This window comes from Bidens hawaiensis, unplaced genomic scaffold (genome assembly GCF_021521415.1).
Source record: "Bidens hawaiensis isolate Kalapana, Puna unplaced genomic scaffold, B.hawaiensis_p1.1 tig00023533_1, whole genome shotgun sequence".
Taxonomy (NCBI): Eukaryota; Viridiplantae; Streptophyta; class Magnoliopsida; order Asterales; family Asteraceae; genus Bidens; species Bidens hawaiensis.
In genome coordinates this window covers 13,153-85,241 of record NW_027493695.1, presented here as the reverse complement: position 1 = coordinate 85,241, position 72,089 = coordinate 13,153, and the positions used below count along the sequence as shown (strand labels likewise).

The window sequence follows — 72,089 nt, the reverse complement described above, 5'->3', positions numbered from 1 at the left end:
CAATCATTCAAACTTTTTTAAATTTTGTCTTTTTATATATGTCAATGGCATTATAGTCATTTGTTAAGCAAAAGATGCAATCATTCAAACTTTCTTAAATTTTGTGTTTTTCAAACCATGACACTTGTTAAGAGACGGAGAGAGTATTATGTTTTTAATGGTTTATTTTTAATTTAATTATTTTAATCATATACCATAATATCTTCCAAACAAAATAATCCAATCAGCCATCTGCTTGTATCCAGCACTCCTCAGTCCTCATAAGTCAAGTGATGACTAATAAGAACTAGCCCAAGTAATAACTAATTTCCTTACAAACCAAATAACAAATATGGTTATCAGATGAACAACGTTCAATGTGTAATGTGGTAAGAATTGAGAAAGCTTGCAAGATGCCCACTTTCCATCAGAACACTCGACTTCGAAGCAAGAACAAGGGCCATTTTACAAATATTATATCGTTTATCCATCCAAACGAACTAAAAGAACTTTTTTTTTTGTTTCGAACTAACAAATGTCACGGTTTCGAACTAACATCGGTGGTTAAAGCCTTTTGGTTGCAATGTTGCATAACTCTAAATCAAAGCATGAGCTTTTAACTGTGTACAAACAAGGTTTAAAAGACGGGGCTTACATTTTCTTAAGCTATGAAAAAAAATCTAATTGGGCTTCAAGTTGCCACCAAATACTAGACCCAAGCTTCCAAAATGATACGGCAGAAATCTGGGCCCAATATGGATTGATATAAAACAGAGAAAAGTGCGGAAATTGTCCACGAGGTATGGTCACTTATGCGACTTTCGTTCAAAAAGTTCTGGGCTATCGAGTTTTTCTACTCGCCAATTATGTCCAAATCGTTAAGTTAAACTCTGTTTATTATAGATTTTGTTTACTAATCTTCTTTATGATTGTTTAATTACTTGTATGCTTATTTTTATCTGATTAAACCAAAATTTGTTTAGTGTTTTTTAAACCTAAATTTGTCTCTATAGGTTTTGTTTAAACAATGAGCAGTATTATAAATAACAGTCACTAGCAAGGTACTAGGACCAAAACAGATGCATCAAGACATACCTATATAACTATATAATTATGTGGTATATGCGACATGCCTATATAATTATGTGGTAACATGCCTATATAGTTATTAGTCATATAGCAATGTAAGCCACAATGTTGACGGCTCATAATTACTTCATTTTTAGGTCGTGTAGGAAGGTCAATCGCCTCTAATTTTTGACTAAATCTTCGATAAAACTTTCTACCATTCATTTATAATATAACGTCCGGGTGCATGCATGCATGCATGCATATAATGTATTTATGTAATAAACTTTTTTTTGAATGACAAATTATAACACCAGTTTTGTATATGATGAGACTTGAACCCTCATCATTTAGGAGGTCTTCACCTTAACAAACACATTGATACCATCCAGGGGTGGCTTGTGGGACAATGAAAACAAGTTAGAGCTTTAGGCCAATATTTAATTAAGGCCCCATATAAAAATAACATTATATATAGATATATTATAATGGATAAAGTAAACTTGAAATAATGTATTGATGTGGTGATATGATTGGTTGTTATTGAAGTATAGGTTATGAGTTCAAAACTTGTAGTAAGTATATTTTTTTCCTTAACAATTGTCATGAAAATGCCACAAAATCTTATTTCGATTTAGGTCTCCACATTCGTTAAGCCGGCGCTGACACCATCATGCTAGAATTTCAATCCTATTAATTACTACATGAATATTTATAACTATTAATTTGTTTATAAGACTTGGTTTGTGAATTAACATGTGCCTCATTGTACTACCATGGAAAATGTATTTCTATAATCATCACTACAAATCAGAGAACTTTTACCAACAAGGTGAAGATACCAACCATCGATAAAATAAAATTCTTCGAAAAATACGACCATGGATAACGACTTCATCAAGGATCATCGACGGATCACCGAGTAAATGAATTATCAATTGCAAGTTAAGCACCCCCCCCCCCCCCACCCTCTTAAAAAAACAAAACAAACAAACTTTTAACATGTTTATAGGTATCAATTAGCTAGTTTTACAAAAACTGATATTTCTATAATTGATAAGTATAGTAATTAATTTCTACAATTATTTATATAGTATGATTTATCAAGTGGGAATGAACAAAACTTAATAAAAGTTTATAACTGACCTCTCTTATTTTCATGAATAAACATAAGATAACCTTATTCCTTAAAACTTTTATACTCTTGGTGCACATAGGGAATGCATCAGAAATCTTAGAAAACATCAGCAGCCACTGCTGATTTATCATTCAAAGATTATCATAATAAATACAATCTCAAGTGGTAGGCCACAAGACATGTTCTAAATATGTTTCTTGAAAAAACATACCATCCATCAATAAAGTAATCACAGTACAATCAATTAATTAAACTTGACCATAAATAAAGTCCCATAAAAAATAACATCTTAAAACTCAATAACAATAATAAAAAATCAGATAACTTAAATAGCAGAAAACTTAGGAACATCTACAGGAAACTGATCAATCTCATCACTCCAAGGATTCTTCTCTTTAGCAGGATTGACCGTCTTTAACGCCTTCCAAACCGCACTATTACACTTGAAACCTGACCCGAACGCAATCTGCCACGCTCTATCACCTTTCTTGATCCTCCCTTTAGCCTCAGAATAAGCCAATTCATACCACGGTGAGCTGCTAGAAGTATTCCCGAACCGATTAAGTGTCATCCTCGATGGCTCCATATGCCAATCAGTCAACTGCAAATTCTTCTCAATTTCATCAAGAACCGCTCTCCCACCCGCATGAATACAAAAATGCTCAAACGCGAGTTTGAAGTCGGGAATATACAGTTTAATCTTCATTCTAAACAACTTCTTTCCGACCAAAGTTGCAAAGAAAAGTAACTGTTCTGACATCGGTAACACTAACGGGCCTAAAGTTGTGATATTCGTTTTTAAAGCATCACCTGCGACTCCCATTAAATCTTTAGACAACGCGACTCCAACTTTACCAGCCGGATCTTCTAACTGTGTGACACATGAAAAACACTTATCATCCGACCCTTTATGCGTTCTAACCGTGTGAACGAGTTGGTACTTTGATCTTCTTCGGTCAGAACTTTTGTTCGAAAGCAGAATCGCAGCACCACCCATACGGAACAAACAGTTTGACACGAGCATCGACCGTTCATTTCCAAAGTACCAGTTTAAAGTAATGTTTTCCATACTCATTACCAACGCGTACGAGTTAGGGTTGACTTGTAAAAGGTCTTTCGCAAGGTCAATAGCGATTAAACCCGCGCTGCAACCCATTCCACCGAGGTTAAAGCTCAAAATATTGCCTCTAAGCTTATAATGATTAACAATCATCGAAGCTAAAGACGGGGTCGGATTGAACAAGCTACAATTCACAACTAATATCCCGATATCCTTCGGTTTAACGCCCGTTTTAGCTAAAAGATCATCAATCGCACCGAACATGACGAGTTCAGCTTCTTTTCTCGCTTCAGCCATGCACGGGTTCGGTGGGACCCGAAGAACCGCTTCCGGGAGGTAAGTCGACTCGCCAAGACCCGACCTTTCAAGAATCTTTCTTTGAAACTCAAGGCTCGAGTCAGTAAACGAGCCCGTTGCAGTGGATCTTTCCATAAAGATTTGCCGGGTGCATTTCCGTTCTTCCTCGGGCTTATAACACGAGAAGTTCACAAGGTAAACGGGTCGGGGACGGGTCAGGAAATACAGAGTCGAAAAGAATACCAAAAGGGTCGAACACACGACAACGGATATGAGATTGAACCTCAAATGATCCCAAAGAACATAAACATCTTGAAGCGAAAAGGTGGATAATTGAGCAGCAAGAACAACAACAACAGGTGATAAGAACAAGTACATTCCATGAGTAATAAGATAATGATACCCTAATTTCACATACTTAAGCTTCACAGATTTCTTGAAATCAGGAAGCTTTGAACCAGAAGACTGTGAAATCAAGGGTTTGACTTCTGTGACGTCACTCATATTACTATTAATTTGAATACCAAATTGAAATCTATGAAATGGGTATGAAATTGAAGCTACAAATTACACAAATCCAAGATCTGGGTGTCTGAATTTGCAATAAAAACGTAATTAGTTCAAAATCCCCAAATCTTGACCTAATTTCTTGAGATCTGAGATTTGAGCATCAATGGCGAATCCGACAAATGGGTTCTGAAATTAAACATGTAATATGTTAAATTAGCATCGACCCATAAACAATTTGATGCTAAAGAATCGAAATTTGACGATTAAAGAATCGAAATTGAAAGCTAACCTGGAAATGGGAATGTGGGGAGTGAAGGATGAGTTGGAAATGGGTATTTAAATTGAAGTGAAATTGGAGTAATTGAATTGAATATATGTATGTATATGTATATATATAAACCCTAATAGTAATCACAGCGCATGATGACGACAACAATGGAAGAAGCTTCTCTGATGTTGGTGTACATCTACTGTAATGTACCCAACTAGGTATTAATTGTAAACGATGTTACATGTTGTTTTTAGTTATGGAAAATATTTTATTTTACTCTCACTTTAGGCACGTTAAATTTATAAATTATAAATAATAATATTATTAATTTTATAAAATTTATTTTATCAAAAATATATTGTATTTATGTTCATGTTATGTACATGTGTGTATATGTTCATGTAATATTTTTAACGAAAATTAAAGAAAAAAACGGATAAAATCAAAGAATACGTAAGGGGAAATAAGTAAATCATGTTTTGTTTCAATTTATGTTGATGTAAATAGGTGTTCTTAATATAATATTTATATAATACTTGATCGTGGCCTTGTCAATAAACTTTTATAAATATCTTGTAAAATAGTAACTAAGTTTTAAAAGTGTTTCAATTAAATCACTGATGCATATATTTCTCAAATCTTCAAATAGAGTCTCGCCGATTTTTTTATGCGTCAAGAAAGAAATTGAGGATAAGATGTGGAGGTCGGAATTTGCAATATATGTAGTTAAATTTAGAAAATTTTAAAATACATTAGTTATATTAAAATTCATAAATAAAATATAAAATTCACGTTGCCACTCAATGCCAACATAAAAAAAAGATAAAACAGTTTCTTATGTAAAACAAGAAAGAAAAAGGTTAGAGAAAACATATTTAATTTAATAAAATATAAAAATTGAGTGAATTAATTGAAACATTTTTTTAAATTAAATAACCTAATTTGAACACTTTTAAAACTTAGTTATTATTATATGAAATGACACCGATTGAAAACTAACTTTTTAAAGTTGTTAATGTGTTTTATAACAATTAAATAATCAATATATATGACATCGAATTTTCCCAGAGTAAAAAAACATGTCGTGCCTTCGGGCGGGGTGAGCCAACTGAATTTTACCGGAAACGGCTAAGCCAAACTCGGATGCCAGTGTGGATTCCGATTATGTCAGCATAGTTTGGCCCGAGTGGGGTGGCGGGGCTCCTTCTCCTGTTGGACCGAGGAGTGTGATATATCTTAACTACGAAAGTCACAGTTCAATATATATATATATATGTGTGTGTGTGTGTGTGTGTGTGTGTGTGTGTGTGTGTGTGTGTGTGTGTGTGTGTGTGTGTGTGTGTGTGTGTGTGTGTGTGTGTGTGTGTGTGTGTGTGTGTGTGTGTGTGTGTTTAAGTTTAAGAGAGAAATGATATTATTGCAAGAAATGTGAGAAATAAATATGGACCACTAGTTTTTGTCTAAGTTTTAAATGTTTAAAAATAATTAAAAAAAAGATGTAAATACAACAATAAATGCACTCTCTCTCTCCAATTAATACAATTAATATAACCATAATAAATCTCTCTCTAATTAATATATTTAACTAATTTAACTATAATAATTAAAAAGATAAAAACACTACTTTAGTTTTATTTTTTATTTACACATTCTTCATTTTATTCAACATAAATACAATTTATTCATATAATACTATTTCTTTATATTAAAAAATAATTTCCACTCAACATACTAGCATATATCAACGTATTTTTTAACATTAAATATCAAAACATAATATATATATATATATATATATATATATATATATATATATATATATCTTTTTCAATTGGTATGCCTATAAAAATTATTGTCATAAATAATAATAAAAAAATATCATACAAATGTGTCCATTAAATGTAAACAATTAATATACAACATACACAAAGTTATATAACTTACACTTGTTTCGAGCAATAAAACGTAGAAAAATACAAAAAGCATATAGCTTACATATGTAATTTAACATCAACAATTATATAAATACACAAAGATACACATACCCTACACATGCGTAAGTCATATGTTTTTCACATGTAAGCTATATGTTTTCTTATTCTTAGAACAAGTGTAGGTTATATGTTTTCGTGTAGATTGTATATTTTTTATTGACATTTAATACAAACATGTGTAAGATAGTTTTTTGTATTATTTATCACAATGTAAATACGTGTTGATGGATATTGATATGTTGTTTTTTGAGTTTGAAGAAATTGGTTTTGAAAAGAAATTAATGTAGGAATAAATTGTATTTGTGTAAGATAAAATTTTCGTGTGTAGGTTATATGTTTTTTGTGTCACACCCCAACCTACTGCGGAAATGCCGGGGCGAACTGATTGCTCACAGCTTTTCAAATGTTACTATTATGCAACATTATAAGTTTCAATATCTATTTAATAATTTCAAATAAGACAATTACAGTTAAGTACATCAAGTATAACGAAATTACAACAATGATTAATTAAATTTGTATTCTAAAAAAACATCTCTACGTGATCTTCATTTTGCTAAACAACCAAGCTGATAACCTGCAAATGCGTATAAAATATATTTTTATCAACAACACATGTTGAGTGAGTAAAACACCAGTTTAAGACACAACAATAATAGTATATATAATATATAAAGAAAGATGCAAACTGTTCCTGTGAGATAAACAGTTAAACCATAGCACATACACAAACAATCAAACATAAACAAAGGGCTAAACCGTTGTCATGCGAATGGGCATTGGTTACAAAAATGAGGTGTCGGTGAAACCATTGTCAATGTGTCGGACGCCGGCCACTACGACGGTCGTATGATCATACTAGACTGAGAATATGTTGGACATCTCCGAATACGATTCAAGTAAGCAGGTAAGCAAATAGCAAGTTAGGCATAAACTGATATACACACAAGGATTAAACAGTTGTAGTCTTGAATAATAGATGATAGATAAATAATTTGATAAATGATACGCAAGTGTCCCCAAAACATTTGAAAACAAGTAAAATAGGGGAGTGATTACTCACCTTAGCAATAAGCAAAAGATAAACGAATGCGGTAAGAACGGTAGCAAACAAGAGTCACGCTCTTCGGAAGTTATCGACGATGAATCCTATGTAACAATAGTTGAGGAATAAATATGAATTGAATAATGAAGCTAAAACTAGATAGACGCTCGTGATTTGATGATCGGGAGTAATCTTACAAAAGTTAACTATTACTTTAGTTTATTATTAGTTTTATTAAATAGTATATTTTAATTATATAAAATCATAATTATAAGTAGAATAATTGAATAAATAATGTTTATAACTTTTGATAAATCATATAAAGAGATTTGTATCAAATGTGCGTGTGTATTTTATTGATGATAAATTTTGTGTGTAGGTTAAATGTTTTTTGTGTGTAGGTTATATGTTGTCTTATTCTTAAAACAATGGTAGATTATACGTTTTTGTGTTGGTTGTATGTTTTTTGTTGATATCTAATGCAAAAACATGTAAAATAGTTTTTGGTATTATTCATCATAATGTAAGTATGTGTTGATGGATATTAATATATTGAGTTGGAAGAAATTAGTTTTGGATAGAAATAAATTTTAATGTATGAATAAATTATACTTGTTTTGGATAGAAAGAATTTTAATGTAGGAATAAATTGTATTTATGTAAGATAAAAATTCAAGAAACAAAAAGTAAGTTATAAAAATAAATGAGTTGTTAATATTTTTTAATTATAATAATTTAATTAGTTATATTAATTAAATAGATAAGTATTATAGTTTATTAGTTATATTAATTGAAGAAAGAGAATAATTAATATTTTCTTTATTTAGCTTAAAGCATTTAAAACTTAAAACAAACCTTGTGGTCCATATTCATTTCTTACATTTCTTGCAATTATATCATTTCTCTCTTGAACCATCACATATATATATATATATATATAGAATTTGGTTCATTTCAGAAGTGTTTCTTATTGCGAGAAGTGCGAGAAGAGATAATAACCAATTATATTATTTCTTTTTATTTTATGATTATTTAAATAAAAGGGTATGTTAGTAAAATTTAAAATGTTTGTATTGTAACTAATACTCATTAATGGTTTAATTAATGGTAAGTTACTAACAAATGATAAGTTACACACTATTATTATTATTATTATCATTGTTATTATTATTATTTATTTCATCTAAAAATTAAACTTTTAAAATCCACGTTATTCTAAAATATGGTTAACTATTACTTTTTTATTTGATCTCAAATGTGAAGTGTATTTTTTAATCAACTAATGTAGTGTAGTCTTATCTTATGTAATGTTGATATATACGTAATAGAGTGTCGGTACACGTTCAAATGTTGTGTAGTCATAACTAATGTAATGTATGCAAAACTAATATTATGGTGGCTTACTTTCAAAAGTTGTGTAGTCATAACCAATGTAGTGTAGACATATCAAACGTAGTATAGGAAAAACTAATGTAGCATAGGCACACTATCAAGTGTTGTATAGTTATAAGTAATGTAATGTATACACATAGGCACACTATCAAGTGTTGTATATAAGTAATGTAATATATACATATCATACGTAGTGTAGGAAAAACTAACGTAATTTAGGCTCACTTTCAATTTTTGTGTTGTTATAAGTAACATAGTGTAGGCAAAACTAATGTAGTGTAGGCACACTTTCAAATGTTGTATAGTCATAACTAATGTAGTGTATATATATCTAGTGTTGTGTAGGCAAAACTAATGTAGTGTAGTGTAGACACACTTTTAAATATTGTGTAGTCATAACTAATGTAGTTTAATCATATCCAATATAGTGTAGACAAAACTAATGTAGTGTAGGCATACTTTTAAATGTTGTGTTGTCATTACTAATGTAGTGTAAGTAAAACTAATGTTGTGTAGTCACTTAAGACAAGTTGGTGTATATTTTTATGTATCATCTATATGCTTTAAATCAATATATAAACAAATAAATTATTTTATTATAAAATATAATAAAAGAAGTTACCTCTTAGTATTATCAACGTACAAACAAAATTATATTAAATTGAAAAGAAAATTCTACCCAAGTGTAATTTAAACCTAAAAGAATTGTTTTCAAATGATTAAGATTGTAGAAAAAGAATTATTGTTTGAAAGTTTATACCTAAAATAAATACTAAGAGAAAATTTGGAGAAAGATGAGAAATGATCATTAGTGATTTACGTTTTTTATATTAAATGTCTACATTTGGATGACAATATTACCCTTTTCTATTAATAAACTTGGATTTATCTTTCATATTTATTACAAGTTTGCCACATTTATTATAAATCATTGATCAAAATAGTGAATGGTCAGGATCTATTTCTCGCACTTCTGCTATAATATTACTTCTCGCATGAACCATCCCCATATATATATATACTAGATTTAGAGCCCGTGTAATACACGAGATTATACAAATTATAAAATTACAAGTAAAGCAAAAAATTACATAACGTATATAAAAAATGTGTTACATTTATGCTTATATCTATACCATGTATACATAAATTATTTTATTAATACCACAAAATGATTTTTTACATAAACTTAATAACTGCACGTGAAAAAATGTACCCGATAATGCTCCTTTTATTGACAGTGTCATATATGTGTAATTGAAAGAATTCAGGAAGAAGACTTCTCATACAATAGTAGTTCTGACCACCCGGCTTAAATACCGAAGAAGCGTTACCTTTATTGATATATTTATCAATTTACAACCCATATAAGGAAAAGAAAACATTAAATTATAATGACGGATGTTCTTCAATAATTATGTTTTTCTGAGCTACACCATGATGACAACATAAAAAAATAAATGGGGGTTTCTCGAATTGCCATAATGACAACATAAAAAATACATGTTAACCCATTCAATTTTGTGAATATTTTTCTTAATTTGAACATAGTTTTACATGACATGTTTCCCATAAAACATTCTGATCATCACTGAAGGAAAAGTTAATGCTGACACAAATATTTCAAATTTAATAAAAGTTAGAAGCATTGATATGCATGAGGATGACATGTCGGGAGTGCTCACTATCTCTTCTTTAATTTTAATAGTCGAGAGGAAAAATAGGCAATTTGCCAAATCCTGAATCTTTTCATTATTTCCAAAAATGTCATGAGAATATATTTGAAACCCGAATCATGTTTAAAATTCTAACTTTCACCCGTTTGAAATTTTCAAGTCAACACTTTGTATTCTCAAACTTTTAAAAATACTCAGATTTCTCATTTTGACCCGCAACAAATTTTGACACAAATGTATTTAACTTGTATCAAACAATCTATTTTTCCACTTTTGACTTTATAAATCAAATTTAAGTTTCACAAAACCCGAAACAATCCTTCATAAAAAATCAAGAAATTAAATATGATAAACTTTGTTACATATGAAAGTGATTGGTATATATATTTACTAAATAACCGAAAAAATATATAGTTTACTAAATTAACCGAAAAATAAATTGATAGATTTAAAACATATATTTATAATTTATAAATTTATATGACACATGTATAGATATAATATAAATAAAATATAAAATAAAAGTAAATATGACATATACTATGGTCAATTAAGATCTTGGTTTTGAAGGAAAAAATATTATGAGGTTTAACCACAAACTCATAATATGTGACACAGTTATTTTCTTTTATTATATATATATATATATATATATATATATATATATATATATGCACTTTTACACGCTAACTTACGTGTGCTCTAATAGTACATCTAAATTTAGTGTTTTGTCTATTTTGAGAACTTGTACCCTTAACATTATGAGACCCCGTTATGGGGTGTGGTCAGATGATGTGGCGGGCGCATATTAAATCAGTGACTTTTGTTTCAAAGCTTTGATTTATTAAATTACTTCAAGTAGTTTATCTTATTCAAGTAGAACAGAAAAACTTTTTAAACCAAATTAAATTTTTAAACAATAAAAACAAAAACCAATCAAAGGACACCATTTAAAATTTTCCAAAGCTCTAGGAAGACTATTCATAAAAAGTGGCTATTGGTCCATCTTTAGTGTATACTCTAGTTGACACAAAGATTCCTACAATTAAATCGTCGATCGACCATGAGTCTTTTAACATTTGTTTGAACTTTTAGAAGCAATCAATCTAAATATCTAACATGTTATCGTATCGGTTAAGATGAGTTTTAACTTGTGGCTTTGATGGTTGCACGGTTGAAGTATGCATCCATCTTTTATGTATTATTTAATCTGCATGCGCTTGTTTTAGATGACTTTGTTGCTTCGCATTTGGAATATTTAGAAGAAACGTTATAAACAAGTGATTATTTGTAACTGACTGATACATAATCAAAATTATGTTGAAAATTGTGAGAACTGCATAAACATTTATACCTACTATTTTAAATATAAAATATACAACTGTAAAAACCGTGTATTGATAATAAGTTAACAGATTAGCTAGATGTAATAAATTGGATATGGCTCAATGATAGAGCACTCACTTTACAAGTGAGAGGTATTCAAACCTCACTATCACCAATTTATACGAGAGATATGAGGGATGACCCTGGCTTGCCAGGGTTCGAGTCCTGATCTCACCCGGTTTTAACGGCTCCTCGCTGTCGTGCCATTTGGCGGGCGTGGGGGTCGAGTTTTATCCGGTGAATCCCTCAATAGGTGGACCGCTAGGGGCTCCGTCCGTCCGGACTAATGGCCGGCTCGGGCTACTTTTAGCCAATGGAGGCCGCGTACGAAATACCCGGCGTTACTTAGTTGGTCGTTTAAAAAAAAAGCTAGATGTAATAAAACTAAATTAGGTAAACTTAGTTGCAAGTTTTCCAACTATAAAAGAAACTAACCTTAGTAGAAACGTTTGTTTTCACTTTTCGGAAGACAAAAGTCAGTGTGCCTTTTTCTAATATGTAGAGATCAAATCGAAGTTTGCAACTAAGAAATGTCACATAAAGCTTTATTTATAAATATTTTGTCACACAAAACTTTCTTTATGTCTAAGTCTTTTCCTTTAAAGGATAAACGTAGAAACTAAAATATGCTCACAAATGCCTTGTCAAAAATCAAATTTAGACAACTATTTTATTTTCAAGATTAAAAGATTCCAAGAAAATACGACCTTTAACATCACCACGAACAAATTTCTTAACATTTAATAATCTAATCCTGAATCTATCTAATCATCTGTGTAGGATATAAATCATCAACCTTTTAGATGAGGGGCTACATATTAAACCACCAAATATTATTGGACCAAATGCCCTTCAATATCATCACAAACAAATTAGCTTGCCATTTCATAAGAAAAACGAGGGAATATCTGTTACACCACCTACTATCATCATCAGGGCTGACTCTGAAAATTCACGTGCCCCAGCCGAGCTAAAAAAATATGTCCTTTAAACTTTAATGTATTAAATAATGTAAACACATTTTTTATACGTCGATTAGAGTTATAGAGCGATAGACATAACAATTAGCAAAATCATGGTATTAGAATGAGTTTATGACATACTGAATATGCTAATAGCTAATTAAGGATTTGTGAAGCTCTCATAACATTCTTGATAACAAATCAGTGAATCAACTATTTGCAGTTTATGCTCTCTAATGTTTAGTTCTCGATAGCTATCATCGACAACCCGTTAAGTCTTTCTTGGGGCATTCTGAATCGAAAATAAGATTTCAATAACTATAATTTCGAAAAAAAATCCTTTCTACAAATTCGTTTTGCTGTTATCGTTATTTAACTTATTTTGATTAATTAAAAGCACATTGCCTTTTTATAATTTTAGTGAGTATATATATATATATATATGTCTTTGGGTAATCTAAAAAAAGTGGATCTAAAAGGTGTTTGAGTATTATAAAAATATGGGGTTATAAACATTCGAGTATTCTATATATATATAACATCAAAAAATTTTAAAATAATATATGCCCCAAATAAGAAACATGCCCCGAACAGTCGCCCACTTGGCACACCCTAAGAGCCGCCCCTGATCACCACTTTGGTGGGGTAATCAGGAGTTTACCTTTGATCCACCTAAAGGTTTATTCTATTTAACGTTACGAATTTAAATCTCACTCACGTGTCATATTCATGAGTTTAGCCTTAAAAAAATCTCTTATATCAGATATGCTAAATCTTATAAATTAAAGTTTATATGTGAAATTAGAATTATGCAATGATCAAGGTCAAAATTGGCAGTCAAACATGAACGTTGTGAGCATATGGAATGAGTTGTAGGGTATAGCCGCCCGGATTTAGCTGTCAAATACCCAAGTCACGTGCCATCGTGCATCAAGGGCCCCACCCGTCACTTTCGGTAACAGACCCACCAGTAGCTATCACGTGAAGTGTAAAATCATATAATTGTGTATAGTGCTGTAAACGAACCGATCAAACACGAACAAGGTCTTGTTCGTGTTCGTTCGTTAAGGAAATAATGTGTTCACGAACGGTTCATGAACACTTACCGAACGAGATTTTATGTTCGTGTTCGTTCATTAAGGACATTAATGTGTTCACGAACGGTTCACGAACACAAACGAACACAAATAAAATTAGCATAGCCTAGAGATTAAAACCGATGTATTCATTAATATGAAAAATGAAACATGTAACGAATTGAACGAAAACGAAAAAGGGCATGTTTGTGTTCATTCATTTAACTTTAAACGAACACGAGTACTTAATCGAACAAATATTTATGTTCGTGTTCGTTTATTTAAAAAATGAACATTTGTGTTCGTTATGTTCGTTTGTTTACATTCTAAACGTCGTAAACGAATATAACTGAACAAAGATAAAAGAACATATATGAACACAAATAAACATAAATGAAAACACTTAAATGAACACAAATTAACAAATATAAAACTTTAATCAGATGACACATTCAAATAATATTTAATTATTTTTTTTATTAATACATAAATAAACAAACATAAATGAACGTTCATGAACATAAATGAACGAACGGAACATGTGTTCATGTTCGTTCGTTTAATTAAACGAACACACACTTTTTGTTCATGTTCGTTCGTTTATTAAATAAACGAACTTCCCGCCGAACAATTCACGAACAGTTCACCGAACGTTCGGTTCGTTTACAAGCCTAATTGTGTATGGTCGCCACTATTGGAAAATTATTTGGGCACTAGTTAGATATCACGTATAGTTATACGAGTTGTATAATGTTATATGGTTCGTATAAGAGATGAAAAATAATCACATGGGTAAGAGCCTGTATAAGATTGTGTTCGCTATATCATATGGTTCGTCTAAATCGTATAAGGTTGAGGGTAATAATATATGTTTAGTTTGTGCTGGTTGATAGATATTACTTAGATTCGGTACACAGCGGAAACACAAACACACGCACACAAATGATAGCAATAAAATAAACGACACGAGATTAACGTGATTCGGTTAAGACGACCTACGTCCACGGGTTGCAACTAGGGTATTTTTATTAAGAACAATACAAAATATTACAATACATGACTAGATATTCATATATTACAATTAGGTTAAATGAATTATGGACTAAGAAATCTCCAAATGGGTCAACCTCCATAATTAAACAGGCCGCCTTGACCGTACCACGTTAAATACCATAGTTGCAACCCGTCAAGTAGGAGAGTGTTTGGATTAGTGAAGGCCTTTGGGTCGGATTTGTTGGTTGATAATTAGAAGACAAAAAGCCTTCTAATTATCAACCAACCAACCCGACCCAAAGGCTTCACTAATCCTAAAAATCTCCCATTTGAAGGTCGTGAGATAAACTCTATCCCGCCATTCAAGTACAAAGCAACCCGGTCATCAGTAATATCAGTAATCTTTATTAACAAGTCTTCCAAGCTTCTAATTCCTATAAACAAGCTAAGAATTTAGCAATTATCCCACAATGAGTAAAAGAAGACTATAATGACGGACTCACCTAATTCATCATCCCATGAGTTAATGATAGCTACGCTCAGCGAAAACAAAAGTCTGCTATTTGTTGCTAGCCCCTTGTAGTGAAAACAAACGGATACACTTCTAAAACAATAAATGGAAGCCCGAACAAACAAATGAAAACTGTTATGAGTAAAAGAAGACTAGAATGAGGGACTCACATTCACAATCATCCATCGAATTCCTAATAACCACATTTAGTGAAAACAGTAGCCCATTAGTCGCTGCTAGCACCGTTTAGTGAAAACAGAAATGACACTTTTAAAACGATCTGTTGAAAACACGAGAGAGCTTCAATCGATTGAGTCGGTCATATCGATTAAACACATGATCTAGTTATATGATATATGTATATGTCTAGTATGCTTAATAATATTAACGAAGTGTTGATTGAGTAATCGGATAGAGTAACAACAAGAGAGAAAATACTTTTAAAACACTTAAATTAATCTGAGGTTAACCAACCTATTTATAGAAGACGAATGCCATTCGTTACACAGTCAGTAACGAATGGCCTTCATTCGTCTTCATTACATAAACAACCAAAATGGTATAGAGAATGACTCATTCGCTATACCCCATTCGTCAACATTCCATGAAGAATGGATACATAATAATAACGATTAAGGTCCATTCATTAAACATATTTAACGAATTGACATGTAATAAACATGATTGGTCTCATTCGTTAAACATCCATAACGAATGAGCCATAACTTAACGAATGGGACTTACAAATTACTAACAAGCCCTTACATTAAATAATAATAAATTACATAACGATTACAAAGACTCGAGGCTATAAAACCGTGCACTATCAAACACCCCCTTGTATTGAGCTCTTTGTCTTTACTTTATTTGAATCTCTTAGTCTTCCAATCACGACAAATATGAATTCAAAACGCGTGACATACACAAACAACACGTTGAAATTGCATAGCTCGATCATAATCTTCACATCTTGCAAACAAGATCTTGTTCTCGAACAGTACGCCGTTGTCGATCTCTGATAAATTAATGAGCCACATTGGGTCTATGACTCGTATAAAATTAGTCTCAGCCCTTTGCCAACACGATGACTGCCTCGCCTGTTTTGTATCGTAGTACCATCGATTAAAAGACAGATGAAGATCTTGCAGAAAAGTCTTCACCGATACTCGGTTCATAGTCCTAGGCGGCTTTACTTTAAGAACAAGCTTTCTCCAACCAGTACGAGGATCGATCTCGTTGATGTATTTCCTGGTTAGCACCTGCAGTTTATAGAATTTAAACCCGTGGTTGACCTTAAATAGCAGATGTTGATGAAACCATCCCACTAATGGATTGCCACCATGATTAATAACCGGCCAATTGGCGAGCGTCCGCACATCCCACCTCTGCAGTGAGAGAACGTCAGTAATATATTGAAAATACTGGACGCCTTTCTCCCACTCAATTATACAAACCCTTAACTCTGAATCATATAACCAGGACACGATGTCACATTTGACTGTTTGCACGACTTTGAATGTAGTCTTCTAATTTGCTTTGGCACGTGCGCTGACATCCAGCCCGTGTTCTTGATCAACGTATCGATAGGCTTCAATGATCTTCGAAGTCAGGGACTTGTTGTGATTTCCAAACCAACCCTCAGCATCAGGATCCAACGAGTTTGATCCCTTTGCCGATACTTTCTCTTTCCTCTGTGTTGTCTTCTCAAGATGATCTTCGGCAGCTTTAACATGTTCTTCTGTGAATGATGGAATACCCTGATCAACATTTGATCGTGTATACAAATCAGGGTACTCCTCTGTCGTCACATCTTCTATTTCAATTTCCTCGCCTTCGTAAATAAACAATGTATTCTTGTGTGGGATACTCGTGTCAGGCAAGACTTCTTCATCATTCACAACCTCCACATCTTCCTCAGCCTCCAACGCATCCATCTCTTCATCTTTCAAGCCCAACAATAAAGATATTTGATCACGAGACAGGGCATGATCAACAAATTCAAACTCCTTGATCTCGTCAGCGTTAGCACTACTCATCACCACCCCTTGTCATAATCCATTAATAAAACGGTGTTGGCTTCAATCGACTCGATAGGCTTGACATTAGTCGTATCGTGATAAACAACTATCTGTCGATCATTTCCTTCACCACCACTCATACCAGCAGAAGATGAGTCGTGAGCTTGTTTCAGCTCACTTCCACTAGCACCAGCAGCATCAGGATCCTTATCTTCATCGTAGTTCTTCAATTTCTTTAACGTGTCGTCTTTGCAAGTTAGTTAAAGAATAAGGTCCTCTTGCTCATTCATCTTCACCCCTGAGCCGCAACAATCGCACGCAGCTCCTTTGTATCCTTCTGACAGTATGAGACATACCCTATTAGACGACGTTGATTCGTCATCATTTGTTCTTGAAATTGACGATCACCCGCCATTTAATTCTCATATAAATGAATCAAACTGAGAAGCATATCCATCCGATGTGTAGGTAGCAAAGCATGAAATGAAGCTGGTACTGGCTGCACTGGACCTTGTGGACGGCTGATTCCCATAAGTGATAAAGCCGAAGGTTGTGTCGACATTGTAACATTTGTCAATTTTGGATAATTTGTTTGTACGATTAAACTATAAACTGACCCGATTTGTAAACCGGATCTTTCGATAATATAAAATAATGGGTTTTTTAGGTTTCATAATCATCACACACTTTTCGGATTTCGAAAACACCTTTTTACGGTTTTTAAAACGCTTAAAACACATCGAAAACGACCCGAAACGACTCGCGAAGCAAACCGGACCAGACCACCCCACCCTGACCATGCCGCGCCACGCGACCAAGGGGAGGAGGCCGGCCACGCAGCGCGTAGCACCCCCTGCAGATTCCATTTCGTTTTCTTGTTTGTTTATGTTTTGTTTGACCACTTTAACATAACCATTTTCATGCAAACCTCAAAAGAAAACCTTTATAACCAACCCCTCACTCCTTCCCTACATAAGCAAGCTCACCTATTTCATTTCACCCTTGCTCATTCATTTCTTTTCTCTCCCAAACAAAGAACACCACTTCATATCTTCAAGGTTCTTAATAATCAAGCAACAACCATTCTTTAATCTTGTTTTGTTACTTACTAATTGAAGCTTATGGTACAAAATATATATAATATGCACCCCTTGTTCCTTCGGCTTTCACCTTCTCCGGCCATGGTCGGTTGAGGTGATACACTACAAGGCAAGGCTACATGGGGGACTCATTAAAGTACTTGATTATACTATATATATCCTTTAATGCTTACTAGTCTTGTTTGAATTATGAGTAGTTTAGTTTATAATTCATGGTTAAAGAGTTCCATGGTATTGGGTATGAAGTCACTAGCCTCGGTTTTATCCCGAGTTGATAACCGAACCAAAACCGAACTCTTTTAGTTTTGTTTTAAATAGTTAAATAAACATGTTTATGTAAGATTTGAATATTATAACTTTTAAAATCATTTTTATAGTTCTATGGTATTTGGGTATGTGGCAACCATCCTCGGTATCATTCCAAGTCAAGGACCGAACCAAAACCAAACAAAACCGAGTTCACTCGCTTAAGATACGCAAGTGTGTTTTGGGCCACTGAAACTCATCTTTTCTTCAATAATGTATTTTAAACTAATTTTAAGTTATTTTCTCAACATACTTGGTGTGTCAGAATCCAACTTGATCTTATAACAAGTTTGGACTGGTGAAACCAAATACTCGCTTAACGGACGTTAAGTTCTTCACAATAGAACTATATGCTTGGTTAAGTCTTTTGATTTTTATTGAGTTATCTCATAACATTTATCACTTTGGAAGGTTGACTTTGAGTTTGGTTAATTATCAAGACTAGAATCGATAACTCCGAGCACTCGATTAATACCTCGTTTTGGTATTTATATAACAAAGGGTCTTGTAATAGTGCATTATAACCCACATATATACTTGACATAGGTTGAGTAATAATTATGAATGGAATACCAAGACCCGGTTTCGGGTAAACTTATTTTTCAAGAAACATGTCTTTAATTTCTCAAATATTTACATTTTAAACCATAAACTTCATTTGTTTACTTTACTTGTCATATATTTTACTTTAAACCCTTTCAAGACTACCTACTAACTTAAGACCCGTTTAATCTAGGTCTTACTCGTTAAACCGATCTCCAATTATTCTCGAATCAATCTTTCAAGTTACTTAGTTAACGTGTGTACATTTCATTCCCCGTTTTCACTTTTATATTTTGGGGGTAACATGCATATTTATCCAAAACAAGAACGATTTATAATTCTCTATTTTCAAATCACAAACTTTACGGTGTATGATACTTAGAATACTTGCTCTATTGTGTGTTATATGTTTCATATGATTTACGTGCACGAGTGTTTATTTTATGTTGTTGTGGAACGCAATAAGTATGATCATACGCACCCCTACCTACTTAGTCTTGTACAAGTAGCATAGGGCATCATTATCCGAGTATATCGGTTGTTATTGATTAGAAAGGATCCTCATTTACATATGTTTTATACCATGATTGATGCTTTTATTTATAGTCTCATAAACGTTTGTGGATTTTGCTCATATTATATATACTCAAAACTATGAAATTGCTCACCAACATACGTGTTGACAAATATTATTTTATGCATTGTTACAGGTTTGATTATTACTTGACTTGGAGCTTGAAGACGCTATTCTATTTGATACCGCTAGGTTATTAGAAGAATGAACAATATTTATTTCTTATCTTTTGTGTTTAATTGTATGAACAAGATGTGTTACTTTGGTGATTGAATAAAATTAATGAGTTGTTTAAATATTGTCACTTTAATAGTGTCTTGTATCTTATGTTCTTGAGCAATCCGTTGCACCCTGGCATGTTCCGCCGCCTTTGATCGGGGTGTGACAGACATCATCGTAGGAGTAGGAGAAATCTCCGTTGATGTAGCAGGAGGCGTTAGCATAGGTTATAAAACAGATTGAGGAATTGAGCCAAGCCTTGGATCGGATGAAACGGTTGTCGTCATAGTAAGTGCTTGGGTGCTAACAGTAAGCGACATCACCGGCCATTGTTACGCAGACAACCTAGGCACCTGTGGACCAATCTCCACTCCCGAATCGTGCCTAATACGACACTTGGGAAGTTAATCTTGCAGTTTTTCCTTGCCCTTACGTTTTCATTGAGAAACATATGAGATGGCTTTCTCAACGTTAAACACGTCGTCCATCACCCCCATTTCCACCGTTTCCACCGTCATCAGTACCACCATTGTTCCCACCTGGTCCCTCTTCACGTTCAGAATCTGAGTCGTCATGGATCTAACGATCATCAGAAGGACATACATAATCCGGATTCGCCAAGTGACCAATTAAACGTTTGATCCTTGGGCGATCTTCTGGTGCTTGACTGCGGTATATCTTCATTCTATTCGTGTATCAGCAGTCACGTGTTCCAATTTTAACCCATCATATTCTAAAGTCTCATCAATTATAAGATCAGGAATCAGATCTTGTATAATTAGCTGAACAAATCTTGGATACATTAAGAACTTTCTCCAGTGATTCTTCACCAAACAATTCTTCTTGAGATGGTTAAAGATGAGCTCGGAGAAATTAAACGGTTTGTTCAATATAAGATAAACAAACGCGGATTGAAGCATGATCCGACATTCATCAAATCCTCCCTTCCGTCCCCCAAGGAAATGTATTAACACATGTAGTAAGTACTTGTATGGGGCACACAAGTACGCCTTGTTATATTGGGAACATTCAAGGTCTCCAAAATAAAACAATCACCGAAATAAACCAAGTATGAGCTCCTTATCGAATTCACATGGAAGGTCCATGTTGCCAGCAACTCGTAGCACTCGACGTATCACACTGGGAGTGATTGTGATCGTCGTCTTGTTGATCTTAGCAACAATATGATTCTCGGACCCACATATCATGCCGAATTCCAAAATGGACGGATGACACTGAAATGGACAGGTACATCAGCAGTTATAGCGTAGTGAATCCTAGATCGGCGTAAAAATGTACTAATATCGCCAAAGATGTCCCGATCGGCAATATTGTCCTGCACGAATATTGTGCTTCTTATTGAACGTCATCATAGGAGCAACTGGGACTTGTTCTTGAGCAGCAGGTTATGGATCTACAGCAGGACCATCTTGAATCATCTCATCGCCCATTGCTATAAATACACAAACCCGAAGATCAGTAAAACGAATATTTAACTTAAAAACAAAATTTCAACTTATACTTAAATAAATTGAATTCTGTTTGAAATATTTACATGTGTCATTCGTTAGCACATTCTTTATTGTCAACTTAAAGAAAGAATGAATATTAGTGAATGAGTCCATTCGTCATGTATGTGAAACGAATGAAGATTCATTCGTTACATAATGACACGAATGATGCTTATTCGTTAAGAGTGTTTAACGAAAGTGTTCATTTAATCACGAATGAACAGCTATTCGTTATACATTAACGTATCGACACTAATACTTATCAACTTTGACCCCAGTTCGTAAAATTAAAAATTAAATAAGAATTCAGACGGTCAAACATGCATTCAAATCACAATAAATTCATGTATGACGATGAATCGATGAAACACGAGTATCATTGAAATAGTATAATCTTTGATAATCAACTTTTATTAACCATTTAAGCTAATCCACAGTTTTAAATTGATTGTTAGTTTCTTATATAAACCGGTTATTAAAACAATTAATTAATCACTCAAACATGGATTAAATATAACGAAATTCATCACGTTTGAGTCGGATTTACCTTATGATTCTAAAGAAACCAATAACAATTGATTTTGTGAAGGTTGATTTTCTGAGAAAAATTTGCGAGAGGTTTGCCTTGTTTTTGTGAATATAGAGATGAGCGAATGAACTGGTTCGTTCATATCCTGTACATTATATATGACAAGACCGAGACAAACGAATGGATCCATTCGATAATTCAAAATTAACGAATGGTTCATATTCGTTGGTCCATTAGTTAACCCCGTTAACGAATGAACAATAAGTTAAGTTTCATAACGAATCAACTAAGATTCGTTCTTCATTCGTTATCAATATTAATGACGAATGGGGTCATACGTTATCAGTGTAGCGAAAGCGAATAATGATAGCGAATAAGCTTATTCGTTACGCAATGAAGAATGAGTAACCCTCATTCGTTATTAGTATAGATAGCGAATGAACTCTATTTGTTATGAATACTCATAGCGAATAGCAGTTAAATAAACAATTTAAAAAAAAATTTCATTTTAAATTTCAGGAATTAAATAATGTATCGAAACCCGTGTCCCAGTGAACTTTACCTTAAAATTCTTACCACTCAGAGTAAGAATTAATACCTTAACGTGTTTTGCGTTCAAAACACATAATTTAAATAGAACTAACTTAAAAATTGATTAAATTAAATCAATTAAATAAAAGAATTAAATAAATGTGTGAAAATATTTTAGATATTTTCTTGTTTAAATTTTTACCCTTTAGCTCAAATATCGAAAATAAAGTAGAAAATAAAACAAAACCTCAAATTTGTTTTTGAATTTTTGTATATATTTGAATCAAAACAAAACAAAATAAGAACAAAGACACACATGAAAGCTATTCTATGAAAGCAGTACATATTTTTGTGAATTGAGCAGAGAATCATATTGACCAAATCGTCCTTCCATCGCAGTTTTATATTTCAACGTTATTATGACTGGTGTTAAGTCGGTCATTGATATTGTTGTCCACTTAAATCTTATAACAAACCTTCGAATATTTTTGTTATATGATTTAATATACAATTAGGACACAAAATATCAGAAACTATCAGCCTCTAATCTCGGTTCAGGCTTAGTTTAACTTTTACCATATCACACCAACTTGACTTATACCATTATGCTGCTGATCAAAATAAAGATTTTATAGATTTATAAACAATCTAAGCTCATAATCTCCACTATTAGGTATACCACCGTTATCAGTCAATACACCAAGCTTCCTTTACTGTGAATGAATATGCACGAGTTCATCTATAGGCTTACAGACATTGTATCCCCTGGGGTCCGTTTCTTATTGGTATTAAGACACGCGCAAGGGAGGAACAATGTATGTCTAACAGTGGATTTTGATCAAGTTAGTAATGAGCTTGGTACAGTAGTGATCAAGTTTAATGACTTTCGGTTTGCTCTATAAGCTTTTGAAATATTCATGTTTATGAATACCCAGATAATTAAGCCGCACAAAGACTCACAGTGTCCAGAAACCGGATGCATCCCATCAATACGGGATTTGAGGCCATAAGACCATACACCATTGAAGCGTTAACCATAAACTAGATGCACTTTATTTTAGAATTTTGGTTTTGGTGATCAAACAAACATAAGGCTAGAGTATGACAATCTATTACATTTCTGCCTTCATTACCGAAACTTTTGGATGAGACTAACACCTCTTTCAATTTGACAGTTCTTTATGTTTATATCACATACTTTACCTTAACAGTTTGTTTAAGATCTATCAATGCACCAATGTAGTTAAGCGCTCAGCCTTTTAAGCTTATTTCTTTCTGGACATGGAACAGATGATCAATATACTATAATTTTCTTTATTTGCTTCAAAACTCATTTTTAGGAGCATTTAAATTCAGTCTCCCCAGTCATTTTTAGTTTACAGATAAATGGCTATCCTATATATCTACAAGTAGATAATAGGACCAAACATGTATAAGAATACATGATCCACAAACTTAAGTAACCGACATAATTTTCAGTGACACAGTTCAAAATAGTTGAATGTTTTTGTAATTTTTGAAATATTTGAATGTTTTTGGTTTTTCTCTATACAAATAGAAATCACAATATTTTTGTATTTTCCAATTTTCTCCCCCAAAACCCAAAATAATAAAATAACCAAAACAAATTAAACTTTACAAAATAAAATTGATTATCTGAGCTTAAGGATATCAACAAGATTTTTCAATCCATTTAAACCAAGCAAAAAGTTAAAGCGCGTTTTGACAAAAGCTTTGGTAAACAGATCAACTTTCTAAAAATCCGCGTGCACCTTTTCAAGATCAATTAATTTCTTTTCAAAACAATCAAGAATAAAATGATATCGAATTTCGATATGCTTTGTCTTAGAGTGGTGCACGGGGTTCATGGTGATACTAATAGCAGCAGAGTTATCAATAAATATGAGAGTAGTAAGAAAATTTAAACCGTAATCCTGCAAGTGTTGCTGGATCCAAAGAACCTGTGAACAGCAACTCGAGGCTGCCACATACTATGCTTCTGCGGTTGAAGTGGAGACCGTTGTCGGCTTCTTACACTGCCAGGAAATAAGCGGCTTCCTAGAAATTGATAACCCGTTGTCGTTGATTTGAAATTGATCTTGCATCCTCCGTAGTTCGAATCGGAAAACGCTGTGAGTTCAAAGCTATCATCCTTGGGATACCATAACCAAGTGTCAGGATTACCCCTTAGATAGTGAAGTGTACGTTTAACCGCCGCCAGATGAGTCACTTGGTGACTTGATTGATACCTGGCATATAAACAAACACTAAACATGATATTAGGACGAGAAGCAGTTAATTACATTAAATAACCAATCATTGCTCGGTAAAGTGTTGGATCTACGGTATCCTCCGATTCATTTGGTGACAAATTGTGACCCACGGGAAGAGGCGTCGAAAGGATTTTTCCGGCAGTTATCTTGAATCGACTCAAGACATCATTCACATATTTTGTCTGATGAATAAAAATTCAAGCGTCAGACTGATGAACTTGCAACCCTAAGAAGAAATTCATCTCCCCCATCGAGCTCATTTCAAATTTTTTCTGGATAGTCTTCCTCAAAATCCTTACACGGCTTGTCGTTCGTAGAACCAGATATGATGTCGTAGAAATATATCTTGACGAGGAGCAGATCATCACCAACAATATTATAAAAGAGAGTATCTTCTGAAGCCATTATATGTTAGATGGTAAGCAAGTGTGTTGTACCAAGCTCTCAGGACTTGGTGTAGACCATAAAAGCCTCGTTCAATCGATAATCACGGTCTGGATAATCTGGATCTTCAAAACCAGGAGGCTGCAACACAAACACCTCTTCATGAATTTCCCCATTGAGAAACTCACTCTTGACATCAATTTGATAAACTTTCATATTCTTGAAAGCTGCATAGGCCAAAAATATTCGTATAGTCTCCAATCGAGCAACTGGAGCATATACTTCCGTGTAGTCTACGCCTTCTTGCTGATGAGACCCTTGCACAACCAAGCGTGCTTTATTTCTGACGATAACCCCACAATCATCCTTCTAAATTTAAATACCCATTTGGTCGAATTAGGTTTCTTAACTCTATCAGGATTATCAATGAGATCCCAAACACCCAGTCGATTAAACTGTTGCAGTTTTTCTTGCATTGCCTCTACCCATGAAGAATCTTCAAGCGCTATACGAACACTTGTTGGTTCCATTTGAGACAGAAAGAAAGTGTATTTTTCGAGATTCATGATCCCTGATGAATGCATATCGGCATACACACACAATACATTAACGTCACTTCTAGTAGCAATCTGATGACGTGTTTGCACACCAACATCAAGATCACCAATGATGTTGTCCTGAGGATGATACGTGTGAATCCTAAGTGTCGATTTCTCAGGCACAACAACATTATCAGTTAAATTAGTCAGATTTTCTTCAGCATCATGAGACGATTCACCAATCACATGAACTTCAGGAAATGGAGCTGAAGAAGAATCAACATAATGACTATCATCTGATGAAATAGAAATAACATCAGACGTATCATTAAGACCATATTGTGTAACATCATCATAATTAGAGACTGAAGACCTTGGTGTTGAAAATTGATCTTCTAAATAAGCACGCACCAAATCTTCGTCAGGTTGATCAACTATGGGAGTGAAAGAATTAAATAAACTCTCATAGTTAAACTTCCAATCAGGACCCTTACCAGCAGGAGATGTGGTGTATCGTTTCCAATCAACATTGTAAGGCCCCGAACTCGGTAGCCCTACTTTAACGTTGGATTTACTCATAAACACAGTTCTTACAAATCAGAGTTAATTAAAACTTTCACGGAAACGTTAACTTTAATCATTTCATACAAAACATCAATCTTTTCTTCAAAACCATAACATAAAACATTATATTCAAAACATCAATACTCTCATCTTCAGATGCCAGCCGTTCAATCCATACCATGTGCCATCCTCATGCTAGCTCTTTAGTTCGATCACCTGCGTGCATACTAAAAGTCAGCTACGCTGAGTGATTTCTAGTTAATCAGGCAACATGCAATTCTTTCTCATACATTTCTACACGTATCCGAAGTCACGTATTAATACTGTAACCTTGTATAAATATCCATAAGAGGAACACCACATAACATCTAACAAAAGGAACTATTACTTTTACTATGCTATCCATTAAAGTAACTATGCTTTCCATTTGAGGAACGCTATGCTTTCCATTAGAGGAACACTATGCTTTTCATTAGAGGAACAATATACTTTCCGTTAGAGGAACACTAAACTTTCCATTAGAGGAACACAATATATATTATTCGTAGAGGGAACTCTATACATAATTTATTATTTAATATCCATATAAGTAGACAATCACTATTCTTGGCAATACGTGCAACATCCGAAAATCGTTTACGTACCGACAAGTTTTCATCCATAATGCTCATACATACTCCACACATTATATATAACATTAATATTTTATTTATAACCTGACGGTCGCAATATCCGAAGATCGTTCACGTACCAACAAGCAGTCATTCATATCTATCACATATATCATATATGGCATACACTTACCACTTATGGTAAGTGTATTTACTAATCACATCGAGTATGCACACAGCCCCAAAAACATAACAAGGAATGGGGCTAGAAACTCACCTGAACTCGGTTATTTCTTCCGTTAATGGTTACTCCTTTCTTTGGCTGTGCACGACTAATTGTATAACAATTACGCGTATTGATTACCATAACTTTCCATATCGCGTTTTTAATTTATTTATTACCCTCAACGAACGGGGGTCCGGGGGCAGCGCCCCTGGCAGCGGGGTTCTAGGTGCGGCAGTACCTAGCAGGGTCCAAGGGGCAGAGCCCCTGGCTGGGGTCGAGCTGCCAGGTCAGTTTGGAATAATTTTATTTCTATTAACTGTCTTATCACACTTTCCATTAGGATTTTAAATTATTGTCTAATTCGTTAACTCATTCGTTATAACGAATTAAGCCTAATTCGTTATCAGAATACAACCTAATTCGTCATCTACACATGATCTGATTCGTTATCCGTTTCGTTACCTTATAATGCCTTGATTCGTTATCTGGTTCGTTACCTTATCATAACGAATTGGATAAGTAACGAATCACTTGATTCGTTATCTTACCATAGCGAATTGAGTGGATAACGAATCACTTGATTCGTTATCGTAACTTAACAAACTGGGTGAGCTGATTCGTTATCTTGTCTTAACGAATGGGCGAGTAACGAATTACTTGGTTCGTCATCTTGATCCGTTCATCATAACGAACTAGTATCGTTCTCATCCAAATTTTGACTAGGGGGGTCAAAGTCAAAATCGATAAGAACAAGAACATTCAACGCTCGTCAGATCTGCAATTCTAACCCTTCAAATCATGATTAAACAACACGATTTCGGTATCGTTGAGCTCGGATTTGCAGCGCCTACAAATCCTAACCACCCAAACATCCAAACATTCGCGTTTAATGGGGTATTTGATTCACGTTTATATACGGTTCTTAGGCTAACGATTAAACTATCAAACTGTAATGGAATGCACTGCGGATTAGCTCGTTTGATTCGTTTTCATCACATTCATACAGATCTAGGATTTCCTACACGAATCCGGACCTAAATGAACGATTTCTAATTATAAACTTACCTTAAACGAGTCAGTTTACGAACACGGTTAAGCCTTGATGTTGTTTTGGTTTGTCATGACGATATATCACCAACGTAATCGGGTTTCCACCTTCGGATCTTGGCTCGGGATATTGTATAGTGTTTGTGTGTGTTTTTCAAGGTGTAGTCTATGGTGTAGAGATAGATAAAAATGTAAAGGATTAGGGTTTAAGGGGTATTTATACTCCCTTAAGCCCATGGACCTAAGGCCCATCTTTCCCTTTTGGTCCATGTTTAATTCCGTCTAAAAAACCTACTTATCCTATCATATATTATTATTATTATTATTATTAACCGAACGGAAAAATTGGGATGTTACAAACATGGTACCACTCTTCAACACAACCCGAAGTAAAATTGAAGGCCTATTTCTTAGGTGATGCATATCCCAAGAAATATCCTTGAATAGCCTTTTCTTTGAATTTTCCTGCATCTCTTTTCAACAAAGTGCAAGGACACCAGAATGGTTCTAAAAACTTTAAATTAGGGGTTTTCGATTGTTCAGAAGCTCATAACTTGTCTTTTGCAGATTCTTCACAGTCAGAACACGATTAAGCGTGTAGCAAGTAATGTTCACCGCCTCATTCCAAAATTGGACAGGAAGCTTTGAACCTGCCAACATTGTTCTTGCAGCTTCAATCAGTGTTCGGTTCTTCCATTCAACAACACCATTTTGTTGAGGCACATGTGACATTCGTCTGTTTTGTCGTATTTGTAATCCGACCCATTTAGAGTTAACAAAATTTCGTTCACTTATCTAGTTATATTTATTTCTTTTGTTATTGTAAGTTGTCTCGTTTATGATTTGCAAGCATGTAATAATAGAAACGTTTTGTTCCTTTATGTCCGTTAAAGTTTGTTCGTGTAGCCCTTAGTTAGTTTGATTAGCCTTTATTTATTTTGTTACTTATTGTTGTTAGTTCCTATTGTGTTTCCATCTTCAAGGACTAGAGTGTAATTTAGTGCTTCGTCTTCTTTTTCCCATTGTAACATCAATGGAGCAAAAGAAAATTATCTTTATCATTCAGCTAAACACCCATTTAATTGATATTAACTAGTATATATGTTTCATATCAACAGTATAATCATATATAATTGTGTAACGACGATAATCAACCGACTGAAAGCGTGTTATGGAAATTACTTTGGTCATAAACACCTAAAACGTATTTTTGAATATTAAGTCACCAAATCGACTCGTTGTGTGAACGATTACTAAAAATTGAGTTTTCTAAAATATTCTCTGACCATGCATGAATTATTTGGCAACATCAATTTTACCAAAAACACTATTTGCAATCGTTTTCAATTTTATCCCAAGCTTGGAACGAACGAACGTCCAAACCTATCAATTCGTCCATAACACGGGTAATTTCTTTGCGTTTCGTGTTAGAAATCATGTCGTGATCATTGAACCTTTATCAATTTCAATTAATAATGGGTTAATCACACTCAATTTGGGGAATTCATATTCCAGGGTTCATGTGAGAATTGAGGGTTTCTTTTTCTGTTTATTTGTTAAAAATAATAGAAACAAATTATAAACAAAGTTACCAGTTTGGTGCAAGTGGTTGTGTATTGTTTGTGTGGGTGTGGGAACCCGAGTTCGAATCCTTCCTTGCCCATTTTATTTTTCAGATTTATTTTTAGTTATTTTATGACTTAAAAATCATGTCCGATCATACCGTTGCACCAAAATGTATTTGTTATTTGACTGACATTATTCTCTTTCTATTTGTATTTAATAGATGTTCCTATTACGGAATTGCATCATTTAAACTAATACACACACACACACATACAGGGGTGGGATCTAGAGAGAACTCCTCTTAAAGAGAGAAGTAGAGAACTAGAAAAGAATTATTTTTTAACTATTTTTAAAAAATTATTTCATATTTCTCCTTCTAATAAGATGATATTGTTCCTAAAAAAAACCCGTCGATTTAATACGTATGTGCATTAATGTGTATTGTATATATAAAATAGTGTTTTATTGCATATAATACAACACACGCACATTATCTAATACACACTATTGAATATATGCAAATACGACACTAATAATTGTATGCAAAACACATTATTGCATATATGTAATACAACACTAATGCACATATGCACTATATCTATTTTTTTAATTTTGTATATAATATAACACTATTGCAAATATAAAATACAAACAACTATATATATGATATTTAACACTATTTAATATATCAAAATGCACACTATTGAACATATGCATTATAAAAAAAGTCGATGTATTGCATATATGCATTACAACGTTTTTTTTATTTTTTTTAATTTTTTTTATTTTTTTATTTTTTTGTGGTAAAGAATAACAACATATAAGAAGGATGAATAAAAAAAATTTAAAATATATTTAATTAAATTAAAAATACTTCATTATTAGTTCTCTAGTTCTCTCCATTAAATGGAGTTCTCTCATGATCCTCTCCCTATACAAACACGCGCGCACACACACACACACACATATATATAACCATTATTTTGTTAACGATATATTATTTTAAGTAAATATTATATAACATTATGGACGTTTTTGTTTAAAACGAACCAACAACGAATGTAACTGCTACTACTGCTACTGCTACTGCTGTTGCCTCTGCTGCTACCTCTGCTGCTACCACTACTACCACTACTACTGCTGCTGCTCCTGTACTGCTCCTGCTGCTGCTACCTCTGCTGCTGCTGCTACTGCTGCTGCTGCTACTGCTACTATGACCACCACCACCACCACGGCTACCACTACTACCACTACGACCACCACTACCACAACCACAACCACAACCACTACCACTACCACTACCACTACTATTACTACTCGTTAAGCTTTTATTATTTTAAATTATTATACTACATGCTTTTTTGTCATGTCAGTTATTAAACTATTATCATTTATTTAATCTAATCCCCAAATTCGGCACATGAAAACTAAATACCCAAAGTTGTCTTAGTTTCGTTTCGTTGGTAATTTATTGTGGTCTTTACATATTTATTTAGGAAGACTTGTTTAAGAATCATCAAACAAGCTTTTATTATTTTAAATTATAATACTACATGCTTTTTCGTCATGTCAGTTATTAAACTATTATCGTTTATTTAATCGAATCCCCAAATTCGACACATGAAAACTAAATACCCAAAGTTGTCTTAGTTTGGTTTCGTTGGTAATTTATTGTGGTCTTTACACATTTATTTAGGAAGACTTGTTTAAGAATCATCAAACCATTCATTCACAATCGTTCATTGTTTATCCTCGCTTTCAAGGTGAGTTTTTCATAACCCTATTTTAACGTCTTTAATATTTTTGGGGTGTAGCACGTCACAAGTATTATTTCGTTAGTTATGTATTTGTTTACAAACCGATTCACATTTATCTTACATGTTAATATTATTCGTGCATATTGTTTATAATTATAAGTGAACTTGTTTGCAACATGTTTATTGTTTTTATAGTGGAAGTTACGCAAACACATAGTGGGAGGGTCCGACGGGACGTACCTGCGCCGTCTAACATTACAACTTTGGTTGTTTCGTAAGGTGGTTCTCATTTCCCCTATTATTACGGCTTCGGCTAAAGGAACGGGAGGACAACACTAGTTTAATTCATTTACTTTACGCTTGGATATTTATTTCGTTACGAAATTTGAATCGTGCCTTTTATATATATGTATACGCAAAAACTTATGACAACTCGTCAACTTATGTATCAGAGCCGTAACTATAAGATAGGTTGTTAAACGTATCTGCCTAGTATAATTATAGTTTATTTTAGGGGCCCCGAATTTTCATTTATACCCTATGTGCTATGTGCCCGCACTTTTATTAAAAGTCCATTCACACGCTCGAATTTATTATGTTTTATAGCGTCGTCTGTACACATATTCACACACAAACTCCAAGGCTTATGCCTAAACAATTTATTTTATTTTTATTTATTTATTTTCTTATTTCTTTTTGTTTTTTTTGTTTTACTATTTTCAAAAAAAGAAAAAAAAACGATTTTCAATCCTCATAAAGATGGTTCTACGTGACGGGTATGTCGTAACTGGAAGGGTGACACACTTATTTTTCGAACCCTTGACACCAAGGTTTTAAACCTAAGGATAAGCAATGCGTATAAATCCCAATCAGACGCGAGACCCGGTTGCTTACCCGGAGGGTTCGAAAAGGGCGTTGGAACTTATTAAGCCAAATTATACCACACTGAACGTCACACGAACCATAACTTTAAGTTTTTAAACGTGGCCATTTTTCTTTGTGAATAGAGAATGGTTGCACTCCTCCTCTTAAATTGCATACAAGTCATAGTGGTAAATGAATGTCGTAATTTCAATATAATTTCCATGTGATTTTAGTATTATCATTTTTTTTATTTTCTTATATTATTCAAATGATTTAAGTATTCCACTTTTCGAAATGTTCACTCGATAACTCATGCATGTAGTATTCTCTTTTCAGCATGTCTGCTCGTTTCCCTCGTCTCCCCGCAAGTAACTCCAGCCGCAAAATGACAGCCCAGATCACTAACCAACTGGCTGCTGTGCTCCCAGAAATGATGGCTCAACTGCACCAAACCATTGCTTCCAATTCTAACTCGGCGACTTCGGGTTCGAACTCCAACTCATGTCGTTATAAGACCTTCACCGATACGAAACCTCTTAAGTTTGATGGCTCTGAAGGTGCCACTGTCCTAATGGAATGGTACCAAAGTATGGAGAGTACTTTCTTCCATATCGAATGTCCCGAGGATAAGAAGACACGCTTTGATTTAAGTGTCATCGGAAAAAGAGCCTTAACTTGGTGGGTTCAAGAAAAATCCACTCGTGGTGCTGTTCTAACCATGACCTTGCCATGGAAGGAACTTAAGGAAATCATGATCGGAGAGTTCTATCCACCCAATGAACTCATGAATCTTGAGGTGGAATTTTGGAATCTTTAGCAAGAGGGTGGTGATAACGTTACTTACACCACTCGCTTTAATGAGCTTAGAGTCTTGGTGCCACATCTTGTCACTCCTCTGTCTCTCTCTCTCTCATGGGATTAGTAATCCGTCCGGGGTTTACCAAGACAAATCCAAGACTCAGTTCAAAGCAGTGCTCCCAAAACTCTTTGTGAGGCTATTGTCCTTGCTGTATCCTTGTCTGACAACCACGTTAAGGCGGGAACCATCAAAGGTAGAAAGAAGACTGTTGAGAAAACCGAGGCCGAACCTTCCAAAGAGGTCAAGGCCGAAGCCACACCCAAACCAAATCGCAACAACAACAATAACAACCACTCAAAGAAACGAAAGCAAAAATACGCCTTACCCAACAAAACCCACCTCAACCTTAATACCAACAAACCAAACACAAAACCTTCAAGCTCCACCCCCAAAGAAACCTTACCATGGCCCTCACATTTTTTGCGAAATTTTCCAATGACACCCTCAACTTGGCATCCCTTGCCGACAATGCACCCATTGTGGCCGTTTCGAACAACTGCTAGGCGCATGTTTCGAACTCATGTGTACCCAACCAACCCTCACTAAAACACCCCGCACTCCCCACACTTTCAACCAAAACCGTGTCTTAACTCAAGCTCAACCCATTTCTCAAGCATCACCCACCCCTAGAGCGTGTTTCAATTGTGCAGACCCTAATCATTTCCCCAACGCGTGTCCACGACTCGCATATCAAGTCCAAATGGTCGTTCCGCCTGCATACCCTGCTCAAGCCTATCAAGTTCATGCCTTTCAACCAGTTCCGCAAATTATGGCAAACCAAGTTGTTCAACCGGCCCAAGCCAATCAAGCCTCGACTTCTCAAGCCACAATAGCTGTTCCCAATGCTCGCGGGAGGGAATTTGTGATCAATGCAAATCAAGCTCAGCATAACAATGATGTGGTGAATGGTACGTTCTTGTTTACTAACGTTTATGCATCCATTTTATTCGATACCGGTGCCGATATGAGTTTTGTGTCTTTTGATTTTGAGCCTATGCTTTCGTCGTCTTGTTCTAAACTCGAAATGTCCTTTACGGCTAAAGTAGCGAATGGTAAAACTATATTGATTGACGCGGTTATTCGCGGTTGTACTCAAAATCTCAACGACTATGATTTTTATATTGATCTCATTCCTATGCAACTCGGAAGTTTTGATATCATAGTAGGTTAGCTCAACACCGTGCCGAAATCGTGTGCTTTGAGAAGTATATTTGTATCCCACTAGACGATGATCGAATTTTGCGTATTTTCGGCGAAAATCCTTTCAAGGGGTTCAAGCTTATGGCGTGTACTCAAGCCAAAAAATACTTACGTAAAAAGTATGTGGCTTTCGTTGCCAACGTTGTGGAAACGAAACAAGAAAAGAAGACAATAAAAGACATTCCGGTAGTTTGTGATTTTCCCAAAGTTTTCCCTGACGACGTTTCTGGTTTACCTCCCACTCGCGAAGTGGAGTTTCGAATTGATCTTGTGCCTGTTGCGAATCACATTGCCAAAGCTCCTTATCATCTCGCACCTTCGAAAATGCAATAGTTAGCAAGTCAACTTCAAGAACTCTCTAGCAAAGGTTTCATTCGCCCAAGCTCGTCGCATTGGGGCGCACCTGTTCTTTTCGTTGAAGAGAAGGATGGTATCTTTCAAATTTTTATCGATTATCGTGGACTCAATAAACTCACGATTAAAAACCGTCACCCTTTTCCTAGATTTGACGACCTTTCGACCAACTTCAAGGCTCATCTTGCTTTTCAAAAATCGATCTTCGTTCGGGTTATCACCAATTGCGCGCTCATGAGGGTGATATACCCCAAACCGCTTTTCGAACTAGTTACGGTTATTACGAATTTATGTTTATGCCTTTCATCTTAACCAATGCACCTGCGGTGTTTAAGGACCTCATGAACCGCGTATGCAAGCCTTACCTTGATAAGTTCGTGATCCTATTTATTGACAACATTCTTATTTATTCGAAATCTAAAGTTGGGCATGAAAAGAATTTGCATGATATCCTATTGTTGTTGAAGAAAGAAAAACTTTTTGCCAAGTTTTCCAAATGTGTGTTTTGGTTAAACGAAGTCCAATTCCTTGGCCGTATCAACAAAAAGGTATTCATGTTGATCCTGTTAAAATCGAAGCCGTTAAAAATTAGAAGACCCCGACTTCACCTACGGAAGTTTGATCGTTTCTTAGTCTCGCTGGTTATTACCGTCGTTTCATTTTGAACTTTTCCAAGATCGATTTACCCCGCACCGCCTTAACTCATAAGGGTAAACCTTATGAGTGGAGGGCTAAGAAAGATGAAGCTTTTCAAACCTTAAAGAGTATGTTTTGCGACGCTCCTATCCTAACCATTCCAGAAGAAAATGAGGATTTTGTTGTTAATTGTGATGCCTTGAACCAAGGTCTCGGTTGCGTCCTCATGCAAAGATGCAAGGTCATCGCCTATGCGTCTGATATATATCTATTTATACATCTCGAATCCATTGTAAAGTTTTGTTTATTTAATGTTTTGAGTTCGGTTTAGTTCGTGTTTCGTTTATATTTTATTATTTAAGGTCTTGAGTCAAGTATTTTGTATTTATAGTGTTTTTAATCTTTTGGTGTCTTGCATGTTGAGCTTTAATTATTTCTATCATTTCATGAGAAGTTTAAGTCTATTTTGCTCGTCAATGATTACATGATTGCTTCACTTAGAGTTTTGATTTGTTTTCATGTAGATGGTGGCTTGAGAGTCAAGGAAAAGAAGGTCTAGAAGCTTCCTATCGTTGCTTGGAGTTCAAGAAAGAAATTTATCAAGATCTAACAAGAATAATCAAGAAATAAAAAAGAAAATTCGTTTTCCTCACCTGGTACACGCCGCGCCGCGTGACCAGGGAGGCAAGGCCTGGCCGCGCGGCACCTAGAGCCACTGGTCAGCCGATTTTTGCAAGCCCAAGCCCGGTTTTCGTTTTTATAAACATCTCTTGTTAAACCTAGACGAATTAAGCTAAATCCCAGCCGTTTTTGGAGAGAAAACCAAGTTCTTGAAGGTGCTTTGAAGCTAGGAATAAAGGAGGATCAAGAGTTCTTTCAAGGAGGTGTTCAAGGATCAATCACCAAGGGTTTTATCGCTCTAACTTTCGTTCCTTGTTCATTATTTCTATCATGTTTTCCTTTGTTTTTAATACTTGTTTAGGATTGTTTTTAATAATGATTCTAGGCTAGACTTCATGTCTACCTAGGTGTGATGAACATGTTTGACGCTTGATTCTTGCTTTGGACTATTGTTTGATTATGGTTTTGTTATTTTAATAGTAAAAGACTTGATTTTGTTTTCATGATGCATATGAGTATTTATTATCTTGGTTAATTATTAACTATTGCTTCACATAGATATTTTATCTTTTGATTATGTTCTTTAGATTTAGGGTTTATGTTTAATCATTACTTGGTGTTTTGATTATTATGGTTGAATAGGCCTATTAGATCATAGAAGCTAGTTGATAGTTGGTTAGGGTTTTAAATGTACTTCTAAATTCCAATAGCTGTAAGGTGAGGAGTTGTTCATGTGTCTTGGTCAATCGCATGTTAGGATAGATTAGTGACAATATTCTTGCTTATTGTGTTGATCCTTGTTCATGATGTCATGATAAGTTTATCAAGTTATCTAGGATTTAGTGTTTCGTAAGATTGCTTGCTTTAGATACTATTAATTAACCCTAATTGATAACTGTATAGAAATCAATATAACTGATTGCTTAATAATCTAATAATTATTCTTTAGGATTTTACTTGATGCGATCAAGGGTTATCTAGGGTTTGTTAGGTGAATACATTTCGAAATCAGTTTCCATATCATATTAGTTGTCCATTGCTTGATGATTGTTGATACATGGGATTATTACCTAGGTATATTCCTTCTCTTATTGGTTTCAATCTTGTGTTTGATTGCTTGTCTTCTTGTTTATTTGCTTATTTAATTTCTTAGCTTAATATTAGTATAAAAAACCCCCTTAAAACATTAATAATAAATAGTCGTGTCGTAAGTCGAGTCTAATTAGCCAATTAACGTAATTTATAGAATCCTGTGGGTTCGATATTCCGGACTTACTTAGCTTTAGTACAATTGATCGGTTCACTTGCCGGTGTTTTGTGTAGTTGAGTCTTAGGTCTAGTTTATATTACTTGTTTAATTTAGTTAATATTTAATTGACTGTTTTAAGCACAACAGGTTTTTGGCGCCGTTGCCGGGGACTCTTGGCAATTGCGTTATTTGCGTTAATTGGACTTATTTGATAAATACGTGCTAGTTGTTTTATTTTCGTTTTAATCGTAGGAGTCTATTTAAATTTTAGTTTATTTTTGTTTTAGTTTTTATTTTTAGTCTACTCACTTAGTCCGTTACGTCTTTAAGGTTTTTGCCACATCTTCGTTCACAAGGACCACCGCTGAAAAACCTGGAATTTTCTCTGTTGAAGACCGTGGATAGCTCGTCAGCAAAGAAACAATCGTCAGAAGCCACTTCTACACCAAAGTCATCACCAACTAGTTCACCGCCTGAAAGTCTGAGAAGTCAACCAGATGTTCAAATGGCCGGCGATAGAACAATCGCTGCTCAAGCCTTCGATGGCTTAACCGGAAACCAGTCATGCATCGTCGTTCCCTAGATCGACAACCCCAACTCGTGGCAAATTCCGTCATACGGCATGAACAACATCGTTTAAAACAAATCAGTTTCATGGGCGTGATGATGAGGATGCGCCGATTCACATCAACCAACTTTATCGCGTTTTGAAAACGTTTAATTTACAAGGTGCTACTGAAGATGCTATTTTATTACATTTATTTTCGTTTTCACTTGCAGGTAAAGCTGCTATTTGGCTTGACACTCAACCACCTGGCACGTTTACTACTTGGTAGGCGTTACGTTTAGCGTTTATCAAGAAGTACTTTTCACCTGCTATAGCGGCTGTTCTTCGCGATCAAATTCATTCTTTTCACATGGAACCGGGGGAGAAATATTGTCATGCTTGGGAGCGTTTTCAAAACATGCTAGCCCGTTGCTCACAGAATGGTCTCACACCATGGGCTCTCGTGGAAAAATTTTACAATGGTTTGAACTACGAAACCCAAGTTCGGTTCGACACGGCCGCAGGAGGAAGTTTATTGGCAAAGTAGAATGTCACCGAATGTAACGAGATGTATGAGAGCTTTGCTCAATACGATTATGCCAAAGAGCCACATCGCCAGAATTACACTCTCGTCACTAGTACATCATCACCCGCTCGAGGTGTACATCAGGTTAATCTGGATACTAGTGTGGCTGCTGCTTTGGAATCACTAACTAGAGAGGTTAAGGAGCTGAAGGCTAAGGTGGAAAGGTGTGAGTTTTGTAGAGGTGGACATGGTACGTTGGAGTGCCCGGTGATGAATCAACAGGTTGATTTTGTTGCTGGTCAGACTAGGTTTCCTAACAATTACAATAACAACAGTCAGAGTTGGAACACTTACAAGAACCCGAATCAGAATAATTCTAACTGGCGTCCGTCGGGTGCACCACCCGGATTTCAAAACTCTTATAATCAAGGACAAGGTCAGTATTTCAATAATAATAACACTAATGGTACTAATGTTTAAAATAATGTGCAGGATTCGAATGGTGGAATTGGGCGTTTGGAAGAGATGATGAAGCAAATCTTGGAGAGAGATCAACTTACACAGAAAAAGTTTGCCGAACACGATTTGCTCTTCAAGAATCAACAATCTTCTATTCTCGATATTCAAAGAACTGTTGGTGATATTGCTCATCGTTTAGAAGAAAGGCCCCCAGGTCAGTCTTCGGGTATCCCTCAAACTAATCCGGCTGCTCAATTGAATGCCATCTCCACTCGTAGTGGTAGGGTTTTTGGTCCGGAGATAGTTAGTAGCGAAATTGGGAAAGATGGGGACGATGAGTTGGTAGATGAGGAAATGGAGGTAGAGGCTCCGGGTAAGTCACAAAGTACAACGCCAATCATAGAGCCACAAGTTGAGAAGAAGCCGGTTGGAGTCCGGCCACCACCACACACCATTGACCTTGCATATGTCCCGTATCTCGCTCGTCTAAAGAATCAGAAGTACACGAAAGATTACAGGCATTTTCTTAATATATTTAGCCAATTGAATGTCAACCTTCCGTTCGTCGAAGTCCTCCAGCATATGCCTAAATATGACAAATTTTGAAAGATCATCTTAAAAGAAAGGATAAGTTGGAGGAGCTGTCGACTGTTCCCCTAAAGGGAGAGTGTTCTGTAGTAGTTCTCAATAAAGTACCGGAAAAGTTACCCGACCCCGGTGTTTTTACCATTCCACGTCTTTTCGGAAGTGATACGACGTGTCAAGCATTGGCCGATTTAGGAGCTAGCATAATCCTCATGCCGTATTTTATATATGAAAAGCTAGGCCTATGAGAGCTCACCCCTACTCGTATGACGTTGTCTTTAGCCGATCGTTCCGTTAAGTATATGAGGGGTGTCGTGGAGAATCTGCTCGTTAAGATTGATAATTTGGTTTTCCAAGCAGATTTTGTTGTTTTAGATATGGAGGCCGACGAGAGAGTTCCTATCATTTTGGGTCGTCCGTTTTTACGTACTGCTAGGGCGGTCATTGATGTATTTGAAGCAAGATCACTCTTAGAGCCGGTGATGATAGTGCCACCTATTTGGCTAAGTCCATGAGACATACGAGTGGTCAAGACGGTCTTATTGATCCCTGTCACCCGGTTTACTCGATAGAATTATTTATCTCGGGCATGGATCCACATCTTGACAATTCCCATTCGGTGGGATTGGGGAAGGAGCGAGAGGTTTTTAGTTCTCGGGGAATGGTGAAGTGTGTTGGAGAATGTGATGGTGGTAAGCGAAAGATTAAAAGGGTTCGTGGTGTTAAAAAGAAGAAGACAAAGGTTGTTGGATGGTCGGATCATGATTTGACATCTTTGAGGGCATTGGAATTCTACCGAGGTGGAAGAAGCTCCACTCGGTCTGCCACGTGATTCGCATAAACATGGGTTCTTGAGTGAGAACTCAAGTGTAGAGTGTGTATAATTTCTTTCATTTTTTTTTATTTTCTTTGAGTCACTAACGTAGTTTTTTGTAGTTCTTCTTTGTTTTGTGTTTTTCTAGGTAAAAGAGAGTTTGTATGAGCTAGAGACACGATCCCCCAAGGAAGAATTTAATGAAAAAGACAAGTGTGGGGATGGAGCAGTGGAGCCGTATACTTCATGCTTACTCCTGATTATTATATTTTATATATTTATTGGTGAAACACTTTAATTGATTAATATCTATCATTTTGATAAGATACATTTTTAGATATATTTGTTTGTTTTTGTTTTGCCTCTTATGTTCGTGAGAGAAGGAGTTACCATTTGCTGAGCACGTTCGTAGTTGGATGGCATTCATGAAAGAAGACTTTGGCATCATGTTTCATTCGCATATTACCAGCTAAGTCTTTTCCATCATCTAGCTTATTAACCTTTTTACTTTGCTTTTGTTTTTAATTTTTAGATTTTTAGTCTTTGTAGTCCGACTTTATTTTTATTTTTATTTTAAGTCGTTCTTATCCTTGCATTGAGGACAATGCAAAATTTAAGTGAGGGGATAAGATATTTGAGTCATAGTTTAAATTTAACTTATAAAAAAAATTAAAAATTTAAAAAAATTGAAAAATGTTTTATAAAATGTCCCTTGAATTTAGTTTTTTGCGTTAAAGTGGGAGATAATGATATTTATCGGGAAATTGGTTTTTCAAACTACTAATAACATGAGATAAATAAAAGAAAACGCACTTAACTTAGGATGTGTCGGTAGGCTCAACCTTGAAAATGAGAGGGCAATTTGATAAAATGGTTAAAACGGAAATCTTTTGTGGGTAAAGCGTTTTGTCAGTGGAAGATAAGTAATGAAAGATCGGGTCATACTCAAGCCTCAATTATTTATATGAAAAGTGGAAATATTTTATAAGTTTTAAAATCTTAATATGTTATCATATGATGCTTGGGTAGGTTTAACGTTAGTGTATGCCGTGTAGCATGTGATATAAATCTTAAACTGCTATTTAGTGTTTTTTCACCTCATTGGCATGTGGTTTTATAACCTTAAATCTTGTATTGATGGGATGCTTCGGGTTCGGAGACCATGGATCTGTATGAAATCTATTCATCTAGGTATTCACAATTCCTAAGTGGAGTTGTGGGTATTTAAAATAAAGCCAAAAAGAGCAAACCCTTATAAGTCTTTAAACCACATGATCACAAAAGTACAAAAGTACAAGTACACTACAGACTTGATCATCCACGCTGTTAGCCATGTGGGGTCCCCTTGCTCGCGTCTCATTACCATTAAGAAACAGACCACAATGGACACGCTACATGTAAACCTTACAGATGAAATTTTGCATGCTCACATATGGTGATGGGTTCGGGGTATTGCTTGATAACAGGCATATGTCATGTTGTGGGGAACACTAGCTATTAATTAATTGAACCTTAATCGTATCTAATGGCAGCTTGGTAGACTTTGATGCTTAAGCTTAGGTGGATAAACAATACCCTTGATCGTCTTAACTATTCATGAAACAAAAGTGAGCAAAAAAAGTTTTTATTCTGCTAATTTTAAGGTTTAAGTCAATTTGGGGTGGTCTGGTCCGGTAAAAGCTGAAAATAAGCGTGTCTTAATTGAGTAAACCACTAAGTAATGTTATTGTCGGATCTTATTTGTCCCGGTAAAGATTAAGGCATGGGTTTAAAAATTAACCTATGTATTTTTAAGACTGCAATTTTCCGATTCTGATCCAACTGCATCAGAATTTTTCAGGGACGAAAAAAAGAGTTAGTGTGGGGATATTTGATATACATCTATTTATACATCTCGAATCCCCTGTAAAGTTGTGTCTATTTAATGTTTTGAGTTCGATTTAGTTCGTGTTTCGTTTATCTTTTATTATTTAAGGTCTTGAGTCAAGTATTTTGTATTTATAGTGTTTTTAATCTTTTGGTGTCTTGCATGTTGAGCTTTAATTATTTCTATCATTTCATGAGAAGTTTAAGTCTATTTTGCTCGTCAATGATTACATGATTGCTTCACTTAGAGTTTTGATTTGTTTTCATGTAGATGGTGGCTTGAGAGTCAAGGAAAAGAAGGTCTAGAAGCTTCCTATCGTTGCTTGGAGTTCAAGAAAGAAATTTATCAAGATCTAACAAGAATAATCAAGAAATAAAAAAGAAAATTCGTTTTCCTCACCTGGTACACGCCGCGCCGCGTGACCAGGGAGGCAAGGCCTGGCCGCGCGGCGCCTAGAGCCACTGGTCAGCCGATTTTTGCAAGCCCAAGCCCGGTTTTCGTTTATATAAACATCTCTTATTAAACCTAGACGAATTAAGCTAAATCCCAGCCGTTTTTGGAGAGAAAACCAAGTTCTTGAAGGTGCTTTGAAGCTAGGAATCAAGGAGGATCAAGAGATCTTTCAAGGAGGTGTTCAAGGATCAATCACCAAGGGTTTTATCGCTCTAACTTTCGTTCCTTGTTCATTATTTCTATCATGTTTTCCTTTGTTTTTAATACTTGTTTAGAATTGTTTTTAATAATGATTCTAGGCTAGAATTCATGTCTACCTAGGTGTGATGAACATGTTTGATACTTGATTCTTGCTTTGGACTATTGTTTGATTATGGTTTTGTTATTTTAATAGTAAAAGACTTGATTTTGTTTTCATGATGCATATGAGTATTTATTATCTTGGTTGATTATTAACTATTGCTTCACATAGATCTTTTATCTTTTGATTTTGTTATTTAGATTTAGGGTTTATGTTTAATCATTATTTGGTGTTTTGATTATTATGGTTGAATAGGCCTATTAGATCATAGAAGCTAGTTGATAGTTGGTTAGGGATTTAAATGTACTGCTAAATTCCAATAGCTGTAAGGTGAGGAGTTGTTCATGTGTCTTGGTCAATCGCATGCTATGAAAGATTAGTGACAATATTCTTGCTTATTGTGTTAATCCTTGTTCATGATGTCATGATAAGTTTATCAAGTTATCTAGGGTTTAGTGTTTCGTAAGATTGCTTGCTTTAGATACTATTAATTAACCCTAATTGATAACTGTAGGGAAATCAATATAATTGATTGCTTAATAATCTAATAATTATTCTTTAGGATTTTACTTGATGTGATCAAGGGTTCTGTAGGGTTTGTTAGGTGAATACGTTTAGAAATCAGTTTCCATATCATATTAGTTATCCATTTCTTGATGATTGTTGATACATGGGATTATTACCTAGGTATATTCCTTCTCTTATTGGTTTCAATCTTGTGTTTGAATGTTTGTCTTCTTGTTTATTTGCTTATTTAATTTCTTAGCTTAATATTAGTATAAAAAACCCCCTTAAAACATTAATAATAAATAGTCGTGTCGTAAGTCGAGTCTAATTAGCCAATTAATGTAATTTATAGAATCCTGTGGGTTCGATATTCCGGACTTACTTAGCTTTAGTACAATTGATCGGTTCACTTGCCGGTGTTTTGTGTAGTTGAGTCTTAGGTCTAGTTTATATTACTTGTTTAATTTAGTTAATATTTAATTGACTGTTTTAAGCACCGTCGGGGGTTTTTTGTGCCAGAGATTATCATCGACTAGGAACTAAGAAATGAGTTGAAATGGTTGTCTTGTGGTCTCCTCTACAACCATGTCTTCTGGAATGACATATCCTGATTTAGGCTATACCATCGACTAGGAACTAAGCTATGAGTTGAAATATCTTAAACATAACTCTTACCTTAAAGTGGATATAACGTTTAAGGACGAACAAGCAGTATTTCGACTGTACGTAGGGTGTCGGCTTATGGAACGTCGAACTTCTAGAGTGGTGTAGGGACTTCAACTTGGTGGAACGAATTTCGTGAAAGTGAAAGTGGTTTGGTGTTTTGGATGCCACAATTGAGGAGCTCATGTTCACTATTTATAGCTATCATCGGTCGGACCATCACTCACCGCCATGCGACATGTGTCATTCTTTATGATGAGTCATGCCATAAGGTGTTGACATGTGGCATTCATATTGATCAGTCACTTGCCATATGTCACTTTGTGAGGGTATGAGTTGTTATGAGATGGCATGTGTCCTTTTGTGTTGCCACCATGTGACATGTGTGAGGAGTCATAGGACATGTGTCACTTTCATATATCTTTAGCTAAATGACTAACTAGTCCCTCAACTTCCTAAATTGACAAAATTGGTATGGATATCTTCGGGATGTTACACATGTCATCTACAATGTGTTTTTGACTATTTTATGGTTGATTTGTAATAAAACCTTAGGAACAGCAAAAATAAATCAAGTAGTCTTAAGTGTGATGCTAATATAAATAGATGTAAGGTAATAGCTTATATGATAAGTCTTGGTTGTTTGAATTGCTAGATTTAGTTATTCATAAGGAGTCCGTGTAGGTTTGGTTTTTCAGCCCTGTTTATCTAGTCAAGTGAATAATTGAAACTTCATTTGATTTCCGTGTTGTAAGGTAGGGTTTCTTATAGAGGTACTTATTATAAAATAAATTAGTGACCGTAAGCGAGTCTAATTAAACCGATAATTTTAATAGCTTATTAGGATTCCATAGGTGTTTCCTTGAGAAAGGTTGAGGTAACTATTCGGTTTCCCTTCATGTGAATAGTTTAAGATCCTGGTTCCATAACTTAGTATTTTCCAAACATATGATATGATAATTGATGCATTAGGGATTCTAAGATAGGTAGTTGTTTGTCATCAACATAGTTAAGTCCAGGTTTAATTCGTCTTTAAGTCTTAGTAATTAATTTAATATTAGTTTTTAGTAAACCCGCCAGTAATAATAAATAAATAGTCGTTTCTCTAGTTGAGTCTAATTTAGTTAATTTACGTAATTTAAAGAGTCTGTGAGTTCGATATCCAGACTTACTAAATTGTACTAGAGTTGACCGGTACACTTGCCGGTTAGTAGTTTTAGTTAAGTTTAAGAGTCTAGAATTTATTACTTAGTGTCTAGATTAACATATTTTAGTTAATAAATTATATGACTACTTTTAGCACATCAGTGGTTTTTTGGCTGCAACAGTGATATGATGGCTGCATGGCAAGGTTTTGCAGTTGTCGTGGTGGAGTGGAAGACACTTGGTAGGGTGTGGGCAGATGCGCTTGCATAATACTATCGGTATATATTCTAAAACCCTTGGTAGCGGTCATTTTAGCAGGGACGGTGGTTCGGAGGCCTCTTACAAGTCCTTTTAATGGGTGTTGTGGTTTTCATGTTGGTTGCTCACTAGTGCCATTTACGTTCGCCTGTGGCGGGTGGCAATGGTTGGTTGGTGATAAATATGTTGTATAAGAGCGACGTACCACTCTTTCATAATATAAATCCTAACATGTTAAACATACTATATTTAACATGTGGCATTCATATTTTAAGAGCGATGTACCACTCTTTCATAGTATATTTTAAGACGTATGACTATCACTATGTGTCGGCCCTTCAATCAATGGTTGAGATGGACTCCCCTCCGTAAGGAAACTGGTGAAATGTTTGTCTAATGAAGGTTTATCCGTCCTCCAGCCCATGCTTTAGTTGTACATCATATGCTTTAATGACTCATGCGTTATCTTTAATTTTGAGTTTAAAACATTTTTAATTTAGTAACATTAACAAAGACTAGCTTTTGAACCCGTGTAATACACAGGAATTTTCAAAGGATAAAAACTAATAAAGTTTGTTATTTGAAATAAAGATACAAAATTAGAGTATTAATTTACAAATTTGAGAAAATCTCTTTAAATACAACATGCGTAGTTTTGTCACAAGTATTCCCTTCATCATCCAATATCAGAAGTTTAAGACCACGTCTACTGTTTTACGCAACATATAATTGCCCGTGGTGAAAAACAGGACATCGGAGGAACAAACTAACCCTGGAAAGAGATTGCTCTTGGCTCTTGTTAATCATCATAGCAAAACATACAGAAAGCGGAAACTGTCTTCTGTTGAATTTGAAAGTAAACTTTTTATCAGTCGGAGTGAAAGTTACTCTGTGTATAGCATGCATGACGTTTGCCAATTTCACTACTTGATACAGTCTCTACCTCAATAACCCGATTGCCAAGAGATTTTACTATTAACCTTAATCAGTTACACAAACCATTCTTCTTATCAATATTTCTTAGCAGCATAACCGGGACACCAACTTTTAGTACCAATTGGTGATTAGGACAACCAGGAAACTTTAAACCATTGAGAACATTAGGTGAGTATAAACTAGGATCAAAGTTTTCATTTACGGTTTCTGACTTGTCAAATACTATCAAAATTTAAGGACTATATATTGTCAAATCCCTTAAATGTTGGGATAAAATTGATAAGTCAATAGGTCAGTGAATTTAAAAATCAACTTTCAAGATATATGTAACTTATGAAAAAGGCTAATTGTATTATGATCGAGTGTATGTTGTATACTAAAGTAGAGTTTTTATTTGATAAATGAGTCCAAAAGCCTTGATATAAATAGTAGGTCTGGTTGGGTTGATTACAGGAAAGACATAGGGTAAATATGATATAAATAATTTACATGTTATGATTAGAATAAAAATGCAATAACCAATTGTCTAGATCGTTGTATAAAACTAAATTTATATGTTATTTTTAGTTTAAGCACAAGCCGGTTTACCATTTAGGCTATACTTTTTAAAGATGAAACCGAAAATAAAAATAGTAGGATAGTTAAAAAGTTGTAAATCATCCAACCAGACCCAGTACCTTCTTAAGTATTTTAGATTATCCCTTAATAATCAATCATGCAAGTAAACACCAATCTTTATTTATTATTAATATAAAGTCTAATGACTGGAAAAAAAAAAGCTTACAATTGTGATTCCTATAGCTTAGGTATTCATCAGTCATGTTATCATGTTATCTGGGTCACATATTAACTACATATAGCAAGATTTGGGATATTACAGGTCTGTGTAATTCTTGAAATTTAGGTCAACAGGTCACATAAAAGGTTTCACATATAAGATTAAAAGGCGTCAAAGTTTACATCTTGGAAATTTGTAATCGGGTATACTGAAATTGTTGGTTTATAGCAACTCGGGTAGACTGAACAAATAATAATAGGGTCGAAGTTGACAGCAAGTGTTCCGGTATTAGTTACCATTTTAGTTCTAGATAAAAATGGTGAACATCAACATTAAGAAAACAAATATTGTTTCATTATCATTAAGGTTAAAAAATTTTGAAAATTTGAAATCAGTCGACAAACAAAAGTGTAAAAAATGATCGTCCATTTACTCGATTTTGAAAGAATACACTAAACATAAGTAAGCGAAGGAATAAACAATATTATTTAGTTTTTACCATTTGGCTCACTGTGCAAATCATTTCCTTGTTTATTATGCTTGAACCGTGATTCTTTTGGCCAATCATAACCATCTTCTGTGGAATCGAAATCATAAAAATCACTTTAAAAACAGAAACTATAAAAAAAGGTTCCTAAATACAGTAAACATATGATCCATGTATCAAAATATAATAATCTACCACCACTTAGCCGCCCAAAAAGTAAACCCTAATTTATTTACAATTAACATTTAATCTGTGAAATATGGCATCATATTATTTATAATATGCAGATTCTAAAGGTACGTTTAGCAACTAAAGTTTTGGTAATGACTATAACAAATATGGCATACATATTATTCATTCTTAAGTCAAAACTCATATAGCACATAATACAGAGATCTAAATATGACAAAATTGAAATCGATAATACGAATCTATATTATATGATAAGAATCAATTAATTGACAAAATTAAATAAATAAATTTGATACTGAAATCAATTGAAAACCTAGATTCAATCATTATAAGAAAGTAGATGATATCATTAAATTAGATAATACTAATCGTTACCTAGTGAATCGTTAGACGAAATCGCAGGATGCAAAAAGGCCAAGATGAAATCGCAGTGACCAGAAGAGAAGGTTGAGATGCTAAAACCCTAACTGGTTTGTGCTGGTAAACGTGAATTAAATTAATTAAAGTCAATAATATATATGGTTAATATCCATGGGTCATATAAATGAAACCCATAACCCAACCTATGGGTAGCATGGATTAAGGAGATTGAATATTAGAAGATAGGATGAATTTGGTTATGACACATCAGCATTTAGTATTTTTGTTTATTAGTATTGTTAGATGTGTAATGCTTTTATTTAGAACATTATTTATTTAGATTTTTAGAATTTTCAATTTATATACACAGTACTTTAATTTGTATAAATTATTTTGCTAACAATGTATTTGTGTTTACAATTTGGCAATTAAAGTTTTTATAATTAAATTTATTTGGTTAATGATGTGTGGTGGGTGTAGTATGAAAAATGTGTTAATTTTTTATAGGTTTTATTCACACAATGTCTGGTTTTAAATTTATAAAAATGATTAGTATCTTAACTAAATCACACACAAATAGACAAGTGTACATATCGTATATATAGTAAAATATAAGTAAGAACCAAGTATCGATTTACGGACACACTTATAGATTTTTACTACTAGATCGTTGTATTTATTTCAACCGAAAGCGAAGATCATTTCGGTTTTGGTTATGGTAAATGAGTTTAAAGAAACGTAAATTAAAATTAAAAGACAATATTTTTTGGGTTTTTATATTTTTAGATAGAAAGAAGATCAAAAATAAAAGTGTATCATATTGGTTAAAACTCATTTTAACTTGGTTTAATAGTTGATTAGTAAACATGTGATATGAGCTTGCTATTATGATTAAATATGAGAATAACATCGTTAGTCATGTTATTACATGATAATTAAATAAAGATATAACTCTTGACTCCTTTTACTAAAACATCATTTTATGCAAGCAATTAGTTTTTGATAAAGATAAGTTATCTCACTTTAAAGATGAGACAATCCCTTAAATTACTAAGTGAATTGTCCTTGCTATTTTAGTAACAATATCATTTGTATTATACATAAAATACCAATAAAGATTGGTTGAGTTATAAAGAATTAACCTTGAATTACCAAGTATTAACCCACACAACTCTTAAACAATTATAGAACTCATGTAATAACTACTCAAGAGTTGCTTAGAATAGGTTGTGTTGCACACTCACTTAACGAGTAATTAACCGACTTTATTGGATGAACATCAACAATCCGTTTTCACAATATTGTTGATAATTCTCATTTTAAAATGGTCAATCACTACTAATATTCCATTTGGTCCAGGTCAATGTTAGGATTCACGTTTTCCCCCAACCAATCTCTTACAAGAATGGTGATTTCTCGACTTATCATCAAGCTCGGAATCTTGGCGGCTCTTTTAAAGATTCTCAAGTTATTCCTCAAAACCTTACAAGAGTGGCAGTTCCCCAACTTATCATCAGCTCGGCATTTGGGGGTTCATTTTAAGTATTCTTAATTTATCAACCAAGTCCTCACAAGAATAATGATTTCTCAACTTATGATCAAGTTCGGGGTCTTGGTGTATATTTTAAGGTTCGCCAAGGCTTCGCAAGACTAGCAATTTCTCGGCTATCGCCAAGCTTAGCACTTGGGGTATCTTTTAAGAGTATTTTAACATTTCTCATCAAGTAATAATTGCAACATAACCATTAATTATTAAAAACGATCACATATTTTACTATCATTATTAAACTTCAGTTAAGATTCATTATAAACCAACATGATACTATGAAAGTTTAGCCACTTATAAGCATAATGATAATTATCAAAGTAATATAGATACAAACATGATCAAATTGAAACAATCTGACCAATTTTGGTGACTTATCTTTGATGCTAATGACTTCTCCCAAAAGCTTAATCTCCTTAATCTTCAAGGGTTAAATGGATGAGATTAATTCCCTTATTAATGGTGGTGAAAAGAGGTTGTTGAAGATAAGTGAATGTGTAGTTAATGTCGCTCCAAAGTGTATTGAATGAAGAAGATGACCATTTAAATTATAGGCAGATCAGACCCTCAAGGCACGGCCGTGTTGAGTTGGGCATGACTGTGTCTTCAGTTTTTGTCATGCAACATTTATTGTCCATTGTCATATTGTACATCTATGGGTTAACACGGTCGTGTTAAGCAAGACACGGCCGTGTTGAGTTCCACAATGGTCCAAATTCCATCAGGTTTGTCATTTTCTCCTGTACTTGAAGGCATGGCCGTGATTCGCTTCGATAACCTTCCATTTTGTGTTTTCTTCTTGCTCTTGATGACATGAGGTGTGTTTCGGTTAACATGGTCATGTTCCGATTTCCTGATTTTTGTCTTTACTTCGTATGCTCTAGGCATGGTCATGTCTTGATTCACCATGGGGTGTGTTGACTTATGTTTCACCGTTTATCTCCGGGTTTTCTTCGGATTTCAGCTTGTTTTATTTCTTCGGACTATATTTACCCGTAGATAGAAATTATAAACATTAGTGGTTATTTATTCTAACATAGTTGCCGAAATTACGCTTATTTGAAGATACTTCAGTGCCGAAAGGTTTTATACATCAGTCAAAAAGGTAGTTTGGTTATAAAAAAAATAAACTATAAGATGGTGATGGTGTGAATACTTAAGGATGTTGATTCGTGTTTTTCTTATCAAACCAATTTTGTTACTTAGCTTCTTTGAATCCTTTATGGTTATCCTACTTTTCTAGCCATAGTCTTCTCATTCTAAGATATTAGGTATTCACTTTCAATTATTTGTGACTATCATATAATGACAACACAGCTATTCTTTAAGTGTTTACCTAATAGTTGGGTACAAAGCTTTCATACATTGCACTTTATACATGGGAACTTTACACACCATAACTTTACTTCTAATTCGAATCCTTTCGCCAAATTTACACTTTATGTTAACATAATTTAGAAACGGTTGGTTTGTCACTAACAGAGAAGGAGAAGAGGGAAAGAGAGATAAGTCTTCATCGTCAAATGGAAGATAGGATAAAAGTATAGAGGTTATATACTTTTTTCCATACTCACTATGCTACGTACATGTGATAATCATTGTCTTAAAAAATACATTGTTTTTTATATTGTCATGATGGTTAAGATTCGTAAGTAGGAAGATGCTAGGAGCTTACGTAGTCCATTTTAATTACATGATGAAATTTTATACTAAAGTTAAAAAGGTTATAAGTTAGTATCAATCTAGTGCAAAAGATTAGAAATTATTATTACTATATAATAATTAAGAACTTTAGTGCCGCCAAGGCTCCTATTAGGTCACATGGCGGCACCGTATAGGTCCATAAAGTTTATTTTTTACTTTAGCTACCGTGTAACGAACGTAAAGGAATTGATCGAACGTTATTTTTCTATAGTTCCGATACCATAACAAATGTGAGGGGAACCAACCGAATTCGGGTAGACTCACCATATCAACACTAGGGACCAACTACGCTCAGATTTTACAAACACCCGACTTGTACCAACTCATCGCCACACCCAGGACATACAATGCTCGGGTTTTATCGACTGAATTAAATTTGTTTTAAATATTTTATATTTTATATGTTAATTTGAGGACTTTATTTGTTTGGGCTTAATTCTGGTACCATTACTAACGTAACAAATACCGAGCGAATACACATCGACTCGCCGCTATAACGCTTTGGTTTAACCCAACGCACAAGTTTTACCAACCGAATAAAGATTGTTTTAAACATGTTAATTTTTTTACCATATGTTATACGAATGCCGCTACTTTTTATTTTTATTTATTTATTTTAAATATGTTAATTTGACAAAAAAAATCTAGGTTTAGTTATGGTACCGTAATGAACGTAACTGATACCCACCGACCCAATTCGTGTTGACTCGCCGCTACGACATCGTGTTTTACCGAACGAATTATTCATCGTGACCATTACGGACTTTTTAATATGCTAATTTTTTTATTAAAAGTTATACGAGCATTGTTACTGTTTTCTGTGTTAACAACTCAATATATTACCAAGCAAAACTACATTAGTGCCCTACTGCAACGTGATAGGTACATAAACACATTTGACTGCCTGGCACAATGCGCCAAGTTATAAATTAGTTCAAACTAAAAGTTTTTTTTTTGTAAAAGAGGGTACTTTAAATATATGGTTTAAAAAAAAAGAAAAAAAAAGTTTCATTTCCTTGCTCCTGTCTTCTTCCCTCTGCTTTCTTCCTTTCCTTTCTTTTCTTCTTAATTCTTATGCTTTAAGAAGGAAATTTTTTCATTTTATTATCTTCTTTCTTTATCCTTTAGTTCCATTCCCTTCCTTTCTTTCAAAAAGAAAAAAAAGAATTCTATAAAACACAACTCTTCTATTTCTTTCCATTTCTTTTCTTTTCTTTCTCCAATTAAACGAGATTCAAAAACACGAAGCTTAAACGAGATTCAAAAACACGAAGCTAATTGAAGTTTTACATTTAAACCATATAAAAATGTATTATATTTACTTATTTAGTATCATATCTTTTACAAAGGACAATGTGTATATGTTTATCAATACAACTATTTAGGTTAAACTTTTTCATAACAAAAAAATATATATATATGAAGATTCGTTCATGGGAAAACTAATAAATGGTACATCTAAATTTATTAATGTTAAGTAAACAACTTTTTAATAATTTATTAATAAACAAATAATATAAATCAAACTCCTAAAATAAATAAAATAAAACAAACTAGATAACTTTTTAAACGGTAGAGCATCAACAAATTAAAGCTGGTGTGTATATTTACAAGAACCATGAATATCCTCAAAGTTAATGTTGAGAAATGTATTTGGAAAGATAAGCATCTTATGGTAGGAGTAGGACACTAAATTTGGTCGTAAGTCCTAACAAACCTATTACAACATAACATCTTTGTAATACGACTTAACTTTTGGTATCACATAAGTTTAACTAGGTGATTCCCACACGCGTTGCACGATAAATTCTGATAATTTCATCATAGACTCGAACATCTAAACGTGAATATAAAGGTGTATCATGCTGGTAGTTATCCCTTCTGCGTGTAATTTAAGTGATCCTAAGCTTACATCGTCTTAAAAAAAACACATGATCATAAGCAAGGTTGCAAAAGTCGTTAGGCGGACCCTACGCGGTCGACTGGGGAGTTGGGAGTACTCGGCCTTAGTCGGTAAGTACTCGGCCTTAGTCGGAGAGTACTCTGGGATGGCTCACTGAGAACTCGGCCTAGGCGGGGATTACTCAAGGATTACTCGTTGAGTACTCGGCGCCTAGGCACGATTTTTACAACCATGATCATAAGTTAAATCTATGAATTTTTTTTTGTTAAGGCATATGAAAACCATGAAAACTTTGAGACGTTAAACTAAAAAGTAAATAAAGTTTAGCAAAAAAAATTGTCATGGCTCAAAATTGAAACAATTTAAACATTTGGAGGGGATAAGTTGAAACAATCTAAAACTGAAAGACTAAAGTTGCAAAGATAAAAAAATCATGGCTAAAAATTAAAACAGTTTGAAACTTGAAGGGCTAAATCAAAACAATCTAAAACCTAAAGAAAGTTACTCCCCCGTCCCAATTTAAATGTCTTAGTTTGACTTTTCAAGTCTTTCTTTTACAACTTTGACCGTAAATATTTTTGTTCGTGTCGTATAATACTTGATGAAAATTATATGAATGGATTGGGTTTTAAATGTATTTTACATTGATATAATTTTAATCAAGTATTATATGACACGAACAAAAATATTTATGGTCAAAGTTGCAAAAGAAAGACTTGAAAAGTCAAAATAGGACATTTAAATTGGGATGGTGGGAGTAAAAGTTTTTAAAATTTGCTATAACTGCTACAACGTTTTTAGGTTTCCTTTAAATTAAAGTATATAATTTTAATGCAGCATTGCATATGATTTCATCATATAAAAACATTTATTTAAACAATGTTTTCAGTCCAACCTGGCAACCTTCATAGATGTTATCGACACCTAGCACTTTGTTGTTGCATCTCTATATTGTTCCGTCATGAAAACTTCATACATCACAACTTTACTAGTTACTAAGATGTTGTACCTAATGTTTTAAATGGTCAACTTATTCTATAAAAGGTAACACAAATAAGAAATGTGAAAATACATAAATAATTGACATGTGTCAAGTGAGGATAAAAAAAATGGTATAGAGGTAATTGTACACATTTTCTCTCTCCACATGCAAGGCACATGTTAATACCCTCATCATTTTAGAACGTCAATACCTTTTTCGCATGATATTTTTTTAAAAAAAATCACAATAACAAGCGTTTTTTTATGTTAATATGAGTATGATTTTTGTTATATAAAATTTAAAACAAAAATTACGCCATTGTGTCTTTTCGCACACCATTGTGTCTTTTCACTTATCGTTGTGTTTTTTTTCGTCATTATGTCTTTTCGCACACCATTGTGTCTTTTCGCTTATCATCGTGTCTTTTTTCGTCATTGTGTCTTTCAACTCATTATTATGTTTTTTTAAATACTAATAACACCGTTGTGTAATAATAATATGGAAAAATAATGATAAAATAACAACAAATTGTCTAATACATAAAACACAATGATTAATACATGTTACACAATAACTTGCAACGTAAAAACACAATGGTGAATACGTATAACACAATGACCTAAAACGTAAGACACAATGGTGAATACGTATAACACAATGACCTAAAACGTAAGACACAATGGTGAATATATATAACACAATGACTTGAAACGTAAAATACAATGGAAACAACATATTACACAATGACTTGAACGTAATATACAATGAGCGCAATACTATTTTTCTCAAATTAAATGAATTTGTCATATGTCAATCCGAATAAAAGACAATGAACGTATTACACAATGACTAAAAGTTAATGAAGAACAAAACGACACAATGACGTAATCTTTGTTTTAATTTTTGTCCTTAATATGAGTACCAATTGAAAAATATAATGATCAAAATCTATAATACAATTCATTTGAAAACTCAACTAAAAAACACAATGAATAACAAAAAAACACAATTAAAAAAACTCATTAATGTTTTTTTATTTGTATATAACAATATGATACGCATATTAAAGATAAAAAAACGCTTATTATTATGATGAATTTGTTTTAAAAAAATAATGTCGTATGAAAAAGTTATGGACATTTTAAAATGATGGAGGAATTGACATGTGTTTTGCATGTGGAGAGAGAAAGTCAACAAATGTGGGTTATTACATTCATGTCATTTCCAACAATTTTTATTTATTAAATTAATCTCAATCATTCAAATCTAAGATCAATGGACTGTATTCCTTCTCCCCCTTCTCATTTTTGTTGTCCTTTGTATTTTAAGTTTAACCATGTTTTAAATACCGGTTCTTAATTTTGCATTGGATTAGACTAAAAATACTACAAACGGTTGAACTGGGCTATACTGAAAGGTTCAACTGGGGTAAATACTTTACCTTGTAATTTCAAATAAATGCGATTTTAATTCAAAACATAACCAAAAGTATATGATCCACAAGTTAATCTATAATAAAAAATAATAAAAAAACAGTCGATTTTAAAAAATGGCTTAGGATCTTCATACACCATTTTAAATCTTGACACACCATTTTTTGTCTATACGGCTTGTATAGGGCTATAAGGGCTCCGAGTCGTGTCAGTTTGTGTCAGACGTTGTCGGTCATTATTTGTAGTGCCTCGTATACGCCTATACTGGCCGTATAAACAATTTTTTGTACACAAATTTTTTTATGACCATATAATTTTGTGATTTATGACTTTAACATCCTATATTTATGAAGCCATCATCCAGACTTGCACCATATTATTTTAGCAAGAGTAGATTGCGGTTTTCGTCCTAGTGGTTTGTCCAAATCTGCGGTTTTAGTCAAATAGTTTTAAATTTGCGATTTTCGTCCCTGTGGTTTTATTTCACTTGCAAATAAATCCGAATGCACTAATCTTGTTAAGTCTGGTCGTTAAACACATCAGTGTGCCCTTCGCATGAGGGGTAGTTTTGTCCATTTTTTCCTTTTTCCTCAAATACACTTCAGCCCACACGTGAGGGGGTTTGCGAACTAGGACTATGGTTTATTTGGGGAGAAATAGGACAAAACGGCCCCTCACGTGAGGGGCACGCAGATGGGTTTAACAACCAGACTTAATGAGATTAATGAATTCGGGTTTAATTGCAAGTGAAATTGTAACACCCCAACCCGGAACAGGCTGTCGTGTCACCATTACAGATATCATAAACCAAACATAATCCATTTAAAAGAAAGAAACAGAATCCAATGACAACCAACGAGTTTAAAACAATCAAAAGGAATTCCTAAGTCAAATTTTATTAAAATCCTGAAATAAACGAAATAAATAAAAGTCTTTATTCCCGAACTTCATTTTACTCTTATCACTGATTTCCCTGATTTCCCGGATTACCTGTGAACAAATAAGAAAACACAGACAAAGAAAACACAGCTGAGCCAAAAATTGCCCAGTAACGGATAAAACAATAGTACATGTAAAGACGAACTTACGAAAAAGCAACAGAAATAGAACTGGCACTAGACCATAACTAAACTATTACAGATACTAAATATAATACTAATACAGATGCTAATATAACCCAATATACTAAATAACAGATTCAGATATAAAACAATAATAATAAACATATTCAAAAACATATACAGAAACATATATCAGACTACATGACAATAATATATCCATAAAATAAGTCGTGTACACAGAATCACCCAGAGCCAGAAACAGAGGGGTACACAGTTAGCTAATCTATGCACCAATGAGATGGTACGTGTGGCGTACACACATTGTTCCATCCCCCAGCAGTCAGAAATCAGAATTCAGAACAGAACTATGATCGATCCATACGCCCCTAAGTGGCCCTAATACTTCACAAGTACTAGTTAGAGACGCAGTGAACTTTAAATACGCACTGTCACGAAAAGTGCCATGTCGTTGACGCCCCAACGACAAGTCAGAAAATGCTCGGGTAACAGAGTACAAAAGCTAAAATCATATAACTAAATATATTCAAACAAGAACATGCAATAGAGAGTACAAATTAAATAATCTATTGCATGCTACAAAAATATATTATATAACATAACTGCACTCAAAATATAACTTACGCGTAATGAAAATCCGTACTACAAAGTAACGGATCAGAATTAATATTATAAGTAAACGAAAACATAAACCGCACTACGAAGTAACGTGATATAATTAATAGTATAAGTGAAAGAAACCAGAAATCGTACCTTAATTGTTAAACAAAAGTAAACAAGTTGGCTCGTTTTCAACAATTATGAGAACCTACGGTTTATTTGCATTTTAATTTAGATTCATGAACTTAATTTACATGGGTGATTCGTTGATTTCCCCGACAAACATCCTTTTCAAAACTCATGCTTAATTTTGAAAATCTTAATTCCTACTGTTTGTTTTAGCATCCAAAATGTTGGTATAAATTAAAAGCATCCGTATAGAATTCTGAAGTTGTGACCCATTACCCATTATTATAATATAGCACTTCATATTAATTTACATGTGCACACTGTTGATGACAAACAATATGATATATAAAAACAAAACCAATCAAACTCTTTTATAAAACTGCAGTTTACTCTTTTAGCAATTTTAGCTGCTCTCATGATCGACCATTTCATGTTTTGTTTCACTTATATAGAATTATATTTTATATCGAAAGGTTCAATAAATTGTCTATTAAAATTTACGTAACATACTCGGCTAAGTAATTTGTAGTTGCACCCCGAGAACCTTCGTTTAAGATTATACTCATTCCATCCTATTAAAAGTATCCATATTTCTTTTTTTTTTCCATTACAAATGTCCACTTTCAAAATTTATTAGCCAATTTTCAAGTTTACCCTTAAACACACACAACTAACATTAATTAACAATATTGATGGACCCAATTTTCAATGGCATTATTGTTATTTGGTAAACAAAAAATGTAATCAATCAATATACCTTAAACTTTGTGTTTTTCAAACCATGCATGGCATTTTTAATGGGACAAAAGGAGTATTATGTATCACCTTACAATAGTCCATACACAATATATATAATCCATGATTAAGCAAACAACAAAACATTTAGCCAAAACAGCATACTGATAAACATCTGGTCCACGTACATAAAAATAAGTTTTCTATACGGTCGTATAGCCCTATACGGCCCGGATAGAGGTTTTATAGTGTATCAGGTGCAATACGAGTAATTAAATGCCAATACAGCTCGTATAAGTCTATACGGCCGTATATGCTACAAAAAAAGTTGTTTTTTTTATCCCCTCCATACACTTGTCAGTCATGCGTAGCCTATTTGGCATGTATAGGCCTATACGAGCCATATATGCATGTCCAATCAGCCTGGGGGGGGGTGGTGTATGAGGATCACATCCCTAAAAAAATAATCGAAATGTTTATCTGTTTCAATGTTAGTCGTTAGTAAACTTTTAAAAATATGAGTCGTAGATCAAAAATATCTTGGGCTTAAAACCGATTTGCCGGTTTAAACCGGTATTTTTGAAAAAAACCCTGGTTGGATGTTCGCAAACCGCCCAAAAATACCAGGGCTCAAAATACCAGTCTTGTATGCGAAACCCGGTTTTATCGCTTCAAATGGCTGGTACGGACCGGTTTTTAGAACACCATTTGTATCGTTTCTAACCTAATATTTTGGGGTTATCTATCTGAGTTTTGATTCTTTGACAGCAAACTCACACACGCTTTAAACCTGCCCTTAAATCTACAACATTTAGGGGGTGTTTGGCCTAGCTTTTTATTTTCTAGCTTATGCTTATATTTTAAAGTAGCTTATAGTTTATTTTCTATTATTTGATAAGCTCTTTTTAAGTGTTTGGATTATCTTATATTTTACAAGTTGATTATACGTCTTAATAAGTTGTTAAATCCACTATTCTTTGATTTGTTACCGTAATAAGTTGCTTCAATATTATTAATCCACCATCATTTGAGGGCAATGAGTAACTTACCCCGTTAAACAAACAAGCTTATTCAAATAAGCTAAAAAACCATATTCAAGTAAGTTTCTTTAAATGAGCTTATATAAGGTTATAAGCATAAGCTAAAAAAGCTAAACCAAACACCAAATTTTGATAAAAAGAAATTAAAAAAGCTATAAGCTTTGCTAAAAAAGCTAGGCCAAACACCCCCTTATTTCCAACGAGATTGAAACCCAAACCACTTACCCATAAGACAGTTTATAACGTTATTATTCTATTGATCCGATCAGTAAACCAATAATATAACCGGTTAAATAAACCAGTCCGATCCGGTTTTAAAAACATTTCATTACATTGCATGATTAAGACCCGGGAAATTGGTCGTTTATTATTCCCCAAATTCTAGGGTTTATTTGTTTAACCGATCAAAACTCTTTGATCAATTACAAAACCCAGGTTCAATATTTATTTTTATTCAGCATGATGTCGTTAGGCTTATCATCATCTTCATCATCACTCTTCTGCAAGCCTTTCAATTGCACTACCAAATCTTCCAATTACCGATTCCGAGCTTCTGCTGATGTTCCTGATTTCCTATCAGTCGATTGGTACGGTTTGTTTGTTTGATTGCTATCAGTAATTAAAGTTTTTAAATTATTGGTTAATTTGGTTATATTCTGTTTGCTTTAGTTGATGGAATATGAATTTTGTGAAGTGGGTATATATTTGATAGTTAAGCTAAGTCTACCAAATCAATTTGGTTGGAATGTATTCGGATTCAATATTATTGATTATTGGAGTTAGGAGTGTGCATGGGTCGGGTTTGGGCTAAAACCGAAATTTCGGTTTTTTAGTTTTTTAAAACCGTTTGGTTTCCGTTCGTTTTTCATTTTTGGGGTGAAAAAAGAATTTTGGGTAAAAATATTTAATTTGGGCCTAAATTGTTTTGTTAGTTAATAATAAATTGATTGTTATACATGTGAGCTAAAATATTTGAGTTAAACTATGTATAGTATTAAATTATTAAAAATTACTTAAAAACGAAAAAGGTTAAAATCTATAAGTTCGGTTTGGTTTTTTTTTATTATAATTACATGCAAAATTGAGACCAAACCAAAAGTTCGTTTTTTCACAAAAACATAAACCAAACTGTCGATTTTTGTTTCAGTTCGGTTAATTCGGTTTGGCTTTTTCGGTTATAGTTACACGCAAAATTGAAACTGAGCCAAAAGATTGGTTTATCACGAAAACATAAAACCGAACCGTCAGGTTTTGGCTTTTGCGGTTATGTAGGTTTGTTTTTTCGGTTCTAGTTACACGCAAAATCGAAACCGAGCCAGAAGATTGGTTTTTCACGAAAACATAAAACCAAACCGTCGGTTTTTGTTTGAGTTCAGTTATTTCGGTTTGGCTTTTTCAGTTATAGTTACACGCAAAATCGAAACCGAGCCAAAAGATCGGGTTTTCACGAAAGCATAAAACCAAACTGTCAGTTTGTATTTCAGTTTGTTTTTTTCGGTTTGTTTGTTTTGGTTTCGAATCAGTTTTTTCAATTTCTTGAACGCCTCTAATTGGAACTTTGAAGTTGGTTATGTGAATTTGTGAAGATTCACCATTGATGAACCTTGCAATTTGTTTATGTGGAACCATTGAAACAACTTTGTTACAGTTCTACAGATGCTATGCATATATCATAACAGAATCCACTTTAATACCTTCCACTGTCTTTTAGAAAGGCGAATCCACTTATATAACAATCATGGTTACTTTTTACTGTTGCTTGCAGGCTGGAATCGCGCAGGAAGAGACCATTTGGCCCGAGATTAAGTGTAACCTTCTAATTAACACACTGTTTTCAAATCCAACTATCGTTTATTACAATATTATTGTTGCTTAAGATATCCGGATGTAGTTTAATGCAGAAGAATGTGTACAGTACCAACTTGATGCGTTGATGGTTAATGACCAACCACGTCCAGATTATGGGGTCGAAGTGATGTATAGGGTATTTATTATATCTTTTTATAAAATATAATTTATCTTTCACAGTTAAGTTGACCTTTATCTCAACTTTCAGTTTGCTGGATTTGACCCTTTTGAACGGTCTCTATATTTCGGCCCGTCTTTTGATTTGGGACAGGTCAGTAACTACATACTAATATGCAAGTTATTATCATCATGAAAATATTAATCACGGGTCGAATCATTTTGTGCATGCAGTTTGAACGTTTTAGACGAATTTTTCATCATTCAACATACCGAGTTTTACTAAATCACAAGGAGAGAAAGATCCTAAGCACTTTAAATGTCGAGGAGGTTTAATTTTTAATCTTTTTAACATGATGCTAAATTAGCATAAGTTTTTACTCTGTTTATATATGCTTTTGTAAATGCGATCTAGAATCGTTACAAGCAACGTGTTTGGATACGAGGAGCTCGGCCCGAGGAAGAAGAAACATTTCAGTTTACCATGGTTCAGGTACATTCGCTTTGTTAATATTATTATTTTATTTTTGTTACAATAATAATATGTTTTTGAAGATTATATAATTTCGATGATGGTTTCGCAGAGAGTTGGTGGCTTTTGGGATGGTTATTGGCTTACAGAATCACTTCTTCATGACGGAGATAGCTTTTCGGGCGGTGTGGCATACTGAAGAAATTTTTGTGAATAAACAGTCACTATTTGTATAAGTTATACATAATTAGTGTGTACATATCTGTTGTCATGTATACAAATAAACAATTTTAAGGCCAACCTAGATCCATGTTTATATGATAATGTTGAGCTTGCAAATACACAATTAAGTAATATAATTCATAACTTTGAACAAATATCATTCTTACAGATGATAATAATATACTAGTCTCAACAAACAAGATCAAGATCAAATGTGCCTCAAAAACAAAATAAACTGGATCTTAGTGATTAACATCTAACATCCACAAAATCTTATAACAAGAATAAGTGTCTGATCGGCAAAATCTCAATTTCCAACTCATGCTCTTGATCATACTTGTGTAATCCATTTATTTCTTGGGTTGGGGCTGCTCAATGTATTTTGTAACCACATAGCAGTCTGGTGGTGTAATGTTTGTGTAATAATTATGGATTGTTTCGGTTATTTCAAAACCGAACTTCTTATAAAAACGGATTGCATCTTCATTGTTCGTCTGCACATGCAAGTAAATCTCAAGAATGTTCTGCTTGCTGCATAGATCGAGAACATGGTTTAACAACATTGTACCTGCCATAAATATCAACTACATTAATATTTAATATATAAGTGTTTGAATGACCATAGGTACCCTTTTGACTTTTGAGGTCAAATTTAAATATTATGGATACTCACCAATGCCAAGGCCACGATAAGGTGCCAAAACACCTAATGTCATTATGTATACGCGAACGGCCCCACCTTCTTTCTTTTCAAGTCGGCATGCAATTGAGCCGACACAAATATCACTGTAATACGCTGAAAAGGTAGAACAAAATGAACACAAATAAAACTTCAAGCAAATTTGTTAAATATATATAAACAAATCCCAAAGTTCAATATATTTGTTTTTTTGATTTCCATCTTCTTTGGCATAAGCTCTTTGCCATATAACATGAAGAACGAGAACTGAAAGTAACATTTATAAATGAAATAGCCATGTTTTTAATGCGCTATACCTATATGGTCATGTTAGAACAATTACACGCATATAGCCATGAGATATGCAAATTTATGTTTACTCATCTAAACCTTAAATACTTTCATTCTATACAAGACCAACAATACATACACATATCTATACGCAATATGGTGTCACAAATCACATTAATTTAATACTTTTTTATGGGAAAAAATCAACTTTAATTTATTTATTTCTTTTTATCAAAAATTGGTTGTTTCGGTTTGTTATGTTGGATCCAATGGGCCAGTATCATGTCGGGTTTACACGCAATACTTGGCTGACGTGGCAAGTTGTGTGGAATTCATGTCAACAAATCACCAACAATCATATTCTTAAGCGGTCACTATCACGTGGTCACACCACTTTAAACTCCAGAAGCCATTCATAATAAAAGATGACAGCATCTATGATATTAACAAGAAAGTAGTAACGATAGAGAACCCCGAGTATCTTTGTGAGATAATAGAACCTCGGAACTCCCCAATAGGTGTAACCGCTTTGATAGTGACTACTTAAATGTGATAGTCGTGATTTGTTAACATGAATCCACAAAACTCGCCATATAGGCCAAGTATCATGGCCTCGTGGGTAAGCCCTGTATAATCCTGACCCATTGAACTTGAATATTGTCTGCTAAACTGACCCGAATTATCAGGCCTGATATCATATCTCTTCAGTAATGATTTAACAGTATATAAAAACGTGTTACAGTTAAATCATTCTAATGAAAGTTCCTTTGCAGAAAAATTTTGACTTTTAACTTTTTAAAGTTTGATCACATGCAACTCCTAAAAGTGGTAATTAACTGTTGTGCGACCTTACAAAAGTTTTTTTAAAAAAAAAAGTTCCATGACAATATACACGCATGTAAGATTAAACAAGAAAATCCGGAAATAGGAAGTGCATAATGAGAACACAAAAGCCATCACATACTTGATGGTACGGTGTCACTACTTATAAAATGACTTTAGACTTAGCAGATATGAGTTTCAAAAAAAGTGCTGACATGTGCTGATACACCTTTATAAGCACACATTCGATGAAAAATGCTTTGACCCTGGTTTTCCAAAAATAAACCTAAAAAATCTGATACACAAGTAAAAGTAAGGGCTAAATGAGTGCTTTGTTTCTGATATGGCCATATAAGTATACCACACCCAAGAAAACAAATATTTTCTTGATTTTCTCTTTAAAAATGTAGAAACGTGACAGCTAGGGGTGTGCATGGTGCGGTTTTCGGCTAAAACCAAACAGAAAACCAAAACTTCGGTTTTTGGATTTTTTGGAACCGTTCGTTTTAGGTTTTTTCGGTTTCAGTTTTTCAGTTTTCGTTTTGGTTTCGGTTTTTTTGGTTCTTGCCATTCGAGCTTGAAAAATTTAGGCAGAAAAAAAAGTTGGCAAAAAATAATGAATTTAGGTATAAACAATTTTGTTAATTGTTAACTAATAGACTATTATACATTTGACCAAAAATATTTGAGTTAAATATATATTCAATTCTTATAAATTACTTAAAATAAAAAATTAGGAATTCGGTTCAGTTCGGTTTTAAAAAAATATAAACCCAAACCATCGGTTTTTGTTTCGGTTCGGTTTCTTGCACACCCCTAGACAACATATAGTTCCTCATCTTCCATCAGCTGATAAACATTAGTTCGAAAACCAGCGAGACACCACCACCGTCAAGACAACCAATGCTAAACAATTAAAAAACCTACTATCAAACACATCTACTAACACAGATTCAAACACATAAGCATTGTATTAAACCCGAATCAACAAGACCTAAACCACATATAACAAAAAATGTTCCACATAATTAAACAATTAAATCAAGAACAGATAACCAACTCAACATATAAATCTACAAAATAACATATAAAGCTTTAATCTTTCAAAACCCTAATGACATTCATTATCTATACAAACCAATTACAACCCATAAACACAAATAACACATAATATTAAAAACCCATAACATAATAATCAGATAATAATAATAATACCTAGCTTGGTGAATTCGCCAGAGGCAAGAACATCGGCGTAATACTTATCGTTATAACGAACGGGAAAGAGGACGGAGTTAAGCTTCTTCAATTGCATTATGTTCTTGTCTCTAACGCCGTCTAATGACGTGGAAACTGCACGACCAGCACCCATGTTTCTTTCTTAACGCTTCCAGAAGGCGAAGGCGATGACGATGATAGGGGTTTCGGGTTAATGTTAATGTTGTGTTTCGTTTATTTATGTTTTGTATCCCTTTGACTTCTAGCTGTGACTTTTAAGGCTAAGGTAATGGGTTTGGTTGAGCCCCACGTGATTTAATTAAAACTCCATACGTAGGTGATGACATGGTTATGGATCAAACCCCTCAACTAAACTCTAGAGGGTGTAGTGGTTAAGGTGATCAGTGACATGATCCAGTTTTTTATTTATTTAATACATTAAATAATAATATAAAACATTACATTGATACTAGTCTAATACAAGATTATCAGGTCTTCTATCCCACAAATGCTCGATCAACTCATACCGAATGTTGCCGTGTAACTCACGGCTCTTGATGATATTTATGTTGTCGAGTCGTTGTTCATTGGTGATCGCCGATTCTTGTCTTGGAATATCACCTTGGTAGTTTTGACAAATAACGTGACCCTCGTCTTCATGTATCATGTTATGTAGGATTATACACGTGATGACGACTTCCGTTATCTTCTCCCTTGTCTAAAATCTTATTGGATTCGCCAACATTGCCCATCTATTCTTTAGGACTCCAAACGCCATTTCAATATCATTCCTTGCCAATTCTTGTTTCTTCGTGAAGTACTTTCGTTTGTCAGAAACTGGAGGCGCGTAAGCTTGAACAAGTATCCTCCATTCGTTGTAAATACCATCAACGAGGTAGTACCCGTAAATGTTCTCCATTTGAAAAAAAAAAAAAAACCTGAGTGGGTTCAACCCCGTCGATAAGGTCATCGATTATCGGTGATTGATCGATTTGAGGTCATTATTAGACCCGGCAACCCCCAAGAACGCATGCCAAAACCAAAGATCCTGTGACGCCACCGCCTCAAGTACAATAGTAGGACCGGGATGATCACCTTGATGGAATTGACCTCGCCAATCAGTAGGACACATAGCCCAACCAACATGCATACAATCAAGGCTACCGAGCATCCCGGGGAAACCATGCTTTTCACTGTGCACCTCGTATATGCGTTGGATATCATACATTGTTGGTCTATGTTAGTATCTCCGCTTATATAGCGATATGACCCCTAAATATAATTATTAAAATTATATAAGTTATGTAAAAATTTAAAAAATATATAAACGAACGTGAATAAAAAAATTATATTAAAACTATATACCTCTACAATAGTGGTTAAGCGCATCGCGTCCGGTCTTTTCAGCCATTTGTAGATACCCGTCCAATATGTTCGATCCAACACCATACGCTAGTTGCCGAAGAGTGGCGGTAATTTTTTGAGTAGTCGTGAACCCGGGCTTACCTCTAGCGTCATCCCTTTGTTGAAAATACTCAAAGTGTTCTGGCAAGTCATTTGCTAGACGCATCAATAATCGTCTAATAATTCGAAAACGGGTTCTAAAACTATCCTCACCATATGTGGGATTGGGACTAAAATAGTGATGTATCAAAGTTTCGTTAGCGGTCTTTCGATCATGAATACGTGGTTGTCGGAATAATGGGGCTCGGGGGCGTTTTTTATCTCTCAAAAAGCTTATCGTCGTTTGAACCGCTTGACAAATGAGTTCGTCTTCTTCGGTAGAATAGGAAGACGAAGACGATAACGACGATGCCATTTATAAATATGGAGAGAAATAGAAGTTTTGATAGAGGGAAAGTATGGTTTGAGTTTTTATGAAGTATGTGTGTAGATTTGTATTTATTGGTAAAAAAAATTGATCAGTGATACATTATGATACAGAAAGACAGCCTTTCAAATTCCTATACTCTCTCTCTCTCTCTTATAAGACGCCTGAACATTAATTACCCTAACCTCATCGTCTTTCCAACTCCGATGGCCACTTCAATCAATCCGGCGACCACTTCAATTCTATCTTTCAGTGCCTCTCCATACGTTACAGCCTCATCAACAACCAATCAATTCTTCAATATATGATCGGTTTCAATTGAATGTTTCTAATGTGTTGTTGAACCTATTGGCCTTGATTATTGTTCGTAAACGCTTATATTCATCCTTGAATTTTGCAACTGGGTCAAAACGCATGTGTCCTACCTTTTGTAAGGATCTGCATATGTGCATATTTTGATGATATTTAAGGATCTTGTAATATTTTTTTCTCTTTTATATTATCTAAGTGAATGGCTTCCACTCTACTCGATATGTACTGGTGCATTCATTTCACAGTTTTGTTAATCAGTTTCTGTTTTAGGTTGAGTTTTGTGTGTGTATTTTGTGATAGCTAATGGTTGATTGCAATTTTTATCTATCAAAGGTTGTGCAATGTCTGCGCTTTAAGTTTGTATTGTATGTGCGTGTTCAATGTGCTCCCTTTGTTAGTTTTGCGTTATACAAATTATTCGCAAAGTATATTTCAAGAGGAACATGCACGTGGACTAAGAGGACAACGTATAGAATAATTTTTGTGCTTGATACAAAAAAAAATTGTATTACAAACACCACGTAAGGAAGGCACACCAATTATTACACAAAATGAATCCCCCTAATACCTACAAGCGTAATATTGCAGAAAGTATATAAGCAAAGCAAATTCATACATACATTACATACTTTGTCTTTGTAGTTTCAGGAACTGGAAGTGTACAGCTTTAAGATTTACATGCACATTACACCATCACATGGTTAAAGATGGGGCTATTAATACTATTATGATTTAAGATTATTTTTACATGTAATTATGTTAAAAAATTACTGAAAGCTAAATGAATATTTTTTTACAGATCAAAACGGGCTGGGTAAGGTTAGGTCGGTACGTCAAAACCTTTTGTCCAATCTTTTTTATGTATATATTTTGTAATTTTAATGTATTATAACATGTTGGAACAAGACAGATATGGTGCTGGAAAGTTGCACACACATAATCTTGTCAATCCTGTTTTCTATGCTTTGAAAAATGAATTAAATTGCAAAAAACAAAAGAATCTCGAGACTAATCTTGAGTCTACCTTACATCAATTGCATGGATCGCGTGTAAAGTCGCAAAGAGTGATTGTTTGAGATATGTTTGCTTATGACATTTTCTTAATATTTTATAGCTTGTGACATTTTCTTAAGCTTTAGCTAACGACTGTGAATTTAGAATGTGCTCAAAGCAAAGTTGTAAATTTGGTTTAACCTGTTTCAATAAACCCAAATTGTCACTACTTCATGTGAGGACTCATTAAGAATTCGTTTTAAAATTACATACCCTCTGCAAAGCAGATTCTGGAAGAGTTTCGATCTTGAATTTAAGACAGGTTATTTAAGGTAAATAGTTTATTTATTTAGCAAAATGTTTTTGATTAGTTCTAATCAAAACGTTCAGTGTCTTAGCTTTTATGTTAGAGAGTCTTATACAGGTATCATTTATCTTCTTTTTTATGTATTGTTTTATGATAAAACTGTTAAGTTTTTGAACAGGTAATCAGAATACCAACACTCGATGAAGGAGCACTGGATGCCCTCATCTCCATTGTCACTGGTGTGACAACTGCCTAATCCGACCCGACCCAGGTACCCGTTTTCGAATCCGATTCTTTTTATGATTTAAGATTTGATTATTAATCTTTGTAAATTTAACATTAATAAATTATATATATATACATATTTTTATATTACTTACTAATAATAATAATTTCTTTTCCGCCGACCCGTCCCTTTCTTTTTCTCTCCGCCGTCCCGCCTCCCTTTTTCTCTCTTGTCGCCGTCCCGCCCCTTTGCTTGACCCTTAAGCCTGAACCCCTTTTTCTCTTAACTCTTTGCTTGTCCTTTGGTTCTTCCCGCCTAAGGATGTCTGCGCAGCTCCACGCGCCAGACTCCTTACAAGGAAGCCTGCGTGAAGACCAGTTGTTCCTGCGATACGCGAGGCGAACTGTTCCCGCGACGCGCAAAGGATTGTAGTTCTTCCCGCGGCGCGCTAAGAATGGTAGTTCTTCCCGCGGCGCGCTAAGGATTATAGTTCTTCCCGCGGCGCGCTAAGAATTGTAGTTCTTCCCGCGACGCGCTAAGGATTATAGTTCTTCCCGCGACGCGCTAAGGATTGTTCTCTGTCTGCCTTCGCCCTCGCGCGCGCGCTCGAGTCTTCTCGCGCTAGACCTTAAGTCTTTTCTCCAGTTTATGCCAGCCTGTATTCTTTTGAAATATCTTATCTTTTGTATGAGCACTTTAGGTCAGTTCCGACATCTGTCTGAAAAGCCACTTTCGGCGCAGCATGCGCACCAATCCTATTGGTTGACAGAAAAAGTGACTGACATAATCTTTTGAAATCTTCTTTTGCATGTCTTGAACAGTGTTTTATCTGACACCTCCCATGCTTTGACCTGTCAGCTTTTCCCCATCCCCTGCAGCTGCCGGCATATCTTTTGATATCTTTTGCTTTTGGTTTCTTGTACTTTTTAATATCTTTTGCTTGATTTGATAAGATCTTTTCCCCCTTTTAAGGGATTGTGTTCCCTTGGGTTTTCCTATAAATTAAGCTAATTTCTTGTTCATTAACATTACACACACTACACTTAAACACTCCCCAAATCTCTCTCCCTTTGTTCCTCTGCCTCCGTCTTCTCTTCTGTTCTGCCCAGAATCTCGGTAAATATAAATATATATATTTTATTTTAATTTGTTTAACTAACAAAAATCGATACTTACTGCATATATTCAAGACATAAAAACCAATCGTTAAACCAATAACCTCTTATTTATAGGTTAACTTGTGCTTGTTTAAAAGTTGGTTCTTGCATTATCTTTCAACACACCTTTTTCAGGTGAGTAATCTCGTACTTAATCCCCTTTTATTTTTAACGTTTTGGGATGTTTATGTGTTCGTACAACTTGAGTCTTAAACTTGTTTATGAAATTTATGTGCGCAAAACCCCATGTGTTATGGACGTTTACTTGGCTGTCTATTTGTATGTGTGAATCATTAACCGCTTTGTTCGGCCTATTCCGAAGTTTTCATGGATCCATTAGATGAACACGGGAGACCTATCGTTTACGGTTTTCTTGTTTTGTTTACACATGCACGTATGATTTCTTGTTTTTGTGCTCAATTGGGAGCACGGATTGAACTATGAGCTATGATCTATTTAGGCTTGATCACAATCTGATTACACCCTATGTTAAACCCCAGTTAAGCACATGTTGCGCGCAGTGTTTGTTATTATCTATTAAACTTGATTTCTCACCGACACGCAAGTGTTGACGTTTTATTTTAACACATGTTCAGGTTTGCTGTAGCTGCTTTTGGGAATCTCAAGGACACGTAGGATGTTTTCTTTTTGTTTGGACCTAGATTAAAATGTAACAAGACAAATTATGTTATTTGAATATTTTAAGTTATGATATGATTTATGTTACTTTACGATTTGTGTTCTGCGCGTGCGCAATGAAAATGTATTTATTAAATATTGACACCCAAATAGTGTCACGAGTAATGAAACAATACGTGGCGCCCCGATGTATAATCCGCCATCGGTCGGGGTGTTACAACTGGGCCACCCCGGTTCGGTTGACGCCTAACGTTAAACTTTCTTTGTTAATCCTAGCATCCGAAATAATTAAATGCCCACTTTTACGTACAAGTTTTAATGCACGGTGCACATGTGCGGATACATCTGCACTTTAATAGGGTGAATGTGTGTGAATACCACTTTCTCATTAATATTTGTATCATCTTTGTTGTAGTGATATGCAGAAGATAACCAATAATACGCGGAACTTGGTGTTTGTTGGTCTCCTACCACAGTTTGACTCGCCAAGGCATGGCGAGTTGAAACAGTTAGACGACTTGGTCTGAATGTGATGATTGCTAATCAAAAAGGCTGATGGCTTTGCAGGTGTTTTTCTTACCTGGTAATTACATAAATTTAATTTTATTGATACTTTAATGATTTTGAACTGAAATTATAAATAGGGGTTAACGAAATCAGAGCACATGTATGAAATTGTGAGGAAGCTATGGGAGAGAACATACAGCTCAATATAGTTAAAAAGGAAACGAGTTGAGAGCATTTTTTATCGCATATAATTTTGTATCACTATATTTAAAAAGTTAGGATATTTATTTAAAATTTGTATTTGTTTCATCATATTTACATAAGACACCTAAATGGATTAAAATTTTAGTGCAAAATGTTTTTTCTTTCGATCCTTTGATTTTGCCAAAGAAGTTTTTTACCTAACCCGTTTGACCTATGACCTGAGGTACTATTTTTTCCACCATTTTTGACTTATGAGGATGTTGTGGTTGCAGATGGAACAACTGAAGAAGATTAAGACATTCAACAGTCATGAAAGTTATCTATTAGACAACACTGAAAAATAGTATACAAAAGGTGTGTCTTTTGATATATATGCATCGTTTCTTTTTTTATTAATGTTAATAATCGTACATTCAAATCGTACACATATCTTCGTTTTTAACTTTATTAAATAAACATTTAAGACCTGCTCATTGTACGCATGCCGAGTTGACAGATTGCTTTTACTCTATTTTATTTATTTTATGCTAAGGAGACACATATCCTAAACTACTTATTTTATTGATTTAAAGCGTGATAAAACATTATTAAATTTAAGCTCTTCATAAACATTGCAGCGACTCAAAAGATTGTTGATGGTTCATCAATGACAGGCCGGAGATGTGGAAGGGCTTCTTCTTTAAATATCATTCCCAACAGTACCATAGCTCTTAAGGTAAATAAAACCAAGTAAAAAGTGCCGATTATGGACCCTGTTGTATATTTTTGGACTCAATTT

The 72,089-nt window shown here is 34.1% G+C and overlaps 4 protein-coding genes across 4 annotated transcripts; 2 read left to right on the top strand and 2 right to left on the bottom strand.

Moving 5' to 3' along the window:
* Positions 1-2,374: 2,374 nt before the first annotated feature.
* LOC143567673 (3-ketoacyl-CoA synthase 11-like) lies at positions 2,375-4,525 on the bottom strand. The gene is made up of 2 exons (XM_077054041.1): positions 4,342-4,525; positions 2,375-4,238 (listed from the first exon to the last, which is right to left on the bottom strand). The coding sequence occupies exon 2, from the start codon at positions 4,044-4,046 to the stop codon at positions 2,511-2,513; it is 1,536 nt and encodes a 511-aa protein (XP_076910156.1). The 5' UTR covers positions 4,047-4,238; positions 4,342-4,525; the 3' UTR covers positions 2,375-2,510.
* Positions 4,526-34,343: 29,818 nt separating this feature from the next.
* On the top strand, positions 34,344-34,912 carry LOC143567664 (uncharacterized). The gene is made up of 2 exons (XM_077054032.1): positions 34,344-34,545; positions 34,605-34,912. Exons 1-2 carry the CDS (start codon positions 34,344-34,346, stop codon positions 34,910-34,912), a joined length of 510 nt encoding a protein of 169 aa, XP_076910147.1.
* A 24,861-nt stretch (positions 34,913-59,773) lies between these two features.
* LOC143567667 (uncharacterized) lies at positions 59,774-62,201 on the top strand. Its single transcript, XM_077054035.1, has 7 exons — positions 59,774-60,056; positions 61,235-61,277; positions 61,361-61,453; positions 61,526-61,588; positions 61,669-61,764; positions 61,850-61,927; positions 62,019-62,201. The coding sequence occupies exons 1-7, from the start codon at positions 59,929-59,931 to the stop codon at positions 62,103-62,105; spliced, it is 588 nt and encodes a 195-aa protein (XP_076910150.1). The 5' UTR covers positions 59,774-59,928; the 3' UTR covers positions 62,106-62,201.
* A 63-nt stretch (positions 62,202-62,264) lies between these two features.
* On the bottom strand, positions 62,265-65,312 carry LOC143567666 (uncharacterized). Its single transcript, XM_077054034.1, has 3 exons — positions 65,136-65,312; positions 62,802-62,924; positions 62,265-62,696 (listed from the first exon to the last, which is right to left on the bottom strand). Exons 1-3 carry the CDS (start codon positions 65,287-65,289, stop codon positions 62,479-62,481), a joined length of 495 nt encoding a protein of 164 aa, XP_076910149.1. The 5' UTR covers positions 65,290-65,312; the 3' UTR covers positions 62,265-62,478.
* Positions 65,313-72,089: the final 6,777 nt, after the last annotated feature.

Bases quoted from the DNA above. Each gene is read 5' to 3' on its own strand.
- LOC143567673 (XM_077054041.1), bottom strand. From the start codon at position 4,046: ATGAGTGACGTCACAGAAGTCAAACCCTTGATTTCACAGTCTTCTGGT.
- LOC143567664 (XM_077054032.1), top strand. From the start codon at position 34,344: ATGAGTTTTGTGTCTTTTGATTTTGAGCCTATGCTTTCGTCGTCTTGT. The intron at 34,546-34,604 runs GTTAGCTCAACA...GTATCCCACTAG, and splicing joins AAGTTTTGATATCATAGTAG to ACGATGATCGAATTTTGCGT.
- LOC143567666 (XM_077054034.1), bottom strand. From the start codon at position 65,289: ATGGGTGCTGGTCGTGCAGTTTCCACGTCATTAGACGGCGTTAGAGAC. The intron at 62,925-65,135 runs GTATTATTATTA...CTACCTTTTCAG, and splicing joins TGGCGAATTCACCAAGCTAG to CGTATTACAGTGATATTTGT. The intron at 62,697-62,801 runs GTGAGTATCCAT...TATTTATGGCAG, and splicing joins TTATCGTGGCCTTGGCATTG to GTACAATGTTGTTAAACCAT.
- LOC143567667 (XM_077054035.1), top strand. From the start codon at position 59,929: ATGATGTCGTTAGGCTTATCATCATCTTCATCATCACTCTTCTGCAAG. The intron at 61,589-61,668 runs GTCAGTAACTAC...TTGTGCATGCAG, and splicing joins CGTCTTTTGATTTGGGACAG to TTTGAACGTTTTAGACGAAT. The intron at 61,765-61,849 runs GTTTAATTTTTA...AATGCGATCTAG, and splicing joins GCACTTTAAATGTCGAGGAG to AATCGTTACAAGCAACGTGT.